The 72,089-nt window shown below is 34.9% G+C and overlaps 1 pseudogene; it reads right to left on the bottom strand.

Moving 5' to 3' along the window:
- Positions 1–32,422: 32,422 nt before the first annotated feature.
- Positions 32,423–33,576, bottom strand: LOC141519352 (cyclin-G1 pseudogene; annotated as a pseudogene).
- Positions 33,577–72,089: the final 38,513 nt, after the last annotated feature.

Genomic DNA, 72,089 nt, shown 5'->3' with positions numbered 1-72,089 from the left:
AGATAGCTCAGGTAGCTCTGAGATGGCCAGCATGTCTTCAAGCAGTTGCCGCCACAGCCCTTCTGATAGAAGAGGCTACCAACTCACTCTAGGCCAACCTCTGGAGGGCTTTACTCCTTACAGAGTCCGAGTAGCTTGGAAGTAAAAGGCCATCATTGGTTCTCAGTTGATAGGCTGACTAAATACCATCTTTACTGATTCAAAGTATGCCTTTCTAATCTTACATGAACATGCAATGATTTGGAAAGAAAGGGGTTATCTCAGAAAAAAAATTTCCCTATTAAGAACAGTCAGGAAATCCTAAATCTTCTAAAAGATGTTCAAAAACCTCAAGAGGTATCAGTCATTCTTGGCAAAGGTGATAATACAGAGTGATAATGGCCTTGCTTTTGTCTCTCAGATAACTCAGGGAGTAGCTAGAGCTTTGAATATCACATACTTTCTTCATTCAGCATCCTTAGCACCAGAAAAGGTAGAAAAGATGAAAGGCACTCTCAAATGCACCTTAGCTAAACTGTGCCAAGAGACCAAGGGAGACCAGGTAACTCTTCTTCCAGTAGGATTGTTGAGAGTTCATATTGCTCCATGGGAAAAACATTAAGCTTAGCCCTTTTGAGCTGTTAAATGGCAGACCATTCCTGAGCTCAGATGTTCTTGTGGACCCAGAGCAACACTTAGTTACACAGTTTGCCGCACAATGAGGGGCTGTTGGAACAGCTCTCTCTGATTATGCTAATAAGCATCTGCCCAAAGCTGAAGATAATGGCTCTAGGGAAGTCTCCTGTAAATCCAGGGGATATGGTATATTTAAAGTCCTGGAAGGCTCAGGGAACAGATCCACTGGGGGGTGAAATGGAAGGGACCCTAAGGAGTTAGTCTCTCTACCCCAATAGCAGTGAAATTGGAAGTTCTCCCTAGCTGACTCACCTTTCTAGGATGAAACCTGTCCCTCCCCCAGCTTCTCCTCTAGGTGAAATCACATACTCTTGCGAACCACCAGAAGACCTGAAATACCTGTTTAAGAAGACATTCTGAGGAGACTTGGAGATAAAGTTGGAAACTTTGCACTCTGTATAACAACTACTTTACTCTAGTTGAATCAGATTCCTATTCTCATCCCCACAGTCCTTAAATCGAACACATTATGTTATTACTAATTAGCTTTTGTCTTTTCGCTCCTATCTCTCTGGGCTTAGGGTTAAGTCAGATGCCTCATAACTGGAGTTGCATACCAAGGAAATACTGCAAGAGGCAAGATCTCCATTCTACCTTGAGCTCTTCTTCCTCTGGCTCTTCTTGGAGCTCCTGGTTACTCTCCTTGCTGAATCCCTTGATTGTTCCACTTCTAATAACTGTTCTAGTGCTTCTTTTTGGCCCTTGCCTACTTAAAACTCCTGGTCAAATTTATCTCCTCTAGCATTCAAACAACCGGCCTACAATTGGTGACCTGGGTGGAACTTCAGCCTTTATCTGATCCTGATTGTCCACACCCCTTGGATGCTACTTCAATCAAGTTTCTCTGAAGAATATTCCCTTTCCAAATGGGCCCCAGTTAGGGAAACCGCTATGGCCCCTTCCAATTCCCCAGAAGAATCTGGATCCCTAATAATTTGAGGGGGGACTATGAGAAACCTGGGCATGGGAAGGATGGATATCCATTGGAGACAAACTTTGTAAATCTTTTGTTTGCATTGTAAAGGGAATCTTCCTTCTTCCTTTATCATCTAATTTAGGCCACACTTGAGGGCCTGACCTTCAACCAGATTTGGATTGCATTTTTTTTCTGGTGGGGCAGCCAGGGAGCACAGGCCCTGGAAACACCTAAGACCACCCAAAAGAGACCCCTCCCCAAAAGGCAAAATCTCCAATGAGGGACTTAGGTCACTCCCAGGTCACCACCCCCTCCCATGGACTCTGGGAGAGAATTCAAGGACATTGAGGAAGGGACTTGCTCTTTTTTTACCTTCCAACCTCCTGCTGAACCCTGGTCAGCTGGCCTGGTCAATCAATCAGCAATCCACATAGTGTTCTCTTTAAACTCTCTTTAACATTTTTATTACTTTCTTAATAAGTTGTAACTTCCTTTAATAAATCTCTATTTTGGGGGAAGCTAGGTAGCACAGTGGATAAAGCACTGGTCCTGGAGTCAGGAGGACCTGAGTTCAAATTCTACCTCAGACACTTAATGACCAAGCTGTATGGCCTTGGGCAAGTCACTTAACTCCAATGCCTTGCAAAAAAAAATCTATCTTCTTTCCAAAACCTGCATTTCCCGAGTCTGGGTCATGATTCATTGTGGGGCAGAATGGAACCCAAGAACAAATCTGTGGCAACAATGTGAGTTACAGTCATTGTTATTTTGTCCTTTTTAATTAACAGATGCATATTTGTTGATTGATTGTTACCTCTTCTTTAGGTCTGGTGCTGCTCTCCATCTGATAGTTCTGGAGACTCAAATGCCGCGGCACTCAGGGATGCAGTGAAGACTCAGGAGATCTGGTTTATGTTAATCCCACTTAGAGGAACCTGTTTTATAAACCAGAATATCATTTGATTGATATGGATGATAATTCTTGGTTGATCTTTTACTAACCAATGAGTATTATAGTAAATGGATTTTTGGAGGAAACCAAATGAAAGAAAAGAAGGATGTTTAGTCAGAATGGAATAGAGAAACTGGGAACATTTAAAAGTTATTTTATAAGGCTATGACTAAGATCACTGCTACAGTTTAATGAATCGTAGATAATGAGCTAGAAACCATCTAGTCCAACCTCTTCATTTTACAGAAACAAGATCTAGATATAGGAGAGAAAAAAAGGGTATATCTAGAAAAGTGATGCTAAACTCAAATACAAAGGAATCCTGGCAGGTCACATAGTAAGAAAATCACAACTCAATGATATCCATTTGGTATTTTTAATTTATTTTGATAAATAACCTAAGACCCAGATAGGGTCTCAGTACAATTTGTACCTCAGAAGCACTCTTTAGGAGGCTTCCAGGATGCTTAGTAAAATGACTAGTCATTCCCCTATTGCCCCACCTGGTTTCAACTCACCAACCAAGATGCTCCCCCCAGGTTATATTTATCATCTCTAATCTCCTCCCGGTTCTGCTGATGTAAGCCTGAACTAATATTACCTTTCTCTCTTCTCTGATTGGTAGGCTGGAGGGTGGCGGCCCCAACTCCTCCCAACTTCCTTTAGGGAGTGTGAAAACTAGACTTTTTGGCTCATACTCCACATCTGTTGCTCAACTACAAGAATCAAGATGTCTTAGGTATGCCCACCTCTTCCTCTGCCCTTTCCTGTGTGTTGTCTCCTGCCATTAGATTGCAATCTTCTTGAGGGTAGGGACCATCTTTTTATTAATTTTGTCCCCAGTGCTTGGTAGTACCTGCTACATATTTGGTACTTGGTTTGAAATCACCTAAAGCTACCAATAATTGCTTGTAACCAAAGGAGTGGGAGCACAAAGGTGTAGAAGGAGGCAACATGGGGAAGAATTTTCTAAACCAGGCAGTCACTGATGTTTTCATGGAGGGGAATGGAAGGTGAAGGTGAAGGAAGGGAAGTAGCAGGGATGCCACCAGAGCCTTGGTATGATGGCCTTATGCCTTGAAATGAAGAAGTCTACAGTCATCCTACTAGAGGCCCTATGGACTGTGCCAATAGTCACACCCAGCTCTTCCTGACTGTACCAGTGTTACTCCAAGCCTCAGGGTGACTCAACACAGAGAAGGTCTAGGAGTTGTAGAAGGAAAGGCAGGCAAAGTTAACTGGCAACATGGAAGGTCCCTGACACTGAAGATTCCAGAAAAACGTTCTAGGTATGGGGAAAAAGAATGGGTATATCCAGAGCAATGCTGTCAGACTCAAATCATACTAAAAAAAATCACAAATTTATGTTATCTTTGCTGTCCAGTATTTTTTATATTATACTACACTGTCCAATTACCTCAACAACTAAAGAAGACACCTCTCTTCTAATGCAGGATACATAATAAGCATGGCAGGAAGTTAAGCTGAAAATTGGAACACTTCCGAGTCCTGTGCAATTAATAAGCATTCTGAGTGAAATATAAGTGCGATATACTTTTATGTGCTACCTTTTTTTATTTATGATTTCCTGAAAATAGGGGAATTTCAATACACCAGTGCATTTTGACATCATTTGACATCATTTGTCTTAAAAGATTGCCTGGAAAGAGTGACTTGCCCAGAGTTACCCAGGAAGCATTTGTCAGAGTCAGGATTTAATCCTGGGTCTTTCTGACTCCAAAGTTGTCTCTCTCTCTATCAACTATACCATTCAGGCTCCCATTTAAAACCAACAAGAAAATAAGCCATAATAATTTTTAATGTGATAAGTAGAGATCTTTTTTCAACATATTTCTTAAAACCTGGTATCACTGATATTTGAGTCTTCTTAAACCATTAATAAAGATGGATCTTTTGTTAATCTAGTTTAACAGAAAACTCTTTTTCACATGAAGATGTTATAAATGGTAGTAACAATTTATATATCTCTCTCTTTTTTTTTAATAAACCAGAGAACTAGGGGCTGCTAGATGAAGTAGTAGAGCACTGGCCCTGGAGTCAGGAAAACCTGAGTCCAAATCTGGTTTCAGACACTTGATACTTACTACTTATATGACTTGAGCAAGTCACTTAATCCCACTGCTTCATAAAAACCAAAACCAAACAAAAATAAACCAGAGAATTCTACTCACGGACAGCTAAAACACATTAAAGATTTCTAATTTAAATATTTCAATTCATTATCATAAGATAAAATCATTAACTATTCTTGGTCAGAGTAAGATTAAATACACACACACATATTTTGCAAGGCAATGGGGTTAAATGACTTGCCCAAGTTCACACAGGTAGATAATTATTAAGTATCTGAGGTTGGATTTTAACTCAGGTACTCCTGATTCCAGGGCCGGTGCTCTATTCACTGTGCCACCTAGCTGCCCCTGAGATCAAATATATTTTGTCCAAAGAAAACGAGTACCTTAATCATTCATATTTAGAAATATCTAGGTCTTTGAAAATAAAATGGGAATCATTTCTGCAGATTGATCAAGTGAATAACAATCAGAACTTTATATTTTGTTTCAGTTGTAGGGCAGTTATTTACAAATTTGGAGGCATATAAAATATTGTATTTTGAAAATTACATAAAACTAACTTAAAAAATAAGTCACTTTTTTCCTAACTAAATTTGAGGAATTTATACTGATTTAAGAACTGTTTCTCAAAAATATTCAACAAACACACATTCCAGGAAGAAACTTTTGTGAAAAAGTGAATGTTTCTTCTTTACTATCAATACTAAGGAAAATGTCAATTTCTTCTTTTAGCCCAAACATCCAATGAAATATTTTGGCATAAGAAAGCACCTTTCATAAAGATGTTAGTTTGAATGTCCACTGGGCTTCAGTCCTACTACAGCTCAGAACTCTTGAATTCAAGCAATTTAGAAACTTCAGGTTCCCCAGGAACAGGAATCTAAGCTATGTACAATCATACCTGATTTTTAAATGAATTTTCAAAGATAGAATATATAGTGAATAGATAACTCTTTGAATAATTTTAATTGAAGAAATTTCTTCAATTACATTTTTTTAAAAAATATTCTCTTTATGGGGAGGCTAGGTGGCACAGTGGATAGAGCACCGGCCCTGGAGTCAGGAGTACCTGAGTTCAAATCCAGCCTCAGACACTTAATAATTACCCAGCTGTGTGGCCTTGGGCAAGCCACTTTAACCCCATTGCCTTGCAAAAACCTAAAAAACAAAATGTTCTCTTTAGTTTTCAAGCAGATGTTAATGGACTTAGTAACTTTTTTTGGCTAAATGATCATCTTTAAGCATATCATGAATAAGCAAACAGTTAATAATTAAATGGCATACAAAAATTCATGAGTTACACAGAAATATACAGGAAAAAACAGTTTCAAGAACATTTCAGACAATAACATAAGCTAAATTATTTTTAAAGATTTTAAATTCACTACAAATACAAAATTTAAAAAATTACAATTCATGAACTCCACAATAAATTTGACTAGATTATATAGTATAATCAAAATAGAAAGGAAAATATTTCACACGGAGGCTAGCTGTAGGATTAATTTCTTCCCTGATTACAACTAAGTTCATTTTAAACTTGTTAAAAATGAACATTTTTTTTTAAATCTGACTTTTTTAAAGAAAAATTATTTCTGGTAGGCTATGACACCACTTAGAGATGTTATGGCAAATACTGCTTATTAAAATCACTTTAGGGAATGGAAGTTGTGATTCTACTAAACAGCTGATTTAACTAAAATCAGACCAGTTTCTAGAAGAACATTGATATTTATGGAAAATCTAATGCAAATTATAAGCAGATGGAGTCAGAAAATGATTGTTCGTGACAAGAAGGCATAATATTTAGCCAAAATTTACATAAGTAGAATGAAAATAAGGAAAATACACAAGCATCATCCACCACCACATGCACATTTCAGTTTCTTCTAGATTTATAGGGTCGCTAGCAGCTCTAAATCCATAATCCTATGACTCTCTAAACCTGTTTCCATTTGTAAAATGAGAACCTTTGATACTTCCAGGGTCGTTGAAGAGGATCAAGTGACATAATGCATATAAAGGATCTCCCTTTGTACATATGTATACATACACACAAACATGTAAAGTTTGTTGTTTGTTCAAAATGAGTTCTGAGGGTTAAAATCCCAAAGAGGCACCAAATTTTCCATCCAGATGGAAAACTAGGTTAAGCATTTGTCAGGGATTTATGTAGTAGATAGGATTTCTGTACAAGTATTGGTTGGATGAGATGACCTGTGAAGTCCCATTCAACTCTGATTCAGGAATGAGAGCAGGAAAGTAATGACATGAAGCACTTGGGTGAAGTTCAACAAAGAGAAACCCGAAGCCATGTTGTTGTTAGAGTACACTATAGACCACCAGGACAGAAAGAGGAAATAGATGAGTTTGTGTAACCAATTATAAGCACAGAGGTTTGATATAGTTAGTAGTGAAGACTTTGGTTATCATGCTAGTTGATGAAACTCCCTGTCCTCCCATTTTCTCTCTAAGGTATTTCACCAGTGAAAGCAGATATCTTAAAAAAAAAACCCAGCAAATCACCATTATAATTTTTTTAAATAAAACACATAATAAATTTAACAAGATTCTTTCAAAACCTACCCTAGTTTGTCATTTCCTGAATTTCCTTCCATTCTCTTTGGGGAATTTGAAAATTGTTTCACTGATGCTTTTTTATTTTCAGGAGTGTAACCATCCCAACCCTTCCTTGTGGCAAATAAGCAGAGTTAAGAAAAACCCAATCTGAATGCTGGCTACATCTAAAAACATGGTCTGGTTCAACACCTCTAGTCCATTCTGTTGCTATCAGGAGATGGGTAGCATGTTTTCTTGGGGCTGTGGTTGGTCTGTGCATTGATCAAAGTTCTTTAAGAATTTCAAGTGTTTTTTGTTTTATCCTTGTAAAAGTTATTCTCCTGGTTATACATAATGTGCACCTCAATTCATATGAACCTTCTCAATTTTCTCTGAACACTACCCTTTTGCAATTCTCATAGAACTATATTCCATTGTAATCATATTTTGTTCAGCTATTCATTCCCCAACTGATATTTCCAAATGTCTATTGTGTATCATATTCTGTGCTAAGCACTGTAGAAAGAAAACAGGCAAAAAGACAGTCCTTTTCTTTTATAGACCTGATAATCTAACAGGGGGAAGGTAACATGAAAACCAAGAAGCACAAAGCAAGTGATAAACAGGATGAAGAGAAAATAATTTAAAGAGATAAAGCACTAGAAATAGTAGGGGTTGGGAAAGCTTCTTGTAGGAGGTAGGATTTTAAAGAAGCCAAGAAGGTAAGGAGTAAGGGTGGAGGAGGAAGAGAATTATAGGCAGGAAAGATAAAGAAGCCTGGAGCTTAGAGATGGAGAGTCTTATCTCAGGAGGCAAAAGTTACTGGATTTACTGGATCAAGAGCAAGTGGGAGGAACAAAGATCTAAAATAGGTTATCAGGGAGAAAGGTCCAAACCTACCCAGATGGCCCTCATTCTTGCAGCCTGTAGTTGTGTAACTGAAAAGGAACAGCTGGGGGAATATGCCAATGTTGCAACATCACAGATCAGACTAAGCTTTAACACAGATTGCCTTTTTCATGTAACTAATATTGTGCAGTCTAGAATTTTATTTTATTTTTTTTACTAAAAATATGTATATCAGGAATTAGGGTTTTTATTTTGAACATTACATGAGTCATTGTAATTGCAAAAGACAACTTTATTATATACAGCATTGCCATTTTGTCACAGGATTCCAAGATTTTAGAAATCACTAACTACATTTCAGTATATTTACTACTCCATTCTCAGTTGATAGCAACAAGTTGCCTGTAAACTTGAAAATAAAATGTATGGCATTGCAATCAGATAGGCAGCTTATAGGAAAATTTATTCAAGTGTCTTTATTGGACTCTTATAAGTTGTATATTTGCCTAAATAAAAATATCTAGTATTTCATGAACATCCTTTTTGGGAAATATGTATATTTGTGACTCACTTTTTTTCTCCAAATGAAGCACATGAAAAGTAAAAATACAACAAAAATTTCATATGAGCATTGTGAAAATATTTTCCACAATGCTATGACCTCTATCAAACCAGATAGAAATGCACAGGTAATGAAAAAACAGGCTCAGAGAACACATTAAAAAGGCATTCTTTTTTAAAAAACTAAATGTTTTATTATTTTACTCATTTTTATTACATTTTATTATACTTTGTTACATTCTATTGTTTATAGTCATTGGCAATATGGGTTACATCGTAAGAATATTAAATTCTATTGGTGGCCCTTGACAAGTTTTTTGGGGGCCATGTGGCCCAAAAGAACTAAAGGTTGGACACCCAGTAACAGCAATATTGTAAAGATAATCAACTGGCAAAGACTTAGCTATTCTCAGCAATACCTTGATCTAAGGCAATTCCAGAGGAGGAAAGGATGAAAAGTGCTATGTACCTCCAGAGAAAGAACTGATAAATCTGAATGCAGATTGAAGCATTATTTTTCACTTTATTTTTTCATCTCCCCTCCCTATCTGTCTTCTTTCATAATAGGGCTAATATGAGGTTTTTTTTAGGTTTTTGCAAGGCAATGGAGCCAAGTGGCTTGCCCAAGGCCACACAGCTAGGTCATTATTCAGTGTCTGCCGTCGAAATTGAACTCAGGTCCTCCCGACTCCAGGGCAGGCACCACCTAGCTGCCCCAAAAATTTAAAAAAGAAAGGTGGCCTAATGGATAAAGCACCGGCCCTGGAGTCGGGAGGACCTGGGTTCAAATCCGGTCTCAGACACTGAATAATGACCTAGCTGTGTGGCCTTGGGCAAGCCACTTGGTCCCATGGCCTTGCAAAAAAAAAAAAAAAGGAAGTTTTTCCTGCAAGATTGTCTCTGGCTGCCTATGTACAAAGAAGGTTGGTCAAGGCCATGGGTCGACCGTGAACTTCGCAAGCAGTAAAGACACCAAAATACCTGTCTAGAAAGCAAAGCCTCACACGCAGCCCCCCAACTCCAGGCCACCCACCCTGCACACGTTCTGGGGGGCTCAGGCCACACTGCATTTTGGACGAAGACGCCTCGGGGGCCACGGGGGCCAGGCCCCTCGTTTGACAGGTGGGGAAGGCGAGGTGAGGCGGCTGCCCCCAGCCCCTGCTGACGCCTCTCCCGTCTCTCCTCGGACCCGAGGCCCCCCGAGGCCCCAGTCGGTACCGGGCAGGCCCCCAGGTCCTTCCTAGGCAGTCCAGCTCCGGGAGGAAGCCCTTAGGAAGCACCTACTGCATACGAATGCCAACCCCGGGGGGCACCAAGGCGCCGTCGGGGTCCCTCCCGCCGCCGGATGGACGAGGAAGCCGAGGCCGGCCCCCAGGCGCCCGGACCGCTCCCCGAGCCGGCCCAAGCAGCCCCGGAAGCCCGCGCCGGGAGCCACGACAGGAGGGGAGGAGGAGGAGGACGGCCTTTTACGACACTCCCACAATGCCCGGCGCCTACAAGTCCCACAATGCCCCGGGAGCGCCGGCCGTTAACTCCTTCCGAGCCGGCGGCGGCCGAGCCGGGCCTTCCCTGCCCCGCCCCCCACGCTCCGGGCCGGCCGAGCCGCCCCTCCCCGCCCCTGCCCTCCGCTTCCATCGCGGCTGCTGACCTCTGACCCTGCAGCCCCCCTCCATTTCTCTCAGCCCATAAAGGGAGCCTGGGGCCCAGATCCTGGAATAAAACTGATTTCTAGAAAATAGCTCCCCCCCCGCCATGCCAAGGCCCGTAGGAGGGCCTCCCCTCCCCCCGCCGCGGGGCCCCCGGAAGCAGCCCCCCCCCCCCGTTCCGCCTTGGACCACCGGGCACTTTCCACTGACCGCTGGGGGAGGGGAGGAGGGGCTTTGCCCCAACCCCCCAGCCACCACCCTCTTTGCAGACACCCTCGGGCTCCTGATTAAAAACAGATAAAACAACAAACTAGTTTTTATTATTGTTATTATGATTTGTAAGAGATCTCTGTGCAGGAAAATAGTGAGCACGTTTGGGGATCAGGGCATTAAAACAGAAATTATAACTGGCCTTAAGTTTCCAGGCCACAGCCCCAACACACGTTCAAATGTGCAGCTGGGTGACAGACAACAATCATGTTTTGGTTTTCTTTATCCATCCTCAAACGATCACTTTTCCTGCAAGAAACTGAGATTTTTTCTTCTATTGAAAAACAAAGTAAAACGAAACCCAGACCTGATTTTTTTTTTAACAGAAATATTCTGCTTTTTGAAAAGTACATTAGAAATCCAGCCTGTATTGGAAATTACAAGGAAGAAGCAGAAAGCAGTTTAAATAAAAAAAACTGATGGAAGAGATTTATTTTTCTACCAAATATCACCTTACATGTCTCATTTAAAGCATGCGATAATTACCCTATGAAATAATATTTTGCCCTGGAATACTACAATAAGAAAATATATCTCTAATATTTCCATTTTCACTTTTTCACTTTTCATGAAATTCACATAAATATTCTATCAGCATAATATTTATTTGTAATTTTAGCTCACTGTGCTATTTTTTTCTCTCCATGTCCCCCCCCCCCCAGTTTCCACTGAAAATACCTTTAGCCACCATTTAACCCAGCAAAGTTGCAGTCTATTTTTCCTCAGTATTTTCCTTATTCTCCAATTATTTCCTGGACATTTTATATAACTTTCTCCTGACGTTGACATATTCCTAGCTTCATGAAAAAAGGCTCAAAAATCAAATTAGAAATGTAGCTAACAGTCTTCTATTTTTCCAAGTACCTACAAAGTCCTTCCTTACTGCTGTGAAATTATAGATTCCATTAAAATATTTTCTTTTTCTTTTTCCCCCTTATTTCAATCTCCAAGATTAATTTTTTTTAAACTGACAAGTTAAATAATTTTATATAAAGACTATATTGGAAATCATTTTATATTATTTTGCCAGATCACTATAATTCTTCTTTCTTAAAATCATTTAGAATTTTAGTATATCCTAATTAAGCACTTTTAGTCAGTCTTACCCTAAATACTTAAAGCTAGTAAAATGGTCCCAGAAGTTTAAAAAAAAGAGAGATCTAGAAATGTTTTCTCCAAAACCAAATACAGTCTAGAAATGTTTTCTCCAAAACCACAGATTTGGAGCCATTTGCTTCCCCAAAGCTTTTAAATATTGCATTTTCTTTGAACAAAATGTATTTTTTAAACCTATAAATTGACACTGAAATATTTTTTTCAGTTACTGTGAATGACATTTTACTGGGATTACCCTTATTATTTGATTTCATAAAAATAGAATCCTGTGTTTACTTTCCATAACATAAGTAGCAAAAGAAAAAACACAACACATTTATTTTTCCAAATATACTATCTATAGCAGAACTTAAGGATGTACAAATGTCTGTCCTTTTTTTATTCAAAGTCTATTTAAGGAAAATTTCTCCCTTCAACCTTTTACTTTATTAAATATTTCAAAAATGTTCCAAGTTCATAGTTGTCTAGTCCTTTTATTATATATATATAATATTTATATTTTTTGATGTTTTGTTTATATTAAAATATCTGTTTTTCAAAAATAGAATTTAAAACATTTTCTATGTAAATGATATCAATAAAGTGGCTACCAAAAATAGAAAGCGAATATGCCAGACAATTTGTTCATTCTTATCTCTCTGATGTTCCTTTTATGATACAATCATTTACAACTGAAAAGGTCACCTTACAAACATCAATTTTTGCTTTATTGACTAGGATGTTCTCATTTATTTACTTTCTGACTCTGCCCACCATGATTTACCCCATTTGAGAAAGTCTTGTGGTGAGAGTCTTTTCTTTACTTTCCAGTGTCTTGGTTAACTTTTATTCCCTTGTCTGCTTTTAAAGCTTTGATGATTCTCTCAAAAGGGTCCCCAGTCCCCCCCCCCCCTTCTCTTCCTATTCACATCAATTTGCATGTGCATTGAGGAATATTTTAGATACCTGAAAAAGCTGCTATGATTTTTGACTGGGCAAAAATATTCCAAACCATGACTCTCCACATAAATCTCTAGAAATAATTTCCTTTTTTTTTTGTTTTATTTCTCTTTCTTATAATTACAAAGATGTCACCGCCAGGTATAAATATACATTAGTTATACTAAACTATGGGGCTGGTTTTTGCATTTCTTTCAACATCCTGGATTTTATCAGGGAGATTTCAAATACTGTAATTTTTTAATTAAAAAAAAATTCCTCCTTCCTACCATTTTCAAAATATTCTATTTACTTCAAAAAATAGAAAGAAACTTCCTCATCACTTATGGCTCTTAATTCAAAGTCCCTCTTCTCAAGAAAGGAATAAGATAGAGATACAAGCAAGAATGAATATTTTAAAATTCCCTTACCAGAAAACAAATGTTTCCTTTTAAAAAGAGTCAATCATCTTAGGACAGGAAACTTTTAATTTTCCTCTCCAAAAATGAGAAAGGAAAGGAGTGAATTAATTGGATTATCAATCTAGTTCCTTTAACAGCACAAGACCATTGTGGACATTTGAATTTCCAAGTGCTAATTTGAAGCATCGAGGCTAAAAAAAGTTTAATGAATTAAAATTCAGGATCCTGAAGAATTTTGTCTTGTTTTAAATTTTAAATGCACTTTCAGTCTCTACCCAGCTTGTCTTAGCAAGCTGCTGCTTTCTACCTAAAATATAAAGTTCATATTTTTATCTTAGAATATTCTGTGTCCTTTTTATGTCTCAATGAATCATTTCTATATTTTTCCATGATGTTTAAATAATTAACTCTCCCTCTCTATCCCTTTGTAAACTGTTCATTTTACCACAAAACAAAGCCTTGAGGGGGGAAAAAAACCTCTAGATCTTGGATTTCAAAGTGACATATGAAAGATCAAATATCTCAGCCAAGAACTTTGTAACTTCAACTGAACACTCAAATTTTTTCAGGGTCTTTACATTTAAAAGTTACAAATCAGTTTCTCAAGAAAGACATCATTTGAAAAATTTAATAACCTTGATATGGTAAGTTTATGGTTAAAAGGGTAAGAATTGGGTTGGTTTATTTTGGTGTTTTAGTCTAGGTCTGTCTCTCCCCTTTTCCACAACCTTTATAGTTTTTCCCCCTCCATGTTAGATTTTATCATTTTAATTAGCACTCTCTCTACAAGTGAAATCCATTTTCTTCATAGAGCATACAGAAATTTTTGAGTCAAAATATTTTCCTGGATTTGATCTTCAATTACCTGTGTGAATTTGGAGGAGTCACTGCCTTTGTGAGCCTCATTTTCTTATCTGAAAAATGGGGGATTATGTGAGATGACCTCTAAGGCCTTTCTGGTTCTAAATCAATGCTGACATGCTTTTCTTTATATAAGGGTTCACTAATTTAAACCATGAAGGGGGAAGAGAAAGAGTATCATTCTTGCTAAGTTGTCTCCTCCCCAGGTTTCCCCCACCCTTGTAAGTTCCTGACTCAAAAATGTTCCCCCCCTACAGTGGTTTTAGTTATAGTCTACCCAATTTTCCTGATAAGATAGCAAGATTTGCCTGATACTAGTCTAGTATTTGAATATCTTGGTTTGGGGTTTGTTTGTGGTTTTTTTTTCTTTCTTTTTTTTTTGTTTATTTTTACACATAGAAAACAATCTATTTTCTAGACTTCACTAGTTATTAAACTAGGGACTTGCCTAATTGGATCTAGGCTTGCCAGGGTCCTTTGAATCCCTTATATAAAGAAAGAAAGATATTGACTACAGTGGAGTGGGGAATAGAGGGAAAGGATACTGACAAAAATGAATTCATTCATTCCCCATTATTGAAATGATTATACTTATAACTTATTTTATGGTTCAAAGCAACAAAGTCCCTTCAAAACTTAAAAAAAAAAAACCCAACCCACTCATTCTTTTTCTTTTGTCACTCATGGAGCCTTAGGTTCTTGCTTCTATGTTTTCAAAGGAGATGAGAAAAAATATATTTCTTTTTTTGTCTACCCCATTGAAATATAAACTCCTTGAAGGCAGGGGATGTCTTTTGCCTTTTTTTTTTTTTTTAATATCCAGGTCTTACCTGGAACATAGCAGGAATTTAATAAATGCTGATTGGTTATAGACTGGCTAATTGACAGATGGTTTCTTTTGTTGATCCATATTATTGTACCTCTGAAAAATGGAAGACCTCATTTGTATATTTGGGTTTATTTATCAATGCACATGTTATTTTCCCCCCAGTAGATTATAAACTCCTTGAAATCAAGAACTTTTAATTTTTGTCACTGTAGTCCTAACCCTTAGTTCAGTGACTGGAACAGGTAGGCATTAATTACATACTTATTGAAGCTAATTGAATTGAGGATAGATGACTGACCAGTTGCAGGGACAACCAGCCAGCTGCAAGGGCTACATACTGAACCAAAAAAGTTGTGTCTCTTGCCTTGGTCCTGTCATCTTCCAGAAAAGTCTGGGAAAAGCTTGCCTTTTTTTTCCCCTACTATTCAGACTTGTAATCACAGTCCAAGATGGCTCAAGTGATCTGGAACTCTTGTTTATTTGCCATTTTTTTTTTTTATTCTCTAAGCTAAGTACAGTCAAGAATATAGTAGATGTTTAATAGAAACATAACTTCCTTTGACTTTTATGATACTAACTGACTGATCAGGGAGCAAAAGGAAGGAGGAAAGAAGTCTGTCAAACCAGTATTATTTTCCTCTGATGACCTCACCAAGATGATTGTCTCTGCAATCAGGACCCCATTAAAGTAGGTCTTGGAGAGGAAGGGAGAAGGAAGGCCTCGAATGTTACCCAAACTTAGAATCCTCACAAGAAATCAAGTTCTGGAGAACAATTGATTTCAATATTAAAAAAAAACCAAACAAAACAACCAGGTCTATAAGAAGATACTTTGCAACTGGGACCCTAAACATCTTCCCTTCTCAATTTTTTTTCTTCTTTTTCCCTGTATTTGAACCAAATCAGACCTAGAATGGTCAGGACAGGTTTTCCATCTTAGGCTCACTGGGTAACTCAAGGTTATTGGAACTGGGTTCCCCCAACCCAGTGAGGAGCCTTTCAAACCTTCAGAAATCATTTCAATACTAGCAAAGTTCTCAGGGGAATTATAAAGGGAAAGCATCAAGGTAGTTTTAGTGATTCTCTTCTCCTTTCTCTACTCCCTTATCAGAGAGATATATAGAAAAGAGAAGACAGAAACCTTCCATTTTAAGAGAGAGACAGAGATAGAGAGGGAATATAAGAGACAGAGATAGAGACAGAAACAGAGACAGAGAGGAGAGAGGAAAAGTCAATGAGGGAGACAGAGAGGAAAGAGAGACAGACAGGAGAGAGAAAAAAGGTACACAGAGTTAGAAACAGAGACAGAAAGCCTAAAAGAAGAGAGAAAAAGACAAAGAGAAAAGAGAAAAAGATGGGGAGGAGAGAGTAAAAAGAGAGAGAGACAGAGAGACAAAAAGATGACAGAAAGGAGAAAGACGACAGAGACAGAAATACAGATATAAAAAGGGAGACAGAAACAAAGAAGACAGAACAAAGACAGAGAGCAGAGAGAGAAGAACAAAGGGAGACAGAGAGACAAAGAGGAGAGAGAGAGAAACGATATACACAGAGTTAGGAAACAGACAGAAAGTCCAAAAGGAGAGAGAAAAAGAAAAAAAAGAGAAAGAGAGTAAAATAGAGTGGAGAGAGAAAAAAAGGAAGGGGGAGGGAGGGAGGGAGAGAGAGAGAGATGACAAAAATGTGAAAAAGAGACACAAAGAGACAGAAACAGAGATAAAAAGGAAGACAGAAAAAAAGACAGAGACAGAGAGGAAAGAAAAGGCAGAGACAGAGAGGAGAGAGAGAAAAACAGAGGGAGACAGAAAGACAAAGATAGACAAAGAGGAGAGAGAGAAAGGGTATACAGAGAGTTAGAAACAGAGACAGAAAGCCCAAAAGGAAAGAGAAAAAGACAATGAGGAGAGAGAGGAAGAGAGAAACAGAGAGGAGAGAGAGAGAAAAAGGCAGAGGAGTGAAAGAAAGATGACCGGAAGGAGAAAGACAAAGACAGAGACAGAAACAGAGATAAAAAGGGAGACAGAAAGACAGAGATAGAGAGTAAAGAAAAGGCAGAGACAGAGAGGGGAGAGGAAAAAACAGAGGAAAACAGAGAGACAAACAAGAGAGACAGAGAAAGACAGAGAGAGAAAAAAGGTAGAGACAAAGATGACAGAAAGAAAAAGACAAAGACAGAAACAAGACAAAGAGGGAGACAGAAAGACAAAGAGGAGAGAGACAGGAAAAACAGAAAGAGACAAAAAGGAGAGAGAAAAAGACAAGGAGGGAGACCAAGAGACAAACAGAACAGATAAAGACAGAGGAAGAGAGGAAAGAGAGAAAAGGTAGAGAGAAAGATGACCGAAAGGAGAAAAACAAAGACAGTAAGAAAGAAACTGAGAGAGAGACAGAAGAGAGAGAGAAAAGACAGAGAGAGATCCATAAACAGAGAATAAAAGCATTAAAGGCAGGCATAAACTTAGTTGTTACAGGTTGTGCAGAGCCAGGTTGTACTCCTTCCCTACAGTGATACAGCATGGTCTATCAGTCCCCAATATGTCTCAGCTTGATCTGCAGTCTGTCACTTCAGATGTGTATAAGCCGAAAACAAACACAACTAAATTAAACAAACAAAAATATGCTTTGACTATCTAATCTGAAAGGCAGAGTTTCCAGAGAACTCCTTTTCCTCTTTGGGTTTACCCATCTCTTTGGAAATACCAAATTCCTGTCTCTCCTATCACAAATTTTCTATAGAGTAGACACATATTCAACCAAAGACCATTCAGTAAGAAAATTAACTGTTTCTCTGTCTCTTGTATTTTAGTTAAGGAAAAAAATCTCTCCTTGGCCTAGTTTCTGCTTTCACAGGTATCTCCCCCTGCCCACCATGAAGACACTCTTTATAAGAGATGTCCTAAATGAATCACATCAAGTTTTGGATTTCAGGTTCTGTTGTGCTGATATTTATTGGTGGAGTATATTTTTCCAAACCTCATTCTTACAAACATCTCTAACTATAATGGGAAGGGATAAAATTAGAGCCTTTCTGGGGTCTCTTCCAGCTCTTACATTTTACTTTTCTTTTTTTTTTTTTTCTGTCTTAAGGTCCTTTCTAACACTAACACTCTCTTTTCTATGGATCCTTCCAGAAAGGACATTCCGAACTCTAAGATCCCAGACCTGCTCCTACATGTTTTATTAGTGATTCTTATCCTGAGGTCTTAGAACTTAATTTTTTAAAAAATTAACTGTATTTCATTATAATTAGTTGTGAACCTATACATTTTAAATTGAGAAGTGGTCTACAGGCTTCATCAGACTGACAGAGGGGTTCATGATACCCAAAGGGTTAAGCACTCCTGTGTAATGTTCTAAGATCCATTCTTGCTCACAGAATGCCTTCCATCTCCCCCTCTATGTATCTTGCATGTGCTGCTTTTTGTAGATGTTCTACTCCCACTCCCATTAGAATAAGATATTCCTGGAAAGCAGGAAGTGGAGATTTTTGAATTTTGTTTGTATTTGTTTATATTGCCTTTCATTATATTACCAGTATTTTGGCTTTACATACTATAGTAAGTGCTTAAAAATGTTTATTGATATAATGGCTGAGTGATCTATACATACTGGCCATATAATTCTGAGAGAGCACTTAACCGTTTCGGACCTCAATTTCAACTGTTAAATGGTGGGGTGGGTTTGTTGGACTCCATGACCTCTACATTCTCTCTCAGCACTAAATCTATGATCCTTTGATGGGAGCCGGAAAGACTTGGGTTCAAAGTGGACTTTTTTCCATTTGCTAACTCTGTGGCTATAGTCAACTCATTTAACCTCCCATTAGTTTCAGTTTCCTCATCTGTAAAACAAAGAGAATAATACTCATCATACCTAATTCACAGGGTTGCTATGAGGAAGAAATGAAATAATACATGTATGTTTAACTTTACAGCACTAGAAAAATAGTTATTATTTTCTACTATTATAATTGGTAAAAAAAAATTAGCCATATGGCTATTTCCCTTCAAGATAGCATCTAATTTTAATTTTCTCTAATAGTTAATCTCTTTGTCCCCCAACAATAAAAACAATTTTTTGAGGCTGGGGGAAGATGCCAGACCTATGATTTCATAACAGGTTGCCTACTTCTTTCTTTGAGAAACTATGATATGTCAATAGGCAGCTAGGTGGCGCAGTGGATGGAGCACCAGGCCTGAATTCAAATGCGCCCTCAGATAAGGGTGGCCCTGGGACAAGTTACAAACCCTGTTTGCCTCAGTTCTCTCATTTGTAAAATGAACTGGAGAAGGAAATGGCAAACCACTCCAGAGTCTTTGCCAAGAAAACTTCAAATGGGGTCATGAAGAGTTAGGCATGAGTGAATAGCAGCCAAAATATTTCAATTGTACAGATAAATCCATTCTTTCATCAGATCTCATTGATTTGATGCTCTCTTGAGCATCATTTGGTGATGTCTTCCCTTCTACTTACATTGTCTATAGTAGAAAATATGGTTTTGATAAAAAAAACTCAACTCCTATATTCCTGAATATTTTTTACTTTGGGTGAGTCTATGGGACCCTGGACACCACCTGAGACTAATTTTTCTCTATTCAACAGAAAAAAATACAAAGTTGAGGTCTGTATCTCTAGAATGTATGTATGTTTTTTGCTTGAAAAAATAAATGAAGAGAACCCATTTCTAAAGCACTAGCAACCTTTGTTTTCCATTTATTTTCTTTGTGACCTTGGGCAATTGCTAAACCTTTCTGTAGCTCAGTTTCTTCATCTATAAAACAGAGCAAGGATTGAAATAGATAACATCTATGGTCTTTCCATCTTTATGATGCCATGGCTCCTGTTTTACAGATGAGATAATTAATTTTCAGAGAAGTTAAATAACTTGCCCATAGTCATACAGAAAGGAGCTCATGAGATTACATAGATACAGGGATAGAAAGGACTTCAGAGGCTATTTTTGTTCAACTCTCTACTATTTTACAAATGAAAAAAAATGAGAGCTGTTGTGAGAAGCAGGACTCAAACCCAGGTTTCATGAATGCTACCATATTTGTACTCTTTCAGAATGGATGGTTATTAAATGGTTTTAAAGTGAATTTGTAATCTCAAAACCAACAATTACTAATAATTTGGTAATTCCATTGAACCCTATTAAGAAGAAAACTCTTTGCCCCCTTGCCTTAGCACTCTATTCCAAGCTACCTGTGACATCATCAGGGATCACTTAATCTCTTCTACAAATGACCCTGGAGATGTTATTTTAAATCAGGTTTCAAAGAGGTAGAACAACAAAAGGAAGGTTTTTCTTTAACCTTGCACAATGCAAAGAGAACGAGGGCAAGAATTAGGAAAACTAATTCAAAAAGTTGGTTATTGTGATTTTAGGCCAAATCTATACATGGCTAAGCAAAATTACTGGTAATTGATTTATTTGGGCATATGAGATCAGATTTATTCATTTAGGTTTTGAGAAGAAATCAACTTTTCCTCAATTACTTAAAAAATTCAGGCCAAATCAGTTGTCTGATGAATTGTTTTTTTCTCTAGATTTTCTAAATTGCAACTGATAAGTTTCTTGGAAATCCTTCCCTTCTAGTCATCTATCAAGAATAGGTTTTCATGATTATTATTGGGGAGAATTAAGCAAAGAGTCATTTCTGTCTTTCAGGAGGAAGTAAGAAGAATAGAACTGAAAATCCAGGTTGCTTAAGCCTTCTTCATTAGTTCTAAGTCTAGGCAACTGACTGATGGGACAGAGCTAAGGCTGATTTCTACTAGAAAGAAGGAAAAAAATTCCGTCCAAAAGTGGAATGAATCAGAAGAGCTAATGGATAGATGTTATATAGATCTTCAAGCAAGGGCTTGTTGGACTATTTGTTGCAGATGTTCTTATCTAGGAAGCCCAGTGTATTGTGTTTTGGATGTGAAATCAAGAATTAAGAGACGCAGTTTCTTCATTTGTAAAATGGGAATAATGATAGTACCACTCCCCTGAATTGTTATGAGACCAAATTGGAGCATATTTGTAAAGGTCTTTGCCAAGCACCATAGAAATGCCAGTGATGATAATGATGGTGATGATGATGTCAGGGAATTTTTTATTTTCAATTATGGGCCTGAGCTCCTTTCCAAATCAGATTCAATTTTGCTGAGCAAAATGTGCTGGTCCTTTTTTTGGGAAGGGGGCATTGTTCTGGCCTCTATTTTGTCTTAAGGCCATTTTGAAAGAGCCATCTCCAACCAGAACACTGCCAGAAATACCCAAGCAACTCTCTTTCCTTTCCATCTTCCTCCCACTTAAATCCATTAAGCTTCTTTAAAAAAAATGTTCTATGGTTTATTTTTCTAAAAGTATGTTATTTTATTGATTCACATGTGGTTGAGCTTTGCTAAAGAAGAGACATTTTGTTTCTCTGGGAGCCCAGCTCATCTGGAATTTTTTTTTGAAAAAAAAATAACTATAATCTTACATAGGAGCAAATGTATCTGATATTCCACTTCAATCATTTTTTTTTTAACTAATAAAACAGTAGCTTGAATAAAACATGCACTTTCTCCCTTGAGGCCCCTGTTCATTAACATGGCACCATGTTTTGTGCACAATTACAGAAGCATTTTTACCTATATCTGTGGTTTTGTTCTAATAGAGAACTCCTGGTTTAGAAATTCCTTCCACCAAAACAGGTCAACAATTCATCTGTAATTTATAATAGTCTTAGAAAATTGTCTAAGGTACTGAAAATGGAAGTTTCTAACCCATGGTCACACGGCTTTAATGTATCACAGACAAGGCTAAAATCGGGGTTTTTCTGAGATCAAACCCAGTCTTCTATTTATTCTAGCACATAATCTTTCTAAGGAAGCCAGATACAGTATTTATGCCAAATATCTTCTGTAATGGAATTCCATAAAAAAATTGGAATTTAAAGAACTCTGCTCCAAACCTTTTCCAGTGCTTATAAACAACTCACCACCTTATCATTTCCTTTGCTTTCTACCTCTACCTGGTCTAGTGGCCATTAACTCACAGAACAACAAAGAGGCAGTCAGAAAGAATGAGAGAAAAAGAAGAGGGCTTGAATCATCCTTAAAAAAAATAGTCACTGGATAACTGAATTTACTGTACATATATTAAACATTTATGAATGGATGGGTAGATGATGGAAATAAAGGCTCTGAGTCAAAAGTCATGGATTCAAATTTCACCTTTGATGATATCAATTTAGTCCTGGACTATTCACAGTCTTTCATTTTCTCATTTGGAAAACAAAGGTAATGAACCAGATGACCTCTAAGGTTCCATCCATATATTAGAGATTTTATGATGCCCAAATGGGCATTCATTGTAGAAAATAATACTTATTGACAGTTTGGCTTCACTTGCCCAGCTGGTGTTCTCAAGCATTTAGCAAACTCTGTGACCAGACGATTCTTTTAGGTAACCATAATAACATTCCTCCTAAGAAAGTGACTTTGTCCTAGGGCCTATTTTTAAATTAGAGAATTCACCCTAACCAGTTATTCAACGTGCCATCTTTCACATTCTAATTCTCAACAAATGAGATAGCAACATTGGCCACTTTCCAGTGCTATTTGCCAAGTCCAGTTCTTCCCTTTTGTCAGAGCAACACAGAGGGAACATGTTTATGTGACCTAGAAGGAAAGGACTACTAGATTCATCTTAGTTTTTCAACTTGATGGGAAAGTAACTGAGGAGGGAACTTATGGAAGAGCAATGGACTAAAATGTAGGTAGACGTAGAGTACCCAACCACCCTTTTCAAGACTCATGGTATCTTAGTGAGTCTCAGTAACCAGCCCAGTGCCTATGAACTGTTCTCCTATGAATTCTTATGATATCTTGGGTGAGCTAGAGTGACAAAAAGGGGATCTAGGTCTTTATGATGCCTAGAAATTGATAACATGGTTGTCAGAATGGGGGAGGACAACTTTCCGTTCATTCTGTGTTCATTCTGTCTCAAATTTAACTAGTGCCTTGTTTCTGAACCTTTGTGATCTATAAGCCCAGTCAGGTATATATCTCTTATTTATGAGATAAGATCAGGCTGGGTCAATTAGAATTCACTATTCACTGATTATATGAAATTTTTTTTCTTGAAGGAATTTTTAAGGGTAAAACATTCAGAAGTAAGATCTTTTACAGAGTTTTAATTGCGACTGATCTGCTGTCAGTCTCTGAAGTATTCTCAGCAAACACAACTTTATTTTCCCTTGTATGGAGATAATCTGAAATGTGATGTTCCTGATGTCATTTTTTCTTCCCAAGTTTCTACAGACACGACTTAAAGAGGCTCTTTTTTAAAACTAAAAATTCTACTATTTATCTCATGGGCAGCTAGTAGACTGCCAAATCTGGAGTAAGGAAGACAAGTTCAAATCCAGCTTTAGATCCCTTACTGTGATCTTGGACAAATTACTTTAACCCTGTTTTACTCAGTTTCCTCATCTGTAAATGAACTGGAGAAGGACTTGGCAAACTGCTCTAGTATCTTTGGCAAGAAAACCCCAAAAGGGGGCACAAAGAGTCAGACGTGACTGAAACACAATAAGTCAACAAGAACAACTTATCTCCAAACTCAAATCTCCTGTCTCCTTTATTTCACAATATAAACTATATTTTTAAGCATCCAATAGTCTTCATTTTCAAAACCAAAGAAATATGTTTTCCAAAAAAAGGATGATTAAAACCTCCTCCTTTCTTGAGGTCCAAAGACCCAACTCAGACAATTTAAATGGAAGTAAATTAAGACTTAAGGTGTTCATTTTACTTTATTTAGTCATTTTTTTCTGTGTCATCACAGATCTGCTTCTTTAAAGGAATACCAATGACAATGGAGGTTGAGTATTCTACTTACATCTACAGTTTAATCACTTTTCCAGATTTTATTTTTTATAGCAACTTTCTTGAAATGATCAGGAAGAATTTCAAGGAATAGATTATTCAGAGGACCAAAAACTTCAAACTTGCTCATCTTTCCTCTTACAGATGAGAAAACTGAGATGCAGAGAGATAAAAGGAGTTGCCCTAAAATACATAGGTAGCAAGTAGTCACAGCGTTGGACACAAATGAACAACAGCAACAAAAACAAAAATGAATCTCTGACCAACTTTCCTTTACAAGACCCCACTTTTCCACCATATTATAATTTTTTAAAGTCGTATTGTCTACCATCTCATTTAACATTAATTATTTTTGGTAACATCCACCCCACCAGAATTATCTTGATATTTTAGCATCCACAGGCATAAATCTATAGGGAACTACTTAACAGTCATGGAAAGCTTAGGAACAACATCTGGGGCCAAGAAGATTCATGATTAAGACTGGTTTTTATCTGAATTAGCAATTTCCAAATCCAGGCAATGTACCCCAAACCCATTAAATAACAACATTTAAAAGCATTTTACAACAGAACAACATTTTAGAACACGGTACTATGGAGTTGTGGCAGCTATGACGTGCAGAGAATAGAGTACTTGAGCCTGGAGTAAAGAAGACCAAAGCCATAACTCAAAACCAAAGATGGAAATAGAAGCAGAGAAGTAAGTATGATCAATAGAAAAAAATTTGACATGTGTTCATTGATTATACAATACAGAACCATTTGGTTAAAGAATGTGTGGTATTGGATGGAAGGAAACTTTCACTGAAGAAGACCTGGATTCAAGGTCTGCCGAATACATATTAGCCATCATCACCACGAGTAAATCATGTTCAGTGTCCCAGGTAATTTCTATACAATAAGAGATACCCACTATAGAACAATTACAAGTCTGGACCAAGCCCCTACCAACAAAAAACAAGTAAATCAGAATCCAAAACCAAAACCACAACTCAGACCCAAAGATGGAACCAGAAGCAGAGAAGTGAGCATGATCAATAAAAAAAAATTTGTATCTATTCATTGGTTTTTCAATACAGAACCATTTGGGTAAACAATGTGTGATACTGGATGGAAGGAAACTCATGCTAAAGAAGACCTGGATTCAAGGTCTGCCGAACACATATTAGCCATCATGACCATGAACAAATCATGTTCAGTGTCCCACGTAATTTCTATACAATAAGAGATACCCACTATAGAACAATTACAAGTTTGGACCAAGCCCCTACCAACAAAAAAACCAAGTAAATCAGAATCCAAAACCAAAACCACAACTCAGAACCAAAGATGGAACCAGAAGCAGAGAAGTGAGTATGATCAAAAAAAAAAAATTCGTATCTATTCATTGATTTTACAATACAGAACCATTTGGGTAAACAATATGTGATACTGGATGGAAGGAAACTCATGCTAAAGAAGACCTGGATTCAAGGTCTGCCGAACACATATTAGCCATCATGACCATGAACAAGTCACTTTCAGTGTCCCAGGTAATTATATAAATCTATATGCAGATGAATTCCTTTACATTAAGGATCCCCACTCCAGTACAATTACAAGCATGGACCAAGCCTTTACCAACAAAAAAACAAAAAAAATCATAAACCAGAATCCAAAACCAAAACCACAGCTCAAAACTAAAGGTGGAACCAGAAGCAGAAAAACAAGCATGATCAATAAAAAAAAAATTGGAATGTGTTCATTGATTATATGACACAGAACCATTTGGTTAAACTTTAGAATAAATTGTTAAAATCATAGAGACCAGATAAAGAAGAAAAGGGTAGCCTCCCCCAACCTACATGAATTCCACTTGGTTAGTATGATGTACAAAATCACATTTAATTAATATCTTAAGAAGCAAATGACTTAGCTTTTCAGATAGATACCAATGACTTTTGTTTTTAATAGTTAAAGTCTTCAATAGAGGTACATTTTTAATGCATCCTTCCTGTTAATACTCATTGAAATAGGGTCACAAATGTACCTACCTACATTTTAATAGCCCACAGAAATAATAGGGTTGTGGGTCTATTTTTCCATATATTTTCTCACCATCTGATTTCTTTTAGGCCTTGTATTTGTGAGCAGCACCCATCTGCATGATTAATACAACTTCAGGATTAAAAATATTTTCAGGCCCTAGGAAAGCTGAGCTATGGATTAAATAAAAGGCTGAAAAACCAAAGTTTTCTGTAATATTTGGATTACAAAGTGAAGGGGTTATAGTTATCAAACTCTAGATGATAATGATGTCAGTGGGGGCTATAAGAAGAGTCACAAACATTTTTCTTTGGTGGGGCAGGGTTAACCATAAAGTTTCAAATAGAAAATTCTTCAATAAAAAAAGAGGTAAAATCACAGTATTAAGACATATGGAACTAGCAGAGAGTGGAATAAGAGTTTTATTTATCTATAGGAGGAAAGGAATCTTCAACCTATATCCCTGTAGCACTTGTCTACTATTTCCCTCTTTGTGGAAGGTTCCAAAAATATCAGTGGATATTTAGAAATTGCTATAGAACTGCATTGCTACTCATTCTGCATAGATATTGATGAGTTTAATAAAATATTATTATCAGCAGAACAAGAATTTAAAATCTAGCAATTTTTTTAATAATCAAAAATCAATTTTGTAATCAATTTTGTAATGTAATTTTATAATCAATTTTTTAAAATTCTTGATAAAAGAAAATGATATCTTGAAAATAAAAGTCCATTTAACTTAGATACCACCTTCTAGAACATAGGATCTATTTTTATATCTTTAGGAAGGATCAAGACTTTTTCTTGACCAGAATTTTTAAAAATAATTAATTGGATATAAATGCAATAATTAATGGATATAAATGGATATAAATTAATTTAGTAACATTATTTTTGGAGAAAATGACCAAGGTAATTTTAAATTGATATTGAAAATTATTTTAGGAGATTGAAATTTATGGAAATGATTTTTAAAATTTAATATTTTTAAGCTTCAAAGATTTAAAAGGTCCTTCTAGCTTATTAATAAGTCCAAAATGGTTGTCTTATAAGGAACTAGGATATAAATATAAGAAAATTTCAGGAGTCCCCAAAGAATGGGAAAGAATATCATATAATAACAAAATAGCATGATAGATATTTTCATTTCCTCTTAGGCTATATATGCTATGGTTATGAATTTGTTTTTGATTTATTTAATCATAAACCCACATTTTGTCAAATAAACCATATATTTCATTTATTTTAAAAAAGCAAAATACAGTGCTGCCATTTAAAAATATTATTTTTAATTAAAATTGACATGAGACTTTTAAGAATTAAAACATTTAGTAGACCAATTTAAAGAAGAAACAAACATTTTCTCCCTGTTTACTGTATTTACTAGCAATATAGAAGATAAGTTATCATTGAATCTATATTTGCCAAAATATGCAGTTAAAAATTCTTTTTTTTAAAAATTCATCTAGACAGATTTTTGTTTCTCTAATGCCAAATATTTATAGGCTTGAAACAATGAAACAATTGAAATCTGACTTGCCTATCATTATTAGTATCTGCTGAAATTTGGCTGTGCCTGGTTACCTTGCTAATAATGTTCAAAATGATACATATTCTAGTTCCATTAAATGAGACATAGTCACAGACTTAATTTTTTAAAATTATATTCAAGCTTTTCTTGGTTGTCTTTTTCCTTAGTGGGTCCTATTTTCCATGTACCTTATTTTTCTTCCTATGTGGTCAGATCATATGGTTTTCTTTTTCCCCCTCATACTTATTTAAAACATTGATATCAATAATAATCAAAGCTATAGAAATTGAATGATCAAACAAGCATTAAAACCTCAGACCTACAAAACTATATTTACTCTTGTTTCGACAGAAATATTCAAAGAAAACTTACCATTCTTCTGACAAAACTGGCTGCAAAGGAGGCTTCTGGTCAGCTACAGTTGCTGTTATTTCGATCTAAAAATTGACAAATGGAAAAATTTGAAGAGGAGAATTATTTTAGCAATGTTACTCAAAAAATAGTGGGAACTAGACAAAATCAAAAGAATGCTTTGCTTTGAAATTCATTCTTTAGGCTACTGTCCTAAGAATCTGAGAATAAAAATTTGCTTATGTAATATGGTTTTTTTCTTACTGCTAGTTTATTTCTTTTTATCAAACCCCAATTCTATTCCTTAAATATGCATTTTGAAATATAAATAATGTATTTATATATATGTTATATGTACATTATATATGCATATTGTGCATATTATTAATATTGGGCAGAACAATTTTTTCCTATATATGATATATATTCAAATATACAAATGCTGGATTTTTCCCACTTTTTAAAATGTACATACAAAAAATAAATCAGAGATTTTTCTTCTAACCAAATGATACAGAAATATGTGCTTTAATATATCTAATAAGTTTTCAATAGAATTTTAATTTTAATATAAAACAGAATTTTAAATTCTATTGATATTCTCAATAGAAATTTTTAAGTTTAAAAGTCTTAGGAGAAAAAAAACTTTGAATTAAGCTAAAACATAAATCCCTGATACTTTTAATCAGATTTTTCAAATAAAATCAAACTATTTCAGAATTTGGAGTTACCAAAAAATAAAATAGGCAAAGGGATTCAGAGTCTTTCTATCCAGAAAAATAAATGAGTCTTTTATGTTCAAGAGAAACTTTTTCTAATATATTTCAATAATTAAACAGTTTTCTGAGGTCTGTTTCTTTCTCTTTAAAAAAAAGAATCCATTTTTTAAAAATCCAAAGCTATAGAACTATAAAATATTTTCAGAATTTAAGATTAAAGAAAACAACCAGTACTAACTGGGGACAAAGTCATATAACTATGAAATATTTTCAAAATTTAAGATGAAAGAAAATAACAAGTACTACCCAGAAACAAAGGCTTTCAGGCATTTTAAGAAATTGCCTAATTTTCATGAAAATAACCCCATGGCTTCAGTGCAGACAAACTGATCTTACTTTTAGGAATCCAAACATAAGGTATTTAAAGTTTTTTTTCCCAGAGCAAATACAGAGTTTAAAATATTCTCCAAGTTGGAGAATTTATAAGTTGATGAGAGAGTTTAAATATTGTTTTATTTTAAAATATAAAATTGGCAATCTTAATTTAAGAGAAACAAAAAGAATCCTATTTCTACCTGAACAGAGTACATATTGAAGGATTAGATCCAAGTTCTAATTTTATAGCTATTTCTCATTTTTAAAAATGACAGGAGCCCACATAATTAAACTCAATGGAAAATGGGCTTCTATTAGTTGTCAATTTGCCATCATTGAAATGTTCTGACTTGGTAAAAATGATGCAATCTAATTTTCAGTGTTTTACTGTTCTCTGTTCTGTTGCTTCTTTTTAAATCTGTCCTCAAAAAAAGAAAAGAAAAGAAAAGAAATCCCAACAACTGGCAACATGAAATCTAACTTATATATGCATAAAACCAAATGACTACTAAGCTGAAAGTAGCATATTTTAAATAATCTTGCCTCATCTTTGATTCTACAGTGGAAAAATTCAAAATCAAAGGCATATTGCATACAACTCAGTCTTTCATAAAATTGATGAACTGTAATTTCCTCATTTATTGTAAAGAAGACTGGAGCTTCAAAATTATGGTATTAGAAATATTATCTGAAAATTATTCTGATGCAGAAATTATACAACAAATTAAAAAGGACAAAATTATACTTATTTCAACAATAACAGTAGTCAGGAAATTGATAGTCAATAATTTGTTAAAATTTTTAGATCAATTCTATTCTCGATATTTTAAAAATGCTTTTCTTTATATTGATTTTATTTAATTTTATAAATTGCTAATGAAAATCTTTAAAAGCTAAATTGAAACAAAATTTAATTGTTCTTAAATTTTTTTTCTTACTTATGCTATCTTTATCTAGTGAAGTTGTTTTTGCTGTTTTTTTTAAACTACATTAGCAAATTCATTTAGTATAGTTGAGTTGGGGGTGAAAGCAGTTTTGTTTTGTTTTGTTTTGTTTACTCTATTACCATACTTGTTTAGCAATTTGGGGAAGCTGATTTTTGAACATAAAGTTTTGTTAAGCAGTAGGAAGCAAAGCTTCCATTTCATTTTTCTAAGTGGTTTAGTCTTTCTGGGGGGGGAAAAAACCAAAACAATCACAATAATTCTGTGAAAACCTCTTTCCCCCAAGTTAATATTGGAAGAGAAATGTGCTAATTACTACATCTTCTGCTTTCTAATAATTTGATTTTGTTCTTGGTTTAAAAACCATGTTTCTAATAGTCTGTTGTAGGAAAGATTATATGCTTAGAAGTTAAGGACCATGATGGTCATGAGTTGTTTTCAAAGTTCATTTCAATTTCTATGTATTCTGTTTTCACCTATTGTTAATATTTCTTCAAATTTTCTGCATACTTTAGTGCTGTGGGAATGGTAGATTTGCATTTTAAATAAATGGAATCATCTCATTTCTATTTTTCTAACTAAAAATTATTTGTAGAAGCTTACAAAGATTGGTTTGTTTTAAAATCTTGGCAGATATATGATGGTTAAAGATCCAATGAGATGCATTGGTTTGTTTTCATGCTTGAGAGTCCATATCTTCTAAGTCTGGTTATCATTGAGTTATCTGTCCACAACACAGGTAGTTACTAGATTGGGCATTGGACATACTCTATCAAAATTAATTTATTCAAATGTATATTTTTCAAGGACATTGACAAATACCATTTGGACTGGGCTGCCTGTATTCAAACCCAAGGACTGGATAGCTGAAAAAGTCCTCCCTTATCTTCTGGCTCTCCTCTTACCTGAAAGAAAACATGGCAGAAAGAGTTAATTCGATGGAATCCCCTTTCTGGCTTTTTCTTTGCCCCTTAACTTTGTTGGTTATTTATATAAACATCTGTTCCTTTCTAAAGAAAAACTTTGACAAGAAATGTTAAGTGATTATTTCAGAGTGACACAGCTAGTTAGTTGCTAGCTAATGTAAGAGGTGATGGGTTGTCAGAGTCATTGATTGGAGATGGAAGGGTCTTAGATCATTTAGTCCATTGCCCTCATTTTCCAGATGAGGTCCAGAAAAGTTAACTCACCTATCCAAGATCACTTAGCTACAAAATAGCAAAGTCAGTATTTGAACCTATATCCTCTAGTCTATTATAGCCTTTATTTAAAAAAAAAACTAATTTTCTTTAACTCCTATGGAGGATAACCCTATAAAACTGTTTCTTTCTATTTAAATTATATCAGAGGAGTTCTCAAATTTTTCTGAGACTTATTATATTAAAAAAGATGCTTATAAAATTGAGGGTATTAAACATGATGATCTCTAAGGTCTCTCTTAGATATAAAACTCATCTTATGAAAATGCTAGCCCTGGATGAGATGCAAACTTTTGGTGAATTTGGTTGTTGAAGACAGCCATAGTTCAGACTCCCAAGTCTTCTTGTACTTTTTAGTGATTTTTGTTTTGTCTTTCTTAAATGATCAAAATCATCACCTCCCTTTTCCATTTAAATACATTAGCCTGTCCACCAGTAAAAGATTCAGAGTTGACATGGGATAATGTATTCTGATCACTATATTTTGTGTCTTCCTCATAGTATGAGGAAGGCACATTTCAGAAGCCCTGAGATATTTTCATCTGTTTGGATACTCCGACCCCCCCCCCCCCCCAAATAGACAAATGTGTTATAAAAACTAGCTAAGTCTTATTGTATTGTCAACTCAATCAGTTGTCAACTAAAGATTAACCAGTTTAAATAGAGTCCTGGACAGTTAGGTTTGGAAGGAGCTAGAGAGTGTTTATCTTAACTCAATTTATGGGTGAGTTTACTGGTCAAAGAATATAGAATGAATGCCAGAGTTTCTGAACTAGAAGTAAACTTATACCATAGACTTTCATCATTGGGAATGTTTTGACATTTCAATGGTTTTCTTGAAAGATCACTTTATTAGTTCTACAGCATAAGACTTTGTTAGACTACCTCAGCCAGCTTAAGTTTGCATTAATGAATTGGAAAGGCAAATTTTTGATGAATTTAAGAGAAACTGAAGAGGTTTATGACAATAGCATACCTCATATGAATGGTTTTTAAATACAAAACTTGAAACTAACAGTCAAGTTTCAGATCAACAATAATCCTTATTTGAAAGCTGTAGAGTGTTAACATTAGCATATATTGCTTTAGAAAGGCACAGTTGAGGTTCCAGATGGGCAGACTATGAGAGTAGCTTGTACAATAGAAATCTGCTTTTTTTTCCTAAGGGGATGGGTGTTGAGATAAAAATCATTCTGTATAAAATTTTGTAAACCATATCACTTATTCCCTAGGATAATGTTGAAGACCATTTAAATTTAACATGTCTGCCTTTAATAGAATCTTGTAATCAAATTTAAATAAAAAATATGCTAAACAAAAATAAATCTTTGAATTATTGGATTATCTAGTTGGATAAGGCTTTTAATAAGATTGTTTATACTGCCTCAAAGACTAGTGATCCTGACCATACTAAAGTGCATTATACCATTTTTCTGAAGTTAATCTGTTTTGATGTGAACTTTCATCACAATTCAAATTACACCAATTAAAGTCAATCACCTGACTATAATCAATAACCATCCAAATATTAGTAAATTGGATCAACATTAACTGTCAGCTCAGTAAAGTTTACCATTCTTATCCTACATCAGGGTTTCACACTTGAATTGCAGTTTTTACCAATGCTTCCAAGAGGATTATAATTTAGTCCTTTATATACTGCAGCACACATAATCAATTCACTATACTCTGTTTCCCCCTCAAGTCTGAAGGCATCAATGCTAATCTAGTTTCTGTTTCAGGCTTCACAGCTTAAAATTATTCTAATCCTGGAGACCATAGTTCTGATGTGCAATGGCCTTCCAAAAGGTTGAATATCTTTGCCATCAGAAACCCCATTAAAACCCAGTTTCAGGGATGTTGGAAGAGGAGTGATTATGTGATAACTATGCTTCAGATGATGTGTGGAATACCCAGACACAATTCACTTCAACTTCTGAACATTTTTTAAGAACACTAGTTTGATGAGTACTAATTAGGTACCTTGCTATAAGTTCCGCCAGAAGGTCAGATCTCTAAAATGTATCTTAGAATGCTTTTGAAGACATTCTACTCCTATAAATTCTATAAATTTCTGGGTATGACTGTCCAGGACAATTAGAGACCATGTCAATTCAGAAGGTTGTGCTTTGGAAAACAATCCTACAGTGGCAGGCCTTAAGTTGAGTTTCCAGTCATTTTAAAAATTTCTTATTTATTTCAGGCAATGGAGTTAATTGACTTGCCTGGGACCACACAGCTAGGCAATTATTAAGTGTCTGAGGTCACATTTGGACTCAGGTCCTCCTGACTCTAGGGCTGGTGCTCTATCCATTGTGTCACCCAGCTGCCCCATGAGCTTCTGGTCATTCAAAACTCTGGTTCTTTCTCCTTTCAAATGATGTTTTCACAAATGAATGAATAATGATGGAGCTGTAGAAACTGCGAGTAGTAACTTTGACTTTCCAACATATCTTCTCTAATGCAATCTTCTCCTTCTCATCAGGTCAGAAACTGTGAATTTGTATTGGTTTATTCAGATCAAATCAGTGACTAAGGGAACATTTCTCTCTTTCTCTGTTGATTTCATAGCTGATAGAAGCAACTTAATCTCACTCATCCAAGGCGTTTGAGCTATAACTTCATTTTGGAGAGAAATCTATCCAGTAAATTCACAGGTAGAGTAAAAGTCTCTGTGTCAAACCAAAGAACTGAGTTAGAAGGTCTTTGATGTCCAAGTCCCTCTCTTGTAGTCATCTGAAGGCTATTATCATGAGCAGATTCAATTAGCTTCAAGTCACAGACCTTTGGTTGACATCTGGAGTCCTTTTCCAAAAGAACATTCAGCTGGTGCAGCAGATTCCAAACCTCTATCATCTTGAGCTCCTTGTGGCAGCTCTTCCTTTGGAGCATGCCTCCCCTGGGGACTATCTAGGGAAGAGACAGGGGCCTGGGGGGTTGGTGGGGAAATGATGGAGAGGGTTTCTGGAGCAATGGCTCCAGTGAGCTGAGAATGATGCCAGCCCCAGGCTTTAGAGTGCTGAGGCTAGGGAGTATTTTAGAACAAAATGCTGGAAGAGATCTTAGAATATAGAATGTCAGAGCTTAGAACATGAGATGCCAGAGCTGTGAGGGACTTTAGATCATTGAATGTCAGAACTGGGAGATACCTTAAAACACAGAATGGCTAATCTTATAACACAAGATGCCAGAGCTGGAAGAGAAGTTAGAATGTAGGATGTCAGAGATGGGAGGGATCTTAGAACACAGAATGTCAAACTGGGAGGGATTTGAGGACACAAGATGTCAGAAATGAAGAGGCCTTAGGACATAGAATGTCAGAGGTGGAGGGGACCTTAGAACATAGGATTTCAGAGTTAGGAGGTATCATAGCATAGAAAGTCAGAGCTGAAAGGCATTTTATACAGTGAATGGAAGAGCTGGAAAGGAGCTCAGAACACTAAATCCTGTAGCTGGAAGGGAGCTTAGAGAATATTTAGTCCACCCCTTTAATCTTACATTGGAGGAAACTGGCCAAGATTAGGGAAGTGACTTGTTCTGTCATACATCTGATCAGGGATAAAGCTGGGATTTGAACCTTGGTTTCATTTAGAGAAAGGAAGAAATGCTCCAAGTTGTAGCAATAATTCTCAGGTTTTGTGGTCTCAGGACCTCTTAAATGCTTTAAAAATTATTGGAGGACCCTGAAGAACTTTTGCTCATGTGGAGTATATCTTTTGATATTTACTGTATTGGAAATCGAAACATCAGCATTATTATGAAAATAAATTTTGACTTCTCTGAATCCCTGAAAGGATCTCAGTCCTTACTTTGAGAACTTCTACTATAACAGAAATAAGAACCTAGAAAATATTCATCAAGCACTTATGGGTGGGAATAAGCCTTTCCCCCACTTTTCCCTAATGATGAGCTCCTCCTCACTTTAAAAAAGCAAGATATCCCAAAAAACTATTGCATTCAATTCCCTAAATAGCCAATGGGCACTCAATAATGGTCTGTTCCATTGAATATGATTTTAGATAATCTTTTTTTAGCAGAGAGGACCAAAAGCAGCAATTAGTCAATTTGCATTAGATAGGAGTTGAATATATCTATGTGCAAAGCATTAATAAATGCTTAGACTATCACCTGAATATTGCCCATTTTCTGATCATTCTAGAAGCCCTGTGGTAGCCTGTCTTTGGCTGTGCAGGTTCTTTGAGAAAAATGTAAAAAGATAGGACTTTATGATTATCCTTTTCTCATTACCTGGTAGAGTGTTGTGTTCGAATGGAAAGAGTTAATAAAATTATTGAATTAGAAGTTTCAGGAAAGGTCACTTTATAGAATTGGCAGCTGTCATTCCTATTGCTGATAAAAGACTCATATGAAATCCTTCCCTTTCAGTCTCTTAGAATAAAATCTTCCCAAGGGGTCAAAACTGGGAAAACAAGTCCTTGGCCTAGAAATTAAATACTGGAAATCTATTCATACTCTGTTTAAGTGGCTTAAAAATATAGCACTCAAACAAAATTAATTTTTGTTTATTGGAACTTTGGAAATGGCTCTTGGGGATCATCTACCAGATAGGTGCTGCTGTTATGGAGTGTCTACTGTTTACCCAGTCTGACTACCTTAAGATGCTAAAAGGTATGAAACTTGTAAAATGGAAGCTCCTTAAGGACAGGGGGAAGTTTCCCTTTTGTCTTTTCATGCTATGGGGTAGCATAGTGCCTGGCCCAGAATAGGCAATTAGTAAATGTCTAAACTGAAATGAAGAGCAATGTCTTACTTATAGAACTGGGTTTATGTGAAGGAAGCATTGCTTAATTTACTCTTCGCTGAGGCAAAAGCCCCAGAGATGGCAACCTAGAGCTGGATATTGAGTCAGAAAAACCAGCTTCCAATCCTTCCTCTGCCTCTTACCACCTGTGTGAATTTGATCAAAATCACTTAAACTCTCAGTTTCAGATGGATCATTTTATTTTATTTTTTTTAGGTTTTTGCAAGGCAAATGGGTTAAGTGGCTTGCCCAAGGCCACACAGCTAGGTAATTATTAAGTATCTGAGACCAGATTTGAACCCAGGTACTCCTGACTCCAGGGCCAGTGCTTTATTCACTGTGCCACCTAGCCACCCTTCCACTGCGCCACCTAGCCACCCCTCAGTTTCAGATGGATAGATGGATGAATAGAGGTGCTGGATTAGACTTTGAAGTTCCCTCTCACTTCTTTCTTTATTTTTTTTGCATGGCAATGAGCTTAAGTGACTTCCCCAAGGTCACACAGCTGGTCCCTCTCACTTCTTAATCCAGGATTCTATTAGGCAGGAGTTTGATTTAATAGAGGTTCAAGGATCCCTTTCAAAAATTTGGGACTCTATATCATTATAGAAATTGCATTACTGGATCTGGACCACTGAGACAAGCGCTGATTTGACCCTTTTGGAAAGCAGATCGGTAGTGATGCAACCTCCACAATGAATATTAACCAGGTAAGATTAACCCAGAAGATATTTGGAAAGCATCCTTTAACTTTGGTTCAGCATGTAATTTATTATATATTTGTTTTTTGCAAAGTATTCTGTTTAGGCATCAGTGGATAACATTGACATCAATTCTCAGGGCCAGTTAGACATTAATAAACCAGGGTAGTATAGACTCCTTCCATATGAAAGCATGAGAAGTAGAATGTGGAGAAGGGGAGTAGATCTTAGAGTTAGAGAGACAGTTCAAATCACACTTCTGATCCATACTGGCTCTGTCACCCTGGGTATGCCCAGCCCTTGAGCATTGAGTTGATATAGCATTTAAAAGACTAGGGCAGGAAGATCTGAGGTCAACTCAAAAATCAATCAATCAATATTTGTTAAGTGCCTTCTATGTGCCTGCCACTGCTAAGCTATGAGCTTAGCACACAGCCCTGGGTAAGTCTTTTATCCTTAAATTGCCTCAGTTTCCTCAATTGTAAAATGAAAGCAGTAAGGGCACCTGCCAATCAGAGTTGTTGTGAGGACTAAATAAAGGAATATTTGTAAAGCACATTGCTTACATATAAAAGATGCTTTATAAGTAATTATTTTCTTCCTTTCCCAGGGAACTCTATAAGATTAGAATTTTTCAATTTCAATTTTATTTTTTAATCAATCTTTCTCTCATCCACATCCCATCCTTCCATTAAGAAAGAAAATCGGGATGGCTAGGTGGCACAGTGGATAGAGCACCGGCCTTGGAGTCAGGAGTACCTGGGTTCAAATCCGACCTCAGACATTTAATAATTACCTAGCCGTGTGGCCTTGGGCAAGCCACTTAACCCCATTGCCTTGAAAAAAATCTAAAAAAAAAAGAAAGAAAATCAAAATCTGTTACAAACATATATATATATATATATATATATATATATATATATATATATATATATAAAAAGCTAGAAGATAGGTAGATATGTGGATAGATGATAGATAAATGAATAGATTGATGTCAGATGGATAGATCAATAGATAGATGATAGATGGATAGATTGATATAGATGGAGATAGAGAGAGATAGAGAATCAGACAGACAGACATTCAGACAGATAGGCAGATAGGTAGATAATTATGTAGATAGGGAGATAAGTTAATAATGTGAATTGGTAGAGAGGTTCTGTATTGGAAATCTGCCACACTGGTGAAATCACAGGTCCAGATCACTCCTAAAAGGAAAAAAAAATGATAACATACCAGACAAACATAGTCCCATATTCCTTATTCTACCTACCACTCAATGTGTCTCTTAGACATATTCAGGTGTGTCCCATCAAATAGTTCAGTTATTTATATGAAAAGAAAACAAGTTAACAATACAGGGGTAAGTCCTCAATCATGTCTCAAACAGGTAAACCAACTCTGAATAAGTTGAGGTTTTGTTTCAACTGGGTAATTATTTGAGGGTCCCTTGTGAAGAATTCTGTGGACAAGACCTTTATTGGATCCATAAAAGCAACTGTGGCTCTCAACTCCTACAGGCAATAGAAGAAAAAGAGCAGACATCACAATACATTTCCCCTTCTTGCCAAGTTGAGATTCAAGGTAGAGGGATCAGGAAAAATAAAAAGAACAGAGATCCCAACCAGCTTTGCAGATCACAAGGGATGATGGAATCAAATAGGAGGAGCACATTTTATCTGTTCATCTACATAGTTTGACTTTTGAGCTCAGACTGTCTGAAGCCTTTTGAAAAGTCAAGGGTGGCTTTTGTTGATATGCTTTTATTCATTTTTTTTAAAACCACAGCTCCCTGAAGTGTCTCCATCATTGTATTTCTAAATTTGCAGCTGATGAGAATTCATTTTCACTTTAATTTAAAAATGAAAATAATTTGATGGTAATAGTAGTTAGGATGTGTGTGTGTGTGTGTGTGTGTGTGTGTGTGCATCCTATTGGACTTGTCACTTAAGAGGACATACTGTTATCACTTTCATAGATGCTGGGTTTCTCCTGGTGAACAGTGTTATTGGCATTATTGTTCACTTCTATTATTGGTGTTGACATTTGGTGCATAAGTCCAGTCTCTCCACCCTTGAAACTCGATGGATCAGTAAATAAGCCTGATCCAGAACGATCTGAACCACTGTGGTCATTCACTCCTTGTGCCTTACCTTTGAGGTTCAAGGACTTTCCAAACTCTGGTCCCATAATGCAATATGCCATGGTTCTCTTTAGCATCTGACCTTTTGAATATATCCTATGGGATAGTTTCAGGGCATATGATCAATATTGATTTTCTTTTGGCAGACAAGCCTTACTAAGTTTGGAGGAGATAGTAGAGGATCATGGAACTTGAAAAGGTTTGAGAGAATATTTAGTACAACCCCTCATTTTACAATGGGGAAACTGAGGCCCTGGAATGTAAAGTGACTTCCCTAAGTAGGATCATATCTGTATTAAGTCCCAGAGGTGGAGATTCCACTTAGGTCCTTCTGATTTTAAAGTCAATGTTCTTTCCATTATACTGCATTCCTTCCATCTTGACCAATTTGCCTGAATACCGATACTGACAAAATCACAGATTTTTAAATTATTGAGACAATTATTAAGGAAAGGATAATAATCATAGAATTTTATAGGTGGAAAGAATTTTAGAGATTCTCTTGACCAAGTCCCTTACTTCACAGAGGGAGAAACAAGTCTGAAGAAGGGGAGTACTTTAGGTGATTTCTAACTCTGGTATCTATAGAAGTAACAATTTGAAGGAGGGCAAACCATAGAGAACTGAATATCATTGACCATGTCATTTATGTCCTATTTTTTCCTTAATCTTAATCCACTTTACCACTATTTAAAATATTCTTGATTTCATAGCCACATATCTTCTTAAAAAGCTATAATGAATAGACATAATTTTGGGCCAAATTTATGTCATAAATTTAAAAAAAATTTTAAACCTGAGACCAAAACATTTGAAAGGAGAGGGGAGCTTAGTAGTGCTAGCCAGTGGATGTCAGACACTGAAGAAAGGCATGCCAAAGGAGCATCAGAGGAAAAAAGCATTTCTCCAATCCCCACTCAAAGGTCTCCCTTCTCCCTAGGGAAAAGTCCCATTTATCTTCTCTTCCAAATTTTGAAAGACTGAATGAATGGAAAAGTGATCCCTTTACCAGTGGACTTGCAGTTTAGGAACCTTTTCCCAGGGGCATTACACTAAGTCCTGACTAACCAGTAGATATCACTCAAAGCTGGATAAAGAAAAACACCTTTAGGGTTATTGAGGCAGCTGAACCTGGGAGAAAGATTCAGAAGTCACCAATGTAGTAAGGACTCCTTGTTCTAGTCCTGGAATCCCCTTAGCGGTCAAAGATCTTAATTGGCTGAACACTCATAGTCTTTAAAATTTTTAATAGACAAAAACAAAAAAACAACCTTTGACTTTATAGACTTTGTCCACGGTACATGTGATTTTAGTTTATTCTTGAATGAAATGAGAACCAGCTAAATAAAGCTTGAGTCCACAGAAGGTGCCATGCTTGAAAACATCAATATTGCCTATTGGCACCCTTGAAAACTTACTGGCTCCCATGTTCCCTGCCCTATTGTTACATTTACTCTAATTATTCTTTAAGTCATTAGTCTTTTGTTCAGTGAAGCAACTGGCCAAGAGAGGCTCCCAGTAATACTGTCATAGGACAGCAATACTCTGGAGAGAAATATTGCCTGGAATTCTGAATAGGGTTACTATCAACAACTAAATACTAAAGAGCTGATACGTTTCCTGGGCCACCATCGACCGCTTCCCATCCACGCATCAACAGCAATTACTCTGTCACTTGATCAAAGGTACTATGTGGTCCTCGAGTTGTTTTTATTTTTGTTTTTTAACAACTGTGGAGTTCGAGAATTATTACACACATTTGAACTCCACTTACAAAGTCTCCAGATTGGTAAGGGAATGATGAAAATGATGAAGAGGAGAAGGAGGGGTGACTTGAAACAGGAAGATGAGCAGAGAGTCAACATTTTTCTATACAATACTTTGCTAACAATAAATTTGCTGGGAGTTGGGAATGGAAATGGGAGTGCTTATGAAAGAAGCAGACAAACAGAAACAAAAGACCCAGAAGCACAATATAGTTTTTGCTTGAAAACTGAAGGTCTAACAGTCTAACATGGAAAAGAAAACAATTGGGAAACCAGGCCAGATAGTTAATTGTGGCTTTGAGTGAATAGTCTGTAATTTGTCTACTAGAGTTACCTCTGACAGCCATGATTATAGGATTTAGAGCTGAAAGGGACCACAGGACTCAGATGAGTCCAGTCCCTCATTTGACAATGGAGAAAATTGATCACAAAGTACTGAACTTTGAATGTCTGAGCCAGAAGGGACCTTGGGTGTGTAGAATGTAGTACAGAAGAAAATGGTCTTGGAATTTAGACTGTTCAGATATCTTATAGCCCAGTCTCCTCAATCTAACTAAATAGAAGCTATAAGAAGGTAAAGTCCCCTAAGACCATGCAAGTATTAAATAGCAGGGTCTACATTTGAATTCAGGGCTTCTAATGATAAAATCCAGTATTTTCTCCACTCTCTAATGGCCCATGGTTTTTATTATTGTTTCTTTCCCTAGATCTGTAAATTCACCAATAATATTATCAATAATTTATAACTTTATAAGTTGCCTGGGTGCTAAAATGTTTACTGATTTGCCCATAGTCATGTATCTATAGCCAGTATGTATCAAACAGAGGCAGTTTTTCAACCAAAGTCTTCCTGACTCCAGTGTTGGTCTTTATCCTCTATGTAATATAGCCTTAGTGGACTATGATATTTGGGGAAATCAATAGCAGTTTGGTTTTGTTTTAATTTCACAGTTCTAGAAATAGAAGAGACCTTAGAGAAGAACTAGTTTATCCCCTCATTTTACATGAAAAACTGGTACCCCCACAAATTAAGTGATTATTAGCTAAGGTAAGTGTTGACCTGGGATGGACACCCAGGTCCTTCAACTCCAAATCAAGTTCTCTTTGCATTATACTATACTTTTATTTGGGTAATATCTGCTGGAAGATATCTTCTATGTTCTCAAAACAAAATGATCTTTTCTTTTTTAGATTTAGAGACAAATTGACCATTATTAGGCAGTACTTCAGACAATTCCTTTAACAATAAACCAAGATGCCAAGGAAATGAAAACTGACTATTTCTTCATTCAGTGTAATGAACTTTTTAAAAATCATGACCTGGAGTGATAATTTTCCCCAAAATGAACAAAAGCTTTTCAGGTAGAAAAGTATGAATAGAAAATTAAAATATTAAGCAGCCAATTAAAGCCATCATAGTTCTATTAATCTTGGAGGAAAACTCCCTGGAAGTCTTGCAGTACATATGTAGACTTTCTTTCAGGGTTCCTTCTTCAGCAGGAAGTTTCTTCAAAAAGAAAACAAAGATGGTGATTAGACACATTTGGAAAGCCCCAAGGAAAAACAACAGAACCCCAGGTTATAGTGGAAGAATTCCAAGAACTTGGTTCTAAATCAAGCTTGGCTCCATATGGTTTCTAATATATCCTTTAACTATAGGTTGTAAGCAAAGACCGAAGGATCAGGGATACAAGCTCTTCAACCTTCATCTTTGGGGCTCAAATGGAGATTGTAGGTTTTTTTAAAATTTACAAATAAATTCATTTTTACCATTGTACTCCTGTCAGGTTCTTTTTAGTTCTTGGCTCAGTCCTAGGAGAAAGAAATTTAGGAAAGCCATTAACTCTTTCTAGGAGCTTAATGTGGAACTAATGTAAATAATTGCCTTTGGAATCAGGAAGAACTATGTTCAAAACATACTTACTAGCTGTGTGGCCACAGGAAAAGTGACTCATCCTCTTGGAGTTCTAGTTTTGTCATCTGTAAAACAGCAAAAAAATAATACCTGTAGTACAAAGAATATTGGGAGTATCTTGTAATATTGAAATGATCAAATTATATGTAATGTCCTGCAAACTTTAAAGCACTATAGAAATATCAGTGATTATGATTGTTGACCCAAGACACTGCTTACACCTGCTGACTGCTCTTAATCATCATTGTGGAAGGCAGGTTTTGACATGAATAGTTCTTGGTGGAATGGGCAATGAGATTCTCTGCCAGCATCAAGGGCTCCATTGAAGCATCTCACTATCTTGCTGACCAGCTTCATGTGGGGGGCTGGATAACTCAGGGGTTGGCATATACAGTCTTTCACTTAAGGGATTCAAATGAAATTCAGATAGATAGAGACTGAAATGAGCTTGATAATGACTCACTGGGAAAGTTGCTCAGTAGCCTCTGAAAAATATCATGATGTCTGCCCTCTGTGAGAATCTTTCCTCCAGAAATCTCAAAGCACTGGACAGAAACTGCTCTTTGGGATATGGTAATGGGAGTAGATGAGTTATTATATTTCAAGCAAAGATGAAGAAATAGGAGCTTGGGTTCATTCCTTAGATTAGGAATTTTCTTTTTATTCCATTGAGCCACCTAAGAAACTCTTCCTCTAAACTGTTAGTGATTCAACTCATTCCAAAGGCAAGGTAAAAAATTCCAATCAACATTGCCACCTGAACAAAGACATCCTACCTAGTTCCTACATCTCTATTTCAGTAAAAATTTGAAATTCTATCTAATCAAGTGATAATCAATAAATCCGATAAGAAATTGCAGTAATTATCTCCCCTAGAACTGCACAAAAAGTTAATAAAAAAACATAGACAATAGGAAAAGATGTTGCCAGCAAAGTCAGTACCACTTCAGACATAAGACTAAGTCTTCTAGGATAACAGAAATAAGTCAGAGACATATGTTGCAAGTATGTGTCTGGAGGTAGAAAAAGGAAAGAGTTCTCCCAAGAAAGTCCCAGGGTAGTCAGAAATCACCAAGGTCAAAAACTGTAGAAATCACTTTGGAAGCCCATAGGCATGGCTATATTCAACCTCAGACAGCCCGGGTACCTAGCAATTCTGAGGTCCCTAGCATTTGACCCCAAGATGCCAACAAATTCACTGTTCTGAACTTCAAAGATCTGAGGAAATTTAACCATTGGAAGTGGAGGTCAAAGGAACAGGAACATGGGGTATCAGGGCTAACTACTCTCCCCCAAAGAACTCAATTTAGGAAATAAACCTGGAAAGATGACTAAAGAAGACACAGTCTACTATTAAAAATATTAATGTAGATGCAGGGATCCCTCAGAAGAAAGTGGGAGTAACTATAACAATTACAAGCAAATACTCAAAGGAAAAAAGTGTTATTTTATATAGGAATGACATGAATAGTTAGAAGAAATGAAATAGGACATTAAAAATGAAATAAAAGCTCTGGAGGGAAGAATTGGAAGTAGAATAAATTATTTTTAAAATAAATAGGCAATTCTATAATGGACACTCTGAAAACTTGACTAGATCAAATGAAAATCGATTCCTTGGGACAGCAGGAAATATTAAAATAAAATCAAAAGATTGAAAAAAGAAGAAGAAAATGTAAGACTCTTGATTTCAAAAATGTCTGACTTGGATAAAAAGATTAAGGAGGGAAAAAAATTAAGAACCAATAGACTTCTTTAACATATGATTAAAAAAGAGTTTTCTCCAAATGATGTATGATCAAAGGATATGAACAGTTTTCAGATGAAGTAATCAAAACTGTCTATAGCTATAAAAAATGCTCAAAATCACTACTAATTGGAGAAATACAAATTAAAACAATTCTGAGGCATTACCTCTTACCTACTAGATTGACTAATAGGACAAAAAAAAGGGAAAATGATAAATATTGGAGGGATATGGGAAAAATGAGACAAAAAAGGTATTGTGGTTGGAGTTGTAACCTGAATCAACCATTCTGTTGACCAATCAACTGTGCCCAAGGGAATACAAACCATGCCTGCCCTTTACTCTAGCCGTACCACCACTAGGTCTGTATACAAAAAGATTTTTTTTAAAGAAAAGATTAAATGTGCAAAAAATTTTAAAGCAGCTCTAATGGGAGAGAATTGGTGATTGGGAAGATGCTCATCAATTGGGGGAATGACTGAACAAGTTGTAGTGTGTGACTGTGAGAGAATATTACTGTGCTCTGGGAAATGATGAGCAGGATGGTCTCAGAAAAACCTGGAAAGATTTATAAAGGGTGATGCAAAATGACATGTACTATATACAAAGTAACTGCAATATTGTGGAATGATCAGCAGTGAATGACATAGCTATTCTCAGTAATGCAATAATCCAGGACAACTTTGAAGGATTTATGATGAAAAATGATATCTATTTTCAGAGAAAGAACTGATGGTATCTGAATGTAGATGGAAGCATATTCTTTTTACTTCTTTTTCTTGAGTTTTTTCTGTTTTCTTTCATAGTATGACTAATATAGAAATATATTTTTTCATGAATTTATAGTATAACCTATAAGGAATTGCTTGCCTTCTTAATAAGAGGGGGGAGAGTAGATAGGGAAGAAGAGAGAATTTGGAACTCAAAGTTTTTAAAATTCATGTTAAGAATTATTGTTATATGTAATTGAAGAAAATAAAATATAAGAAAAATAAAACTACCAGAAGAGGAAAATGATTTTAAAATAGCAGGAATTAGGCAGAGCAATATAATAAACCATGTATCAAGATAAGGTAAAAATGAATACATGACCCAGATATAAAGGGAAATATCACAAGAAAATTAGAAGAACATGGAATATATTACTTATCAAACTCATGGATAGGAGAATAATATATGAAGAAACAAAAGCTAGAGAGCATGGTTGAGATATAAAGTAGATAATTTTGATCATTTTAAATTAAAAAGATATTATATAAATAAAATCAATGCAGCCATGATCAGAAGGAAAGCAGGAAATTGGGGGGAAATCTTTCAAAGAAAATCTGTCAGATTTTCTATTATATATTTCTAAGACCTTTGTCAATTTTATAAGAATATGAATCATACTAAATAAATAAATGGACAGATTTTCAATGAATAAATAAAAACTATAAATAATCTAATAAAATTGTCCTAAATATTATTGATTAGAGAAATGCAAATTAAAACAACTTTGAGATATCATCTTATACCTATTGATTTGACTGAAATGGTAGATGTCCTTCCATTGGGAAATGACTAAATAAAGTGTAGTTGTGATGGAACTACTATTGTGATATAAGAAATGATGAACTGGTTGACTTGGAAAAACATGGAGAGACTTGTTCTTGTAAAAGAAGATGTTATCCATTTTCAGAGAAAGAACAGACAAAAAAGAAATATGTTTAGAATAGTCTTATTTATATGTATATGTAGGTATGTTTTTTTGCTTATAGATATATGTATATACAGATATATACATATATTTAAATTATATATATTATATATATATAATATATATAATTGTACTTAATTATAGTCTTATCTAAAGTAGGGAAGAGAAAAAAATAAAAAGTCCATAGCAAAGAACAAAAGAAAACTTAGAATGCAGCATAGAGAGAGACTTTGAAAACAATGAGTAATATTTATTTTGTAGGTTTTCTTGAAATGGAAATTTATTTGTTTTATACTGAATCTTCTCATATATTCATATATTGAATCTTCTCCTGAAGTGTACATGGAAATGCTCTTTATGTTGTTTTGTATTTATTCAATATACTCTATTTCTAAATTCTATATTTCAAGAAATCATAAGGGAAAATTGACTATATTTAGGATAAAGTGAAGATTTAATCTCCAATTACTTCCTACAGCAAACTCTAAAAGGAAAAGCTCCAGGAATATCATCAGCAACATCCAGAGCTTCCAAATTAAAGGAAAAAAAAAGAATGAGAAAAGCAATGAGAAGAAGCAGCAGAAGTATCCAGCAATTACAGTTGGGATCACACAAGACCTGGCATCTTCTACCATTTATGAGAGGAGATCTTGTAATACAATATTTTAAAAGGCAAATGATATAGGCTTAAAACCAAGAATAGCTTATTTTAAAAATCTGTGTAGAATCCTAAAGGAGAAAATGATAATAAATAGAATAAAGGATTTAAGGAATTTCTGATGGAGATAGGAGCACTGAGTAGTCATTTTGAAATAAAATATAAGTCAAGGGGAATCTAAAAAAGCAAGCTTATTTGAACAACTGGAAAGGACTATATGATGATGCAGGGCAAGCATTTTAATTTGAAGAGAAGAAACAAATGTCCTTTTAGAGGCTTGATGTCTTCAAAGGGTATTAAGGGAATTTAATAAGAAAAACAGAGGTTTTAGGTTTAAACAAATTCTGATCTAAGAAATATACTAGTATAGAAAGGAGGAAGCCAAGACTAGAGTTTATTTCTCATAATTGCCTTGTATGAGAAGAGAATACAAAGAAGGAAAAAGGGTTGTGGAAGCAAGCATCAGATGGATCTCAATCTTATCTGATTTAGATAGAGGAGGTTTGAGCATATACAAACACACAGTTTAGGATAGCAAATATCAATCTCAACAGGGAAACAAGTGGAGTTAGAGGTAAGATGTTAGGGTAAGAAGTTTAATAATAGCAAGGGAATAGTTATAAATTAAACAAAACACTTTCTGATCCTAAAGGAGAGATTAAAAAAAAGGAAAAAAGACGATAAGTGTGAATATCCAGACAAATTATGGTATGTGCATGCAATTGAGTATCATTTCATTATAAGAAATTACTAAAAAGATAATTTCAGGGAATCTTGGGTAGTATATAAACTTAAGGGAGTAGATCCAGGACAGCAATTTATAGAAAGCTAACAATATTGTAAAACAAAATAAAATTAAGAAGAACTCTGATCAATAGTATAACCATTCACATTTCCAGAGGTCTATGATGAAGCATGCTTCCCTCTTCTTGAGAGAGAGGTAGAAAAAAAAAAACATTCATTTTTGGATATGGCTGCTGTACGAATTTTTTTTTTGCTTGACTATACTTATTAATTACAAGGTTTGTTTTTTCTTCTACTTTCTCTTGGTTTTTAACTTCAGGGGAAGAGAGACTTTGGTAATAGTGATCCTGAAAAAAAGTCATTATTGTAACATTTTTTTCTAAATGGCATAGAAAAAAATACAAGAGAATATTCAAAAGGAAGCACAGAAAAGCAGAACAGTTTTAAAAGTATATGGGATTTATTATGTGTTATTAAAGCAAGTAGTATGAGTTTCATATATAATATTCTCTTTTCTTCTACGCATTCTTATTTTGGTGAATTAAAAAACACTCTTCTAAAAAACAAACATACAAATAAAGGAAAATCTGGGCATGCACTCCTTTGGCACCCAGGTCCTTGATCAACACGTTTATTAAGGCGTTGTAGTTCAAAATTATGACTCATTCCTTTCTCTTCTTTCTGAGAATGATTCCTTTGAGATTGGAGGGGGGGACTCATAATTAGAATTTAGAGAAGGAGAGACTGATGGGAGAAGATATTTACTAGTGAGTTTTCAACTTGTAAACCAAAACTGTCTTATTTTTGTCACTAAGCATTAAATCCACACTGGTTCTTTTGTGGTCAATAGCAAGACTTTTATTAACTTCTCAAGCTTCACACTGGCCCTCCTGGTTTGACTGCAAAAGCAATATCATTTTAGTCACCTGCACCCACAATGCGGTACAGCCACACTGATTTACTTGCTGTTTCTTACACATGATCTTCCAACTCTTTTTTTTGCACTGACTGCTCTCTCATTCTTCACCTTTACTTCTTGGAATTCAAATTCTACCTTTTCAAATTCTACCTCCTACTTAAAAACTTTCCTGGGCTTAGTGAGGATTGGTGAAATAAATGTGTTTTTAAAAATTAAAAAGTAAAAAAGCAAAAACCCAACCAAAACAATCAACCCAAACTAAGCACAAAGAAGATATCTTGAAAATTTGAGGAACAGATAAATTGGAAACAAGAAGAACATGGACATGATAAACAAAATAAAAAAGCTGATTCTTTGAGAAGAATAATAAAATGAATAAATGTTTATATTTTGATTAAAATTTCATTTAAGAATAAAATGGAGAGACAAACCTAGTCAGTATAACAAAAATGGCAATTTTATCTGTTAATTTACTTATATAGCACCATGATAATCAAACTCATTATAACTGATAACAAAATTATTTTATATATACATTTATTATTATATAATATATAATATTAATATATTATTAATATATAATATATATTATATAATATATTATACATATTTATTGTATATTATGCATATATAAATAATAAAATTTATCTGAAAGAATAAAATTTCAAAGCTATCAAGGGAATTAATAAAAAAATGTGAAGGAAAGTGAATTAGCTATATCATATCTCAAATTGTATTATAAATCAGTAATGATCAAAACAATCTGATACTGGTTAAGAAATTGAGAGGTAGATAAATAGAACAGATTATGTACACATTCATTATAGTAAATTACCATAGTAATCTAATATTTTCAAAGATCTAAGTTTTTGGAACAAAAACTCATTATTTGACAAAAACTGTTGGGAAAACAGTTTGGCAGAAACTAGATATAGACCAACATTTCACACCACATACCATGATAAGCTCACAATGGGTACATGAGCTAAACATAAAGAGTCATGACATAAGCAAATTAGGAGAGCATGGAACAGTTTATTTTTCAATACATGGATGAGGAAAGAATTTAGGACCAAAAAAATAGAGCATTGCAAAATATAAAATAAATACTTTTGATTATATAAAATTAAAAAGTTTTTGCACATACAAAATGAATGAAGCTAAAATTAAAAGGAAAGCAGAATACTGGAAAAAATTATGACAAGTATCTCTGATAAAGACATCATTTTTCAAATTTATAGAGAATGGAGTCAAATTTATAAAAAACAATGTCATCCCCAACTGATAAAAGGTTGAACTGAAAGTTTTCAGACAAAGATATCAGAACTATCCATAGTCATATAAAATTTCTCAAAATTATTATTGATTAGAGAAATTCAGATTAAAGTATCTTTGAGATATCATTTTACATCTACTGGACTGACTAAAATGATTAAAGCAGAAAGCACAAATGTTGGAGGAGACATAGAAAAATTGGGAAACCACTTCATTGTTGGTAGAATTCTGAACTAATACAACCATTTTGGAGAGCAAAGAGTTATTAAACCGCCTTTGTCCTCTGGTCCTCTAGATGGTATTTCCAAAAATGATTAGGTAAAAAGGAAAAGAATCTATATGTTATAATATGCTTATAGAGATCTCTTTGTGGTGGCAATGAAATGGAAATTACAGCCCATCAATTGGGTAATGACTGATCAAAATGTGATATATGATTTTGATGGAATACTACTGTGCTAAAAGAAATAATGATCTTGATGATCTTAGGGGAAAAAAAACCATGAAAAGACTTGTAGGAAACAATGAAGAGCAAAATGAGCCAGAATCAAGACAATATTGTAAATGGTAACAGCAGTATTACTTTAAGAACAACTCTGAGTGAATAAGTTATTTTGACTATTATAGATACCAAATTATCGATAAAGGACATATGAAGAAAGATCCTATCTGCTATCTATATCCAGAGAAAGAAATGATAAGTAGAAATATGTAAGAGTAATTTTTACATACATAAATGCCTATTTGTGACTAAAGGAGCCATCCCTAAAGTGAAGATGGAGAGAGGTAGGGAAAGGAAAAAAAAAATTTACATGATAAGTTTGTTTTATATTTTAAAGAATAGCAAGTTGTGGATAGTTAAATTTGTAGTTTTATATGCGATCATTTTTTAATTGTACTTGGTTACATATGCTTATGGGAAGTTTTGTTTGTTTTATTCCATAAAATAAAAATTCAAATTAAGGAAAAAATACAGATTCACAGGGTAACCCTAGCATCTGGGAGCATCCCCAGTCTTCTGGAACACATGAGTTGTTATACTGACTAGGTTTGTCTCTCCATTTTATTCTTAAATGAAATTTTAATCAAAATATAAACATTTATTCATTTTATTATTCTTCTCAAAGAATCAGCTTTTTTATTTTGTTTATCATGTCCATGTTCTTCTTGTTTCCAATTTATCTGTTCCTCAAATTTTCAAGATATCTTCTTTGTGCTTAGTTTGGGTTGATTGTTTTGGTTGGGTTTTTGCTTTTTTACTTTTTAATTTTTAAAAACACATTTATTTCACCAATCCTCACTAAGCCCAGGAAAGTTTTTAAGTAGGAGGTAGAATTTGAAAAGGTAGAATTTGAATTCCAAGAAGTAAAGGTGAAGAATGAGAGAGCAGTCAGTGCAAAAAAAAGAGTTGGAAGATCATGTGTAAGAAACAGCAAGTAAATCAGTGTGGCTGTACCGCATTGTGGGTGCAGGTGACTAAAATGATATTGCTTTTGCAGTCAAACCAGGAGGGCCAGTGTGAAGCTTGAGAAGTTAATAAAAGTCTTGCTATTGACCACAAAAGAACCAGTGTGGATTTAATGCTTAGTGACAAAAATAAGACAGTTTTGGTTTACAAGTTGAAAACTCACTAGTAAATATCTTCTCCCATCAGTCTCTCCTTCTCTAAATTCTAATTATGAGTCCCCCCCTCCAATCTCAAAGGAATCATTCTCAGAAAGAAGAGAAAGGAATGAGTCATAATTTTGAACTACAACGCCTTAATAAACGTGTTGATCAAGGACCTGGGTGCCAAAGGAGTGCATGCCCAGATTTTCCTTTATTTGTATGTTTGTTTTTTAGAAGAGTGTTTTTTAATCCACCAAAATAAGAATGCGTAGAAGAAAAGAGAATATTATAGTACAAGTTGGGGGGGGGGATAACCCAGAGAGGGGATGTTAAATCTACTTAGCCTCAGATCTTTCATAAAATCTCAATGGAACAACAACAACAAATTTTGCATATATTCTATAAATACTTAGATATGTACACGGTCTCTGTTTACTTAGAATGTGAGCTCCTTGAGGGCAGGGATTACATTATTTTAGCCTCTGAATCTCTAGCATTTAGCATAGTGCTTCACATTTAGGAGTTGTTTAACAATTGTTTATTGATTTATCAACAAGAATAGCCAGGATTTATATGCTTTAAGGTTTGCAAAGTACTTTATGAATATTATTTGATTTGATCCTCAAAACTATCCTGCATTATTATTATTTACAGATGAGGAAACTGAGGCAGAGAGAGGTTAAATAACTTGTTCAGAGTCACACAGATAGTGTCAGAAGCAAGATTTAAATTCATCCTCTTGACTTCAGATCCAGTGCCCTTATCCACAGTACCTTCTAGAGGCCTCTTAATAATTAGCAATAAATTACACAGTACTTTAAGATGTATAATGAACTTTACATTATTAACGCACTGGAGTCTTTCAACAACTCTATGGATTAGGTAGTTGAAGGATTTTTTTATCTCCATTTCACAAAGGGAGCAAATTGAGGTTCACCAAAAGAGTTAAAGGGTGCATCAGAAAGAGGTATGGCTTGGGATTCCATTTACTATCTGTTTGATCATGGGCAAATCACTTTGTCTATCTAGGTCTCTGATTCTTTATTTTAAAAAAAAGATGGGACTTAGATGGTTCTTTCCAACTTTTATGTTCTGTGGTCCAAGTTTCCTTCCAATCTAAGAGAACCACAAAGAGATCAAAGAAGGAACAATTATCAATATGGTCCTTGAATCAAAGAATAAATATTCAGAATAGACTGAAAGGGAATTAATATAGAGAACAAGATAAATGAGTACTTAGAATAGGGTTCAGGAAAAAACAACAATCCTTAACAAACAAAAGGACTTGGAGAGAGGCAGAGAAGGGGAAATTTTTAAATAACTGCCTAAATGAAAGAGAAAAGGAAGGAGGAAAAAAAAAGAATTTGATAACTAAAATAAAGGAAAGGAAATGAATAAACAAACCTCCAAATGAGTGAAACAATTGACAAATGAGAAGGGGGAAAAAGGTGAGGGGGAAGAGAGTCTGTTGTATCAAAGTAGTTAAAAAACTCAAAGAACTGTAAGACCACAGGACTAATTTAAAGCAGGAATAGGAACAAAAAATTCCTTTTTTAAAAGCAATATTAGATGGGGTGGCTAGGTGGCGCCGTGAATAGAGTACTGGCCTTGGAGTCAGGAGTACCTGGGTTCAAATATGACCTCAGACACAATAATTACCTAGCTGTGTGGCCTTGGGCAAGCCACTTAACCCCATTGCCTTGAAAAATCTAACAAAAAAAAAGCAATATTAGAGACACAAATGGAGGAAAACATAAATATAAATGAGTTAAATAGTGCAATTAAAAAAGAGTGGCAAAATGAATAAAATGCTGCTGCTCCTGATGTTTGTCCTTCATTGGATTTGTGTGTGTTTATGTTTGTGTGTGTGTGTGTGTGTGTGTGTGTGTGTGTGTGTGTGTGTGTGTGTGTGATGGGGGTGCTGGTGCTAAGTCACCAGACTCATTTTCTCCTCCAGAGCCATTTGGATCCAGTGATCAAATATTGATCAGGATGACTGGGGATGGCTCTGGATGCAAGGCAGTCAGGGTTAAGTGACTTGCCCAAGGTCATACAGCTAGTCAGTGTCAAGTGACTGAGGCAGGATTCAAACTCCTGTCCTCTTGACTCCAAGGTCACTGCTTTATCCACTGCAACCTAGCTGCCCTAGTGGATAAGAAAACAAAATTTGACAACCTGTTGTTCACAAAAAAAGGCAAACACATTACTCAGAATCAAAAAGTGATGGTGGAAGAAAATTTATTATCAATCTCATGATTAAGAAAGGCAAGAATTTTAGAAGTGCCATCAGAGAAAACAAAAATTAAAATTCATAGTATTAAACCAGATAAAGAAGAAAATTATACTCTACTTAGGAGATGTCATCAATGAATTGATATTAACATTAAATTTATGGGATCAAAATAGAATAACATCTAAATTACTCAAGAAAAAGTGGTGGCACAGTAGTAATAGGAGATATTAATGCTTGTCTCAGAGTTGGGCAAATTTATCAGAAAAAAGCAAAAAAGCAAAGTACATGTCCCAGAAGTCTTGGTGTAGTTTTAAGCTTTAATAACCTCAGAAGTATAAATGCTTACAAATTTACAAAAATATTTGGAAATTTCAATACTTAGATATCTTTTATGCTCATTCAATTTTTTGAATTTTGAATAATAAAATTTTAATTTTAATTTCTTTTTTGGATGATATTTTATTAGACTAGTGGATCTGGTAAAGGAGATATTCTTCTTTGGCTGTTTCCCTCACCTGATTTGGGTAGCTACACTGCACAGTGGATAGAGCACTGGTCTTGGAGTCAGGAGGATAGGAATTTGAATCTTGCTTCAGACACTTGATGCTTGCTAGCTATGTGATCTTGGGCAAGTCATTAACCCTAACTGATTCCCATCCACGGCCATTTCCAGTCATCCTGATCCATATCTTATCACTGAGCCCAGATGGCTCTGGAGGAGAAAGTGAGTCTGGTGACTTAGCAAGCCCCCCCCCCCCCCCACTCAAATCTAATTCATGTGCTTGTCATGACATCACCTCCCTGATGTTGTGTTCTTCCAGAATGAAAGACAAACATCATCACCTGATCTATCTCCATTGACCTTTTTCTTGTGGGTCACATCAAAACTATTATATTTCCACATGCATATATATCTCTATACATCTCAAATCTTGTTTGTTGGGAGATCATAAGTTTAGGATTATAAATGTAATTCTTTTAGTCACTGAGCAGCAGCCAATGACAAGTTTTATAAAGTTCAAGAATGAACTAGAGTGATATATAGCACCAGATAATTACTATGTTCAATTTTAATAAGAAATATTGTATTTTATTTTTAAATAGTCTATCAATAGTTGTTAGAAAGTCTATAGTATATATATTTCTGAAGTTATTAGAGTTTAAAACTTTTGAATATCTGTATAATACTGAATAAACTGCTAGAGAAATTAGAGATAAAAGATTCAGGGCATTTTGTAAAATACCAATATAGGGATAAATCTAGTGGCCTTTATAGATTTAGAATAGAATTATATAAAACATTTTAAAATATATATATAATATATTCATATATAAATTATATATACTTATATAAATTATATATATATTTGTCAGCACCATGTGATAGCTCACATAGTAGGACACAGAGAAATTATAAATACATATTTAAAAAAACACAAATTCTGCAGATTCTGCTGACTCCAGTCATTATTTGGGGAAGTATAACAAAATGACACAGATCCAAAAGGAGCCTTGATTTATTTAAATCCTAAAAAATAAAAGTATCATATAAATAATTACTAAACATATGAAAAGTATTAATGCAATCATATTTCAAAATTTCTTGCCTATAGCTAAAGTAATTCTCAAAAGAAAAATTATATCCTTAAAAACATACACTGAAAAAATAGACAAAAAAGATTGATGAACCGAACTTTAAAAAAAATTAAAAAGAAAAAATAAACTAGCCCAAAATAAACAGAAAGAAGAAATCTTGAAAAATTTAAGGAACAGTCAGATTGTAAACCAAAAAAAGAATGCAGAAGTGATAAAAATTAAAAGCTGATTCTTTGAAAAGATTAATAAAACCAAAATACTTATTCCATTTGGTAAAAAAATAAAAATCATATTAAAATAAAAAATAAACGAGAAGGAATTGCAACAACCAGAAAATGTAAAAAAGAACTATCAGATTATTATACAATGCAGTTATTTTCCAAGAAAACTTAGGACACAAAGAGATTTCTTTAAAGTAAAAAACTCCTCAATCTAATAGTATACCAGGTAGAAATCTTAAATTATTCAGTCTTAGAAAAGGAAATGGAACTAGCTATAAAGGAAATACCAAGGGGGAAAAAGCACTCCTGATTGAGATGGATTTACAAAAAAAAAAATTCCATACATATAAGAAGAATGATTAATGTTATGCTACTAGTTCTCAAAATTTGAAAAGATTTTTATCAAACTCCTTTTATGAAATATTGTTATAATGCTTAAAGTAAGGAAAAGGAAAGTGAAGGAAGAGAATTAGAGACCAATATAATTAATGAGTAATGATTCAAATTTTAAAATAAAACCCTAGCAAAAAGATTACAGCAAATTATCAAAAAAAAATGATATAGGTAAATTTATATCAAAGATACAAGGATGATTCAACATTAGAAAAACAATGTATAATTAAGCATGTTAAAAACAGAAACATTTAATATCATATTATTTCTATAGATGGTGTGAAAATTTAAACAAATTGTATTCAATATCTCTTATGAGGGTTTACTATCTAAAAAATTTAGAAAATAAATAAAATATGGAAAACCAAAATTTATTCCCCAATTGGGAACTAATCAAGGACTATGGATAAATGTCTTTTAAAAATTGCAATTATAAACAAGCTTATGAAAAAGTATTCAAAATCACTGCTAATAAAGAGAAATACAAATCAAAACAACTCTAAGGTTTCATCTCACATCCAGAAAATTGACAAAGAAGGCAAAAGAATGGGATGGTTGATTCTGTATAGGTTGTGGAAAGGCACTTATTTGGATGCACTGTTCATGAAGTTGTGAATTAGCATAATATTTTAGAAAGTAATTTGGAATTATGCAAATATAGTGATTAAAATTTCCATACTCTTGCACACAGAGATTCCATTTTTGGACATATGCCTCAAATAAGTTAGTGACAAAAAAGAAAAATGTCTATATACACCAAAATATTTATATTATCACTCTTAATGGTAAGCAAAGATTTGGAAATCAGGTAAGAACCCATTGATTGGGGAAGGACCAAACAAATGACAACCCAAGAGTGCATTAGAATATCACTAATGGAATTGGCAAACATGATGAATTCAAAAAAGGCGAGAAAAACATCTAGATTGAAATTAAGAAGTCCAGGACAACAATATACACAGTGGCTGCGGTAATATCAATGGAAAGAACAGCAATGAAACAACTGAAAAATTGAATGTTGCAAATATTTCATGATCAAACTAGGTTCCAAATAGGTACTATGAAAAGATACTTCTCCATCTATCCCCCATTTTTGTTCTCCATTGTGTCCTTTCAGCTAATTCTAAATCCTCAAAACTCAAGGTCAAGCACAAGACTCATGGAGCCCTAACCCCCTCCCTAATTGATTAATCTAAAATTCTTGTTAATTAAAAAAAATAATTTGATCTATGAATGTTGGAACATTGTAAATAATATTAGGCTTTTTTCAATGTATCAATTAGTTTTGTTGACCTTTCCCCCCCTTTCCTCTCTTTTTTATTTTTGTTACAAAGGGAAGGTTTTTGGGAAAGGGTAGATGAGACAAAGAGGCGGAAATGGAGGTTCTGTAAGAATAGAATAACTATAAGGATCTATTTAAAGAAAAAGAAAAGTAATATCACAACTCAGCTTCTCAGAAGAAGAATTCTTGGCACGAGTAGATTCCAAGGACTAGGGAACAGAATCTTATGGAAGCCAGTAGAGATCCTTTCATTTTGAGGACTCATTTGTCCTTAAATAGAAAGGTTATTGAAGTCATCTGGAAAGGACAACCAAATCCCAGACCTGAATTACATGCCATCAGCCCTGGAATCAACATGAAATAAAAAGAAGGCTGAGTCTATTCATTCAAAAGACAATGACTCAAGGACTCTCCACTCTCCAGAAGATTTCCCCAATATGAACTATTTTTTGATTTTGGATAAAAACCAAGAAATTGATTGCCCCAGAGATAAATGAAAGACTTTTCCCCATGGGATGCTGCATGGAAGATTTCTCAAGTTCAGACTCCTTCTCTAGACACTGGATGTTCCAAATATTTTTATATATAATAAATTGTGAATATAGTACCAAAAACTCCAACAATAACAATAACTAAATCAAGATGTCTTTCCTGAATCTTCCTTGGAAGGCAAGGGACATTTTCTTTGAATCTGTGATTGATTAACCAATCAACATTTATTAAGGGCCTATGATGTGCTGAGCATTATGTTAGACCCCAAGTGACAGTGATGCCTGGGAGCAAATAAGACAAAGGAAGGGAGTTACAGGATATCAAATCACTTTCATCTGTGTTTCTATTGCATCTTTCACAAATGACTTTAACCATACTTGTCAGGTTTAGAAGGAAAGGCCTTTGCCATTTACAACCTGTAGAATCCAGAGCAAATTGCTTCACCTCTCCTAGTTTCAGTTTCCTTATCTGTTAAATTAAGGATGAAATCATATGACTTCTAAGATCTTTTCTAACTATATGATCCTATGATTGTAGGTTTTTGTTAACAATAACATTACAAATGGGGACCTTTGAGATCAATTTAGGATCTCAAAGCATCTTTTTTTTTTTTAGGTTTTTGCAAGGCAAACAGGGTTAAGTGGCTTGCCCAAGGCCACACAGCTAGGTAATTATTAAGTGTCTGAGACCGGATTTGAACCCAGGTACTCCTGACTCCAGGGCCGGTGCTTTATCCACTGTGCCACCTAGCTGCCCCTCAAAGCATCTTTCATGTGTGAATCAAGCTTAATGAAGCCTGGCCAAGCAGATAGCATGATTAGACTGTAAATAAATTCAGCAATTTGATTGAAACTATAGAGCAAGGAGCACTGCCCTTATCACCCAGAGCCCACTGGTTGTCTACAGGCACTCCAATGGAAAAAACAAGCAACGGTTCATTGTTGTTTATCACACCTTTGGATAGATCATGGAGAGAGGTAACAGAGGACAAGAAATGATGTCTTGACTTCCAAAGGAGGAAAGATAATGTGATGTGCAAGCAACCTAGGGAAAATTCTATTGTATTATTAAAGATGTAGCAAGTGAGTATCTTGAAAGGGAAGCTGTGATCATGACGGGGCAAAGGAACTTAACCATCAACAAATCATGCCAGATCAACAATTATATTTTTAATTAACAAGAAATTTAGACCAATCAGGGAGGGGGTTAGGGCTGCATGGGTCTTGGTCTTGACCTTGAATTTTGAAGATTTAAAATTAGTTGAATGAACACAATGGAGAGACATGGCCTGGACCAGTGACATCAAGCAAATAGGATAACTAATTTGTATATAAAGATCCCTGGGAACTACATATTGACTAGGTTTTAAAATGTTTTATTCTATTTTTATCTATTTTATTCTAATTTGGGTTCCTGGGGAGTGGGTCTAGGCTGAAGGGGTAGATCCAAAAAATAATCACTGATGGCTGGCCTTTAGCCTGGGAGGGGGTTTCAAGTGGAGGACTCCACTTGATCTGTATACTCGGTTCTGTCCTTGTTCTATTTACCTTTTAGAAATGCTTTGTTTAAAGGTAATATTCATATAAATATGAGTTGCACTTAGAGGTTACAAGTGCTTCTAAGTTCATGAGTTTTCTTTAAGAATCAATTTAGTTCATTTGGACAAAGTGAATGAAAGAAAAAGCATTTATTTGTCGATGGTATGTAAAGCATTGTTCTCAGATCATATAATATTTCATACTAAATATTTAAAATAAATGAACACCTTTTACTTTAAATAAATTTATTTTAAATAATTTTAAATTTGAATATTTATTTCCATTTTAAAAAACTGAGATTTGAGGGGTGGCCAGGTGGTACAGTGGATAGAGCACCCGCCCTGGAGTCAGGAGTACCTGAGTTCAAATCCTGTGGCCTTGGGCAAGCTACTTAACCCTGTTTGTCTGGCCAAAAAACCCTAAAAATAAAAAAAATAAAAACTGAGATTCAGAATGTGGAAGTGACTGCCCAAGATGACACAGTAAACAGCAAGGTTTGAACCCAGGAATTCAGTTTCCCAATCTATCCTCCCAGATTTTATTTAATTATGAGTTTAGTTTAATAGTCTAATTTCTATAACCTCTTCAACACTGACTGGTCCTTAGATGGTATCTAACGTCCCTTTTGTTTAGAAATTTGTAAATATGAGAATGAAAGTAGCTAGAAAGGTAGGACTTAAGTATTAGCAGAATTAATGAATAGTATCTGGTACATATATGATGCTTAATAAATGTTTGCTTCCTTGCTTGATTCATTCAAACACAATTTACTAGGTGCCTACTGTATACCAAACACTGTTAGTGCTTTATGGCGATACAGAAATAATTAAGATGACAAGAGAAGATAAAGATAATGCATAGATAATCTTGGGGGCCTAGAAGTCACTTTTGATATCATAGAGCTTAGCCCTCTGTGTGTGTGTGTGTGTGTGTGTGTGTGTGTGTAAATATATATATATATACATATATGTGAAGAAACTGAGGTTTGAAGAGAGGAAGCAACTTGCTCCCAGGACTAGAATCCAGGTCTCACTACCCTCTGCTGTTTCTCTAGGACAGATGTGAAAATGATTTACAAAATGCAGTGTCATGCAGATGTTGTGCATCAGAAACTGTTCATTTTCTTCTGCCCAGCTAGGAAGATATGTTTTTATTTTAAAAAATATTTTTCTTTTGTATTTGTAAGACTTACTCTTCTTTCTTTTCTTTTCTTTTCCCAAGACCTGCTCTTTTTTTTTATGATTAAAAATGATAACAACAACAACATTAATTTGGATTAAAATTCCTTTTTAGTCAATAGAGGGACTCAAAGACCTGGAAGAGACTAGTAGCCTTTTCTTCCTTCTTTTCATATACATTTGTAATAGTATTAAATTAGCAAAGGACAGATCCCTGGGTCCATGTTGCTTTGGCAGCATTTCTGTTTTCTGATCTCAATTCAGAATGGAAATAATTCTTCATATTTAAATTTTTTTTTCTATAATGGGTGATCAGACCCAAATTCTCAATAAAAATAGAAAATTCATAAGCATAATAGTATCATTTTAATATGCATTTCATGATTTACTTCTTGAAATTGTGCTTTGCATTTGAATGAAAGCCTGAAATTCTGGCAAATTATTTAAAAAAAAGGATGATCTAGGTGGAGTTATACCAAAGATGCAAGAAAGATTGAATGTTAAAAAACATGCTATACAATTAAACATGTTAAAAACAGAAACAACTAATAGCACAAGATTATTGCAATAGATGAGTGCAAATGGGGGAAAAACTTTGAATTCAATATCCAAAGGTTTGCTATCTAATAGTTAAGAAAATTAAATGAAATATAAAAATTCTAAAACCATTCCTCAATTGTGAACTAGTCATAGGTTATGAATAAATAATTGTTTAAAAATATTTGTAAACTATTAACAAGCTTATGGAAAAAAATGTTCCAAGTCACTACTAATAAAGAGAAATGCAAAGCAAAACAACCCTGAGTTTGTACCTCACACCCAGAAAATTGGCAAAGATGACAAAAGAATAAAATAGTCAATATTATAGAGGTTGTAGAAATTACTCATAATTAGAATAAATCTGGAAAGACAAATAGACTGGGAAACTGAATTCCTGGATTCTAGCATTGCTATTTACTGTGTCATCTTGGGCAGTCACTTCCCATTCTGAATCTCAGTTTTTAAAATGAAAATGAGTATTCAAATTTAAAATTATTTATAATGAATTTATTTAAAATAATTATTATATTTAAAATAAAAGGTGTTAATTTATTTTAAATATTAAGCATGAATGAAAAGATGTTAATTTTCTCCTCCCTCATATCAATTCTCAATGCTGATAGAAAAAAGGGGAGATAATATAGCATATTTGATTTTGGTATTTTCATATTTTCTAGATTAGTGGAAGTTAGTTCTCTTGGCCATTTCTCAAAACAGGTCAGCAAAATATCAACATCTTAAAACAAAGAAATGGAAAAGTTAAGAGCTGTCCAAGGTATCTTGAAAAGTTGGAAGTCAAATGGAATGTCTTTCAAAGGGATGGACTCACAGTCCTGGGAGAGGCTGGTAGCCTCTTCTACCTTCTAAACATTAGTATTAGTATTAAATTTAATTATCATTATTAGAACCAAGTAGCTGTTTCCTTCATCACTAGGACAAGAAAAATCTTTGCTAGAACAATGCTTGTAATGGAGAGTTTGTCAAGGTAGAGAGAGAATGAATGATCCCTAGATGGTATCTAAGGTCCCTTCTATCTAGACATTTATAAATATGGGAACTAAAATAGCAAGAAAGGTAGTACTTCTAGATAATAAATGCTTGCTTGCTTCCTGGCTTGATTCATTCAAACACAATTTATTAGGTGCCTAATGTATGCCAAATACTGTTGTGTTACAAGGAGGTACCTAGATAATTAAGATGATTTCCTAGCCATAACATGACTCCACTGAATCAGAAAGAGCTGCAGGCCAAAAAAATAGCTTCTCCTGCTCATCAACAGGTTGAATATTTAATGCTTTTTGTTTATGGTTTGATTGGTGATAAAATATAAATATACACAATATTTCAAATCATTATCAGTTACTTAATCTCAGTATCAGTGGGTTTCAGATTCTTTTACCAGAGTATATAGGGAAAATAATGGTCCTTGGTACTACTCAGAGGGAGAAGCAGAGCAAGGGGAGAAAGGATAAATTGATAAATAGATCAATTTATTTTAAGGCCTTCTCTGGGGCCACGAGAAAACTGTGAATAAAAGAATTCAGATGACAGTCAGACTCTCTCAGTCTGGTGGTTCTTAATCCATATAAGTTATCATGCATGATTCTACCAGACAACAGACAACAACCAAGAGAAAACACTAAAGTCATGTTTCTACCATTCCTCAACACAATACACTTTGAAAACAGTCTCACTAAATGAGGAAGAAGAGACTTCTATATTGGGGCTTTTTTTCTACCAGCACTGAGCCCCAGAACTCTAACCCATGATTCTCCCGAGATGAGATGGAGATGGTACATTGATTCTTCTCATAGATCACCCTTTGATTCTGATGAAACGTCAAAATTCTAGGGAACACTGAAAACCACTATTCCAAATCAAGGTTTTACTAGTGTTGGATAAAGCTTTCATGATGATAGGGCAGAGAAGGATGGAAGATCGGAAAGGGAATAGTTAGTGGTTTAAAGTTTGCGGATCATTTTACAAACATTTCATTTGATCCTCTTAGTTCTCTAAAGAAGGAACTATTATCTGACTGCAAGTAGAGCACCCTAGGTGCCTCATTGGAAGGAGGAAGGCAATGACATTCAATAGCACCAAATTTTTTTTTGAAGATAATAACATTCCCTTTGACAGTCATTGTCAGAAAATGAAAGGTTCTACATAAATGAAATTTCCAGATATACAAAATTTAACTCTTTAAATGCCCTAACATCTTTCATGTTAAACATTTGAAATGGAAAAATATCCTAAACACTTACACCCTATTCACATAATCTTCTTATTTGATGCTTCTAGTTTGCAGTGTATCAGAAAACCAGAAAACCAGTATTTGAATTGTATGTAAAACAAAAGTAAATAGGTACTAAGATTAAGTACTAAACACTAAGAAATGTTCAACGACACATTTTTAAAAAATGAAATCTGGGGGCAACTAGGTGACACAGTGGATAAAGCACCAGCCCTGGAGTCAGGAGTACCTGAGTTCAAATCCAACCTCAGACACTGAATAATTACCTAGCTGTGTGGCCTTGGGCAAGCCACTTAACCCCATTTGCCTTGCAAAAACCTAAAATAAAATGAAGTCTGTATGTGATATTTACCTTGACTTCTCAGTGGATATTTTAATAACTTCTAGGCCATAATCTGGATAAGTGAATTTACTGGATAAGTATCCTCCAGATAATAGGATTATAGATTCTGAGCTAGAAGGAGGCTTAGAGATTTTTCTAATCTAGATGTTTTGAAATTTGGCCTCACATACATAGACACTAGTCAGCCTTCATTATTTTGTTAACTGTAGCTACCACTTTTATGTTCCTAATCCAAATTCAGCAATATAGGATAGGGAAGAGACTGAGAATGGTACAGAACATTCATGATTCTCCATGACTAAACCATGGAAATCTAGATTACTCTCTGGCTGGATACACACTGGAAGAGAATCAACTTAGATCCCCCCCTTATTAGGTCTAAAAGGATCAAAGATTTAGAACTGTTAGGTCTGACCCTGTATTTTACAGGAAACTTAAATTGCTAAGGGGCATACAAATAATAAATATCTGAGATTTGAACTCAAAACTTCTTACATCAAATTCAACATTTTCTTTCAATGTCTCCATACTGTTTCATTTCCATCTCTATGGAGAATCACTAATGATCCAGGATATTTTCCCAGATGTCTCACAGGCTGGTCTCTTGCAGTATTAATGTTTAAAAGAGGACAATATCTATCCTTTTGTTTCTGGCACAAATGAATAATTTATTTACAATATTAAATAGCATTCAGACATATCTCATAAGGATCCCATGATATTAGAAAGAAACTGATAAATCAATGAATCCTAAGGTGTTTAGTGAATTACTATTAATCCTCTCAGGATTATTTGCATTTTAAATAAAGGATGAATGGATTAATAATTCTTACTCAAAGAATAAATCATTAATGGAGAAATTTTAGTATCTGGACTATTACAGTCAACATTTATGAAGCACTTAAGCATTTACAAAGCACATTATAAATTGTAAGTTCTTTAAAACTAGAGATTGTTTCATTTATTGTATTTCCATTTCAGCAATTAGAACATTGTCTGGTATATAGTAAGTGCTTAATAAATGTTCATAATGATAGATTGCATTTGACCAATGAAGTTGGAATTGCAGGTATTACTTTCCCCATATTACAGATGAGGAAACTGAGGCTTAAGAATCAGGCCAAGTTACATGATAGCCTCTATAAAATAAAGGAACATAGCTTTGAACTCTGATCGTGATGACTTCAGAAGCTTGATGATAAAGCATGCTTTCTACCTTGTAGCAGACTAGTGATGAATTAGAGGGGAGAAGACACTCATTTTCATACATGGCCAGTGTGCTGATTTGTATTTTACTTTGTATTTATTTGTTTACAACCAAGAGGTTTTATTTGGTAAAAGGGGAAACTGAATTAATGAGATGAGCTAGAGATTCAGAAAAGAAAGGAAGGAAGGAAGGAAGGAAGGAAGGAGGAAAGCAATAAAAATAAAGAAAATAGAAAGAGAGGAAAGAAATAAAACTGAGATGAAAGAGATTCAGAAAAGAAAGAAAGAAGGAAGGGAGAAAGAAAGAAAAGACAAAGAAAGAAGAAGAAAGAAAGGAAGGAAATGAAAATTAAAGGAAGAAAAGAATGTAAATTAAACAATCAACATATAGAAAAAAGCAAAAATTCAGAAGGTAACTTTATAACTATCATATTAAATGTATTAAATATTTAAATACCAAATTAAGAGTAACAGAAGGTCATGGTTTCATTTATAATTCTCTGTTCTTTCTTTAGACGAATGCTTAGGTATGTTGATTTTTGCTAAGTTTTTACTAAAAAATACAATTTTTAGAAAAAAAGAATTGGAACTCAGCATAGTTAAAGTGACTTGCCTATGATGTCATAGAAATTAAGTGTCAGAGACAGGTTTTAAATTCAGGTCTCCATTGACTCCACATTCATATTTTCTCCTATCACAATACTTTAACATATAGGAGAAAATATTTGGGGGTGAAGGGTCTTCTTGGTACCTCTCAAAAACAACTTAGATTTGACTGCTGACCCTAACTTACATAAAAAGTTAGTCTGGACTGCCCCTGGCTTCCTGAAAAAACTTTATTTAAGTCACTTTGTAGTGGGCCTAAGGCTTCTTCTAGCCCCAGGACCACTGAAGTGCCAGCAGATGCACAACTTTCTATCTCCGCAGAGAATCCCATAAGGGAAAAAATAAACTCAGACTGTAACTAAGAGAGATCAGTTGTTGAGACAAAAGAAGGAACCCCCTGACCACAGAGATGTTTAAGAAGTATAACCTACCCAAAGAAATCTTCCTTTCCATAACTTTTAAAAAATGTTTGTCAGTCTCCAACTTGGAGGCAGAAATTTGAACCAGATGACTTTTGGAGGTCTCTCCCAGCTCTAAGATCCTATGATTTTTAGGCCCCTGAAGTTATTGGCTCAATACTATTAGTTCTCTCCTTTCAACTGAGATCAGGGGCCTTAATAATTTTTAAGACCTGGACCCCATTGGTAGTTGAATAAAGCCTCTAGATCCCTGCTCAAAAAATGTTTTAAAATACAGAGAATATAATTCAGAGGATCGCAAAGGAAACCATTCATATTGAAATGCAATTATCAAAATATTTTAAAAGCAAGTTCATGGATGCCAGGTTAAAAAATCCTTGCTTAAATATTCTATTTCCTTTCCATTACATTTGCATCAACAAGTGCTATTTTTTTCCCTGTGGTTTTGGATACACAAACAGAAAAGTAAGATACATCTATTTTCATGGATCTCCAACGGCAAGGGTTTGTAGCATAGCTTTCTCAGAAAAACAATTAGCAATATGAAGGCCAACACTAGTGTTAACACATACTTAATATTGCTAATTAGTTCCATGAAGCACAATGTCAAGGGAAACAACATTACAGGGGGCAGTTAATTCCAAAGAAGCCAGGTTGAATGCACAAGCGGTAGTGGTAAGCAATATGGAGACTGTAGCGGTAAGTAGACAAAGATGTTAAAGGAAGTTAATGACATAGGGGCTCAAGGGCCCTTCCCAAAGTCCAGTCAGGGTACAGAGCCCTTGGTCAGTCTACTTCTTAAGAACAGGAAAATTACAAGAAATGCAGCTCCTTAAATGAAATTTAAAGCCATGCCATTTCCCCGAAGGATATCTAATCCCATCACCGACCATCTGATTTGTGTCTTTACTGCTCAGTCAAATGAGGTGACAGCAAGCTTTTTGTTTCAATACTGAGACTTGATCATGATGCACAACCAGGTCTGAGGCAGCCATTTTGCAGAAATAGTGCATCATGATAGTGCAGAAAAGGTCATAGAATGGTAGTCAGAGGTTTTGGGTTGGATTCTTGGCTCTGAAACTATCTGAAATATCTACCGCTGCTTCCTTGATTTTTCTGGGCCTCAGTTTCCTCATCTTTAAAATGACTCATCTGGCCTAAATGATCTCTCTGATCCCTTCTAGCTCTAAATTCTATGTTCCTATGAGTTTTCATGTACATTTCCTTAACAGACATGAGAGATGGATAGGCAAATAGTTTTATCTACAGATGAGAAAAATGTACCAAGAGGTTAAATGATTTGTCCAAGGTTGCACAACAAATGTTATTAATGACAGAGCTGGGAGTAGAGGCTGGGTCTCCTGACTCCTAGACTAATGATCATTTTCTTGTTACTAGGAAGATACAAGGAAGAAATTCCCTGCATTATTGGTACATGACTTTGACTAGTGCCAGTCACCAGAAGGTCTTCTGGTTTTCCTCCAATTTAATGGGCATAGGCACTATTCTCCACAGGAATTAACACCTTATAGAGAATCACAGGAATATAAAATTAGAGTTGGAATTTAGTGGATTTTAGAGGATGAATTCAAAGGTCTCATTTTATAGATGAAGAAACCAAGGCACAGAGGTGTTAAATGAATCACTAGTGGTGGAAATTCAGGACCTTGGCTTTTATTGACAGTATTTATGTAGTCATTCAATATTGACAAAGCATCTCAAATATTATAATTCAAATTTCTTAGGAATAAATTATATCATTTATTGTATTTCCATTTTAGCATCCTGAACAATATCTGGCCTATCACAGTGGTTAATAAATGCTTCTATAGTTGATTTCCTTTGGTCAATGAGGCTGGGTCACTCAGCTAGTGAGAGTCTAAGGCAGGAGCTGAGCTCTGGTCTGCTTGCTTCTAAGCATGGCACTCTACCACCATCCACCTGCCCAATCTTTTCAAATACCAAGGCTAAGCATTCATATTCCTTTCCATTTGTCTTTATAATCCCCATCATCCTTCACGCTAACTAGGGCCAGTCTATGCTAATTGCCTCGAGGGTCCGTTAAAAAATACTGAAGGGAAAAGAAACAAATATGGTGGCTTACATAATGCCAATGTCACAATCCTAATGACAGATCTGACTGGCCAGCTACAACTTTTAGACCAGGAGAAGGATCATGCTACCACTCGTGTTCCCTAATAGCAGATTGGAATCTTTTTCTTGCAGAAAACAAAGACACCAACAGTCAGCTGTTTCTATTGATAAACAGGGCTTTCCTCAGATCCTTTCTGTCCTAGCATAATCACAATCAAAACATTTCCTAAGAACTCATTTATCTTCTCCAAACTTTGTCCCAAAAGTCCCCATGAAAGAAACTCAACTGAATAACAGTCAACAGATATCTGTAAATTGCCTTTGAATAGTATGTCAAATGCAAAATAAGAGAATGGTAGAGAATATTGTAACCCCTAAAGTGCCACCAAAAGATTCAATATTAATTACTTATAACTTCTTCCCATCTCCAATTTAATTGTTGGGGAAAATGTCACAAAATCCCATTTAGAAATCATCCTAACTAATTAAGAGTCAAGACTTTCAGGGCAGTGTAAATGGCAATCCATTTCATGTATAGTGGACCATTTCACTTAGATATATTTCATGGATGGTGAGGAACCATGTGACAAACTTTTTAATAGAAATCAGTGGCCTATGAGAGTCATAGATTGTTGTGTTGACCTTGGTGTTAGTATCAGACAGATTTTATGTTTAAATATGGGACATTTTTTAAATAGCTACTACCATCATATTATAATTATATAGAAATACGTATTGAGTTTTTGTTTTTGTTTTATACTCTTGCCTAATGCAAAATTTAGATCTATCAAAATCTAGTGACAATGTCTTATTGTTGAACTTAATTAGAAAAGCACAAAGTCAAGAAATGGGACCTTTTAAATAAACTAGGCCCTTTCGATGAATAAAAAGTCATTTTCTCATTCTCTCTCCAAAAGACAAAAGCCATCTCAACTAAAGGAGATATAAATCCACTGAAGATTATTTACTGGAGCTATTTTTTAACATTCCGAAATCCAAACAATTTTGAGTTAACAGTAGGCCTTCAAAAAATATTTAACTTCAAAAGAAAATAAATGTTTCTTAATTGGCACAAGGAAAAAAATTGAGGAATTCTGTTCAATTTAATCAAAAGTCAAAGTTATACATTAAAAACCCTCATATTTATAAATAAATTTATGAATAAATAAATTCAGCACATATTCTAACTTAAAAATGTACAGTTGCTAGGAATTAAAATAAAGTAACATAATAGGGTTTTAATTCATAATTGATAATATAATAACAATTTAACTATTACTTATTTAATTATTATGATTATCAATATTATTTTTATAAGTAGCTGACCTGCAATAATAATAGGTTATAAACAAAGGAATTGTGCTAAAATATTCTTTCTTATTTTCCTCAATCAGAGTCAGCTAAATCAAGTTTATAATGTCACGAAGATTTGGGTTTAGATTTGTATTAATAAGGTTTTGGTTTACAGGACTACATAAATAGGTATAGAAGTATTGCTATTTTTGCAGTAGGGTGAGCCTGAAAGTTTTTTTTTTTAATTGACACATTTTGATGACATTTTCTCATCAATTTTCTGCTGAAAAAACGATTTTTTAAGCCTTAGAATTTGACTTCAGATATATATTTTTTCCAGGAACTCAAACCTGAATAAAAATGAATTGCTTGAGAGGAAGAGAAGTTTTATGGGCACTTAATTTAAGATAATAAGAATACAAATTCACAAGGGTTTTACAAACAAAAATACTTGTCATTTTTTAAAGGACCTCACTTTTCTATATTTTTTAAATTTACCCATGGCATTGCAAAATATTATGAGCAAAGATTATTTTAAAATCACATTTAGACTTTGTAGACAATGTTTCCACAATCCATCATTTTTAAGATCTTTCTTGAATACAGTCAACTAAATGAATATCTTAGGGGGAGTTCAGCCAATGCTATTCTGCTTCTGCCTCAGAGTTTCTATGAGAACTGAAATGATTGTTGAAATGAACATAATCACTAGATTGTTTTAGAAGGCCCCCCCCCCCCACCTAACACAACAAGGGGTTGGGGAACCAAACAATTATAATAGAAACAGTTCTTGCTTTGTGGTTTTCATTTTACTTTGTTTTATTCTACCTCTCCATAATAAAGGTTTTTTTTTTTAAATCACATTTGCAAAGAATTTTTTCCCTGATAGATCTGTTTCCCTAGAGCCTAAGGATTGTTTCCTTCATCAAAGAGAATCCACCCCTGCAGAAGAAATAGGGAGGTTGATCAAAAGTGGGAATGACACTTCCAGAAGGTTATTATCCAATGGGACAAAAAAAAAATCAGTTCAAAAATTAGAACATTTAGTAGGGTCTCAGTTTTTTCATCTGTAAGAGGAGAAATAATAATTTCTTGCCTGCCTCAGAGGATTTTTGGAAGTATTAAGTGAATAACATTTAAATCATGTTGCAAACAGTCATATAATTGTAAGACATTTTTACTATTAGCACCATCGTCACTCCCCATTTCTACTCCCATCATAGGAAAGGGAGCAATGGGTGTAAGGTATAAAGAGATAAATTGAGATATAATTTTAAAAAAACTTCCTAACAATTAGAGCTAACCTGGAGTTGGATAGGCCACCCTCTGGAATGAATGTTTTTTCTCTCACTAGAGGTCTTAAATCAAGACTGACTGGCCACTTGGTGGGGGATATTGGGGCTTCTAAATGTACTAGATGGCAAGATATCTTCCAACCCTGTAATTATATAATTTGTAATTAAGGATAATCAGTTGGTCTTAGTCTTTAAAGCTTGTCCCTCATGGGAAAAATCAACCTGGAAACATGCCATCCTTATTATTTTAAACTGATTTCACTACCAATAGTATATTTTCTGTTTCTCTTCTAGTAATGGGGATAGGTTTACAATGAATCATTCTTTCTCTTCCACCATTTGACCCAAGGTACCTATCCACAAAACAACTGCCTGGGTTCTGTGAAGACATAACTCTTTTTTGGGGGGTTTTGCAAGACCATGTGGTTATGTGATTTGCCCAAGGCCGCTTAGCTAGGGAATTATTAAGTGTCTGAAATCACATTTGAACTCAGATCCTCCTGACCCCAGGACCAGTGCCCTATCCACTGCATCATCTAGCTGTCCTCCAACATAACATTTTAAGTGAAAGTAATTGAGTCTAATCCTAATGCATTGTCAGAGAAGTTGTGAATTTGTCTAGACATGTTGGGAAACAATTTGGAATTAAATGAATAATATCACAAAATTGTCCCTTTGAAATAAATATCTAGCTTCTGGCCATATATGCCAAGAAAGTTTAAGGCAGAAATATAGATTCATTTATATACCAAAATTGTTAGAGCAGTATCCTTTGTGCGAACAATGAATTGAAACAAAATAGATAGCAATTAGTTGAGGAATGGCTGAATAAATCAGAATACATGAATAGCTTAATGTTGTAAGAAATGATAAACAAGGAGTCAGAGAAACATGGGAAGACTTATATGAACTGATGTAGTTCAAAATCAGCAGAATCAAGAGAACAATTTATAAAATTGCAATTAAGTAAATGAAAAGAATGCTAAAATGACTGTAGAAATAATAAACAAGGAGTCAGAGAAGCATGGGAAGACTTATATGAACTGATGCAGCTCAGAATCAGCAGAATCAAGAGAACAACTTATAAAATTGCAATTAAGTAAATGAAAAAAATGCTAAAATGATTGTAATGACCAAACTTGGTCCCAGAGAAAATGAAACCCTTCCTCTCCCTCATTTGATTGGATAATGAGGTAATGGGGATATGGAATATTATATATACTGTCAGATGAGAGATTGGTTTTATTTAACAGTTTTTCTTTGTTCAAGGGAAGACTGAAAAAGTTTTGTCAGGGAGGATAAAGTTTTTCTGAAAATGACTATAAAATAAATATTAAAAGGCACTTTTTTAAAAAAGACAAAAAGAAATTCAGACTCTTTATGGAAGCAGGAGAAAGCAATAAAATCTGTGCCTAAATGGAAGCAATACCAGACTCTAATCAACGGAACTGACTGACATCCATTCTTAAAGATTTTATACATTTAATCCAACCCAATGAAATATAATCCAAACCAATCCAACAAACATTTTAATTTTCCTACTATATGCAATGCACTGATCAAATTTAGCATACCTCCAATCATTCATTTTCTCTGTTTTCTGCTTACCCTCTCTCCAACCTCTTCCCCTCTTTGTTCTATTTCTAGTACCATAAAAGACATCAAGATATAGTAGATAGAGTGCTAGACTTGGAGTCAGGAAGACCCAGGTTCTTCCTCTGATACGTACTTGCTGTGTATACATAAGAAGTCTCTCAACCTCTTTTGGCTGCACTTTTCTTTTCTACAAAATTATGGGTTTCAACTAGATTTCTAAAGTTCCTTCCAGTCCTACAATTCTGAGATCTATAATACTGCTATCCATCTTGTTGTTCAAATTAACAACCTTGGTATCATCTCTTTTGTAAAGACAAATGATTGGGTCAAGGGGACATTGTTGGCTCTGAAGTCTGAGATGAGTTATCTTCTCCAGACACCTGGAGTGTCTTTATTTCTCCAGGCTATGATTTTCATTTGGAAGCCATCATCTTGACACACAAGGTACAGACATGACAAGGTCAGTAGGATAGATATTGAAATAAGAGACAAGTCAGATGTCTCCGACTAAAGAGGAGAGATGGTTAAAGTCCAACACTTCCCAGTATTACTTTACAAAATTTCCTCACCACATACCCTGCATTCTCCTTGAACCACTCTCCTACCATGTCCTATGCTTTCCTTACCATTATGTCTTTGCTCACCTCACTTTCTAAACCAAGTATTTCCTTCCCTTCTTTCTCTATTAAAATAACCCAGCTACTCCATGATTGATAATGGTATCACAGAATCTCAGTTATTCACGGTTATTCTCTTCTATTCCAATTTGCACCTGACCAAGAATCTCTACTTCAATACATGGTCATTTTAGCTTTCATTTGAAGATGTCTAGAAAGGAGGAGGGGGATCTGCTTCATTTCAAAATAAATTACTCCTAAAACTGAGCAAAAAATAA

Source organism: Macrotis lagotis, chromosome 3, assembly GCF_037893015.1.
Source record: "Macrotis lagotis isolate mMagLag1 chromosome 3, bilby.v1.9.chrom.fasta, whole genome shotgun sequence".
Classification (NCBI taxonomy): Eukaryota; Metazoa; Chordata; class Mammalia; order Peramelemorphia; family Peramelidae; genus Macrotis; species Macrotis lagotis.
The sequence above is the reverse complement of the archived record's forward strand: the minus strand, read 5'-3'. Positions and strand labels throughout refer to the sequence as shown.